The sequence below is a fragment of the Glycine soja genome, chromosome 6 (genome assembly GCF_004193775.1).
Source record: "Glycine soja cultivar W05 chromosome 6, ASM419377v2, whole genome shotgun sequence".
Taxonomy (NCBI): Eukaryota; Viridiplantae; Streptophyta; class Magnoliopsida; order Fabales; family Fabaceae; genus Glycine; species Glycine soja.
Window position 1 is genome coordinate 25,110,084 of NC_041007.1, and position 72,089 is coordinate 25,182,172.

Sequence of the window (72,089 nt, forward strand, 5' to 3'; positions counted from 1 at the left end):
ATTGCACTTGAGGGTCCACACTTAGGCAATCATGAAGCATAGCTCCAAACTCAAAGGTGGAGGACACATGAACAGCGCTAGGCAATGACATTCATGGGGCTCCGAAAAAAGTGGAGAATGGAGGATTGCACTTGAGGGTCCACACTTAGGCAATCATGAAGCATAGCTCCAAACTCGAAGGTGGAGGACACATGAACAGCGCTAGGCAATGACATTCATGGGGCTCCGAAAAAAGTGGTGAATGGAGGATTGCACTTGAGGGTCCACACTTAGGCAATCATGAAGCATAGCTCCAAACTCGAAGATGGAGGACACATGAACAACGGTAGGCAATGACATTCATGGGGCTCCGAAAAAAGTGGAGAATGGAGGATTGCACTTGAGGGTCCACACTTAGGCAATCATGAAGCATAGCTCCAAACTCGAAGGTGGAGGACACATGAACAGCGCTAGGCAATGACATTCATGGGGCTTCGAAAAAAGTGGAGAATGGAGAATTGGCGAACAGCGCTAGGCAATGACTTTCGCGGGGCTCCAGACTCGAAGGTGGAGGACACATGAACAGCGCTAGACAATGACATTCATGGGGCTCCGAAAAAAGTGGAGAATGGAGGATTGCACTTGAGGGTCCACACTTAGGCAATCATGAAGCATAGCTCCAAACTCGAACGTGGAGGACACATGAACAGCGCTAGGCAATGATATTCATGGGGCTCCGAATAAAAGTGGAGAATGGAGGATTGCACTTGAGGGTCCACACTTAGGCAATCATGAAGCATAGCACCAAACTCGAAGGTGGAGAACACATGAACAGCACTAGGCAATGACATTCATGGGGCTTCGAAAAAAGTGGAGAATGGAGGATTGCACTTGAGGGTCCACACTTAGGCAATCATGAAGCATAACTCCAAACTCGAAGGTGGAGAACACATGAACAGCGATAGGCAATGACATTCATGGGGCTACGAAAAAAGTGGAGAATGGAGGAGTGCACTTGAGGGTCCACACTTAGGCAATCCTGAAGCATAGCTCCAAACTCGAAGGTGGAGGACACATGAACAGCGCTAGGCAATGACATTCATGGGGCTTCGAATAAAAGTGGTTTGTTGGCAGGACCGAACGGTCCACCTGGTTTTTCCACCTAAAGGCAAACATGCTTTTTGCAAAGAAAAATAAATCATTCGCGAGAGCACCATATCTTAGAGAAACAATATACTTGTGTATAAAACTCACACAGGGGAAACATCGGGCTAAGCTGAAAATAAATCACTCATAGTGTATAAAACTCACACAGACAAGTGTTTTATCCTATTCCCAAACCATAACTGCACCATGACTTTATTTTGCACACGGCTTCCTATCGAATCAAAGATCAAGCGTACGATCACGGACCAATAGGATTTTCTCGAGGGTAGTGTTTTTGGAGAGGAAGCTGGGTGTTTCGGTCTTTTCCTCTTTGTTCAGGTGGGGTGGGATATCGCCAGTCGAGAATGACCTTGAATGGCAATCTGAAGGGAAGAGACACCAAAAATGGGTTTTCCTTTGCCGACAGTCCCTTACCTTGCTGAGAATTTGTCTGGTCTGAAGATCTTCCATTCTATTTCTTTCATTGATCGAGAATTGCCTCTTTTCCCTTTTTACTTCCTTTCGATCTTTGATCGGGAATCCTTCTTTCCTTTCTTTTGTTCTTTTCTTTATTTTCATCTTTTTCTTTTTCTTTCTTTCCATTTCTTCCTTTTCTTTCTTTTCACTTCTCCTTCCCCATCCCTTTGTTTGGGAAATCGGGTTTTAGCATTCTATTCGCTCTCCCTTGAGGAGATTCCGCTGTCCTTTGCTTCGGGGAAGGAATGAGGATTCTTTTTTACAGGCCAAGGTTCAAAAAGTCTAAGGTTGTGTTTCAATGGGGTCTTTTATCGTGGGAACCCAATCTTGATATCTGGGGCGAAACAAATTTGGGTGTCAAGGTGTCGATTTCAGGCCGAACTTCCATATTATTCCATAAGGCACGCGTGACAATGATGATTTGAAAACAACGTGCAAAATTAGTCATGGCTACAGCCAAGTGGGCACTCAAGCATCCCGTTTATGGAATTGTGATACTACGGTTGAGAATTTACACAAACAGACCCAACGTTTCCAAGTTATGTTCTTTCATCAGTTTAATGAATTCATCCATTCTTATCTCGGTTATTTCGGAAAATAAACTCTTAGCGTTAGTCCCTTGTTTCCAGAAGATACGTTTGCTCTTTACGAATGATTTATACTTCTTAACTATAACATGTTGACCTTCGCGGTCTTTCTTTCTTTTTTCTTTTTTGTTTCATTTTTATATATTCACAAAATTATACACCTATGGTCCTCTATGAAGAAATTTTCTTTGTATATCTACACTCTTGTACATACCAAACTCTTTCTGTATATGCATTGGAACTCTCTCTCTCTTTACGTCACACGGTCAAACCCTATTTACATTCAAAGATCTTTTTCGTTTTTCTCCAACGCACACTTATGGTTCATACAAAAGTTTCTTTATATATACTCGTTCACACACACAAGAATCCCTCTACACGTATTTTTTATAAAAACCCTTCTATGCACATTTTCCTTTTTCTTTATATACGCAGATATTTTATTCACTACACTTCCCTCCTTTTTTATCATGATTTTGGTTAATTTTATTTTTATTTTGGACGACATTCCTAAATGAAAAAATTCTACGCGATTCCGGAATTTCTACAAACACTATTGATAACAACGAAACAAGTACTGACGTAACAACTCAAATGATATGTATGTACAAAACAAAAGTCAGTCAAAACAAAACAAACGTTAGTCCCTCAGTTAAACAAAAGATAGCATACAAATGATAAATGATGGAACATACGAATTTGGGGATCCCACGGTCATGTGGCTCTGCATGCCCCCAGACTCTTGGGTCATGGTAACAAAAGGTGGGGTGGTCGACAAAAGCAGGGCTTTTGCTCCTACGTATCCTCAATTTGTGATGAGGAACTCAGACCTATATAGTTCTTGCTAACTGTGAGACTAAAAATAGTCTCAGTGTTTTCTTCACTAAAATGCGAACATGCTTTAGTAAAGAGACAAAAAACTTCCAACTGATCAGAGCATCAAATGTTTTTTGGATGAAAAATGATGTGTCTATCGGGGAAGGAGAGTATGCTGATGAAATTTTCTCATAACCGTAAATGAGATTTTGGATATTAGCATTTCGTTTCTAAATGACATTTAGAGGAAGCACTGGGTTCAACAAAAATAGAAGAAAATCACTCAAAGTGTATCAATCTCACACATGTAAGTGTTTTATCCTAATTCCGAACCATAGATATGTCATGACTTGATTTTCCAAATCATTTCCTCTCAAATCAAAGATTACATGTATGATCATAGATCAATAGGACTTTCCTTGGGAATGGGTTCTTTTGGTGGGAAATTTGGCTTTGAGTGTTTTTGGGCCTTTTCCTTTTCTGTTTTTGTTTAGTGCGGGGCGAGAAAGTTGCTAGCGCACAAGATTTTGGTTGGCAATCAAAGGGAGAGGACCACTTTAGGTCGTGGTTTCCTTTCTTTTTTTTTTGTTTATTTGGTGACAATTCTGTATTGTTCAGATATTGTCTGGTCTAAAGACCTTTCTGCATGTTTCTTCTGTTTTCTTCCGATCCTTGATCAAGAATTTTTTCTTTCATTTTTGCTTTCTCCCACTCTTTGATTGGGAATTTTTCTTTTCTTTTCTTTTTTTCTTTTTTTGTTTAAGGATTGACATTCTTACCCTGGGTCAAGGTTTATGATAAGTTGGGATTTTGGCTCAAGGCTTTTAGAACGGCTGGTCATGATATATGTCAGGGTTTGGCCAGCGGTTCGGGGATAAAGGGGATGCCCTACATTATTTCCAGGATACACATGCAACAATGATGATTAGGAAATTTTATGCAAAATTGGTCATGCTGGCATCTACGTGGACGCTCAAGTGTCAAATTTTTATGGTCATGTGATGCTAGGGCTCAAGATTCATTTTCTCTATTTTTAGTCAACCCAACTTTTCCAAAAATATGTTCTTTTATCAATTTGTGCATTCGTCCAGGAAAATTTTCACAGCATTCACCCTTAAGGTGTATACACATTTTTTTCAAAAACTAGTCATGATCAGTGAATTTTTTCAAAGAAAAGTTGGAAGTCATCTCTTTTTAAAAGCATGTTGGTTTTTCAGCTAGACAACTTATTTTTCTTTTTTTTTTATCATTTGTTTATTTCATTTTCTTGTTTGTTTTCCATGAGGTATTTGCTACCTAAACATATGTATATTTTTGTGAGACATTTTGCTATATACATGCGTGTCCAAGGTATCTTGCTACCTAAACATACATATATATGTTTCGTGAGATATTTTTGCTATATACATGCATATCCAAGGTATCTTGCTACCTAAACATACATATATATACTTTGTGAGATATCTTTTTGCTACATACATGCATATCTAAACATACATATATATATTTTGTGAGGTATGACTACCTTCCGAGCTTGTGCTTGTTTTATTTAAATTCCTAGGATCATGAGCAACTAGGTGTGTCCTGCTATGACTTGAGAAACAAAGGTGATCAAATAACAAGCAGAGATTTAAAAGGTACTAGGTTGCCTCCTAGTAGCGCTTCTTTAACGTCTTGAGCTGGACGCTTGATGGCTTGTCGGTCACGGACCTAGTACTTTTCTTACCTTTGGCTTTGGACTTGGTCGCCTATTGGTCGGCCATGGGTCGTAAGCAACGCTCTAACCTTTTTGTGGATGAGCTGAGGTGAACTCTAGAGGTGATGGCGGTGCATCTGTTGCCCGCTGCCGGCCATCCCCAGGCTGCTGTGGTGTTTCGCCCTGCGCCTGCCTGGAGACGCAGTACTTCTTGATCAAAGCTCGATTAGTAGGGGGCCTGATGCCCTTGCTGGAGGTGGCAGGCACTCCGTAGAACTGACAGAGACCTGTAATTAGAGCTTGACAACTCCAAGACCCTGTTGGACTTCTTCGGGTCCACTGGGTGTCTTGCAGGCGTGATCCCTGCAAATAATAGATGAAATCAGAAATCAGCTGAGCGATGTGCATACTTACCTATGATGACGTGACCTTGCCGGGGGGAATGGGCACCCTGTAGGACTACAGAGGCCCGTAACCAGAGCTGGACACCCCAGGGCCCTGTTGGACTTCTCCGGGTCCACTTGGTGTCTTTGTGGGTGCGATTCCTGCAAACAATAGATGGTATCAGAAATCAGTTGAACCATCTGTATACTTACCTATGTCACGATGGCATGACCTCGCTGGGGGAACGGGCACCCTATAGGACTAACAGAGGCCCGTAACCAGAGCTGGAAACCCCAGGGCCCTGTTGGACTTCTTCGGGCCCACTGGGCGCCTTGTGGGCGCGATCCCTGCAAACAATAGATGACATCAGAAATCAATTGACCCATGTGCATACTTACCTATGTCATGACGGCACAGACCGACCGATACATTTGCAGGGGGAGATTGGCATTGTGGTCGCTGGGCAGAATGTTGCTAAATAGCGACGTCATCCATATCCATGTAAGAGTGGTCATGTTGGTGCGCATGATCCGTACTCGTCTTTTTGCAGCGGCACGGGTGAAATTGCCCTGGGATGCATAGTAAATGCGTGATATCCTCCCTCTCTGGATGTGCTCGCACAGTTGGTCGCCCTCCAATATCAGGGGGTGGCCCAGGGACTGATAAAAGGAAACTACTGGCCCCTTAACCGGGAGTGCAAGTCTTGGTTAAGCATCTAAGGGCAAAGGACCTTATATTCTCTTAAGGTGTGGATATGAAGCACACTGAAAACGAGGACGCATAGCCTTCTAAAGGCGAGGGCGTGCAGCCCTCTGCAAGCAAGGATGTGCAGTCCTCTGATGGCGAGGACATGCAGTCCTCTAAAGGTGATAGGTACTAGTACCCAAGGGTCCACCTTTATGAGAAAGCAAGAGATCGACTCATCGAGATGGCCGGTCATCCAAAAAGATTGGACACGAGATGTAGGAAATCTATGCAGTTAACATGATTTTTAGGGATGCAGACGCATGCAACCTTTGTCGTGAAATTTGGTAATGATGACCTCATATGAAACAATGCAATGCAATGGAAAGTTGTACAATGTTCATGACATTCTTTCCCTATTTTGTGATTTTGATTTTGATTTAATTTTTTTGGAAAACACAAATTGACTGTCCTTTTGAAAAAGGTGATAATTCATGCAACCTTATCCTATCTTTTGCAAATCTCTCCGGGAACTCCCTCAGAGTGTATGTTCTGTTTGATTTAGTCACTTGACCATTTTGGAGTGACGGCAATGGAGCCGTTTGACGTTTAAACAATCTATTGAAATTCCAGGGTTTGTCTCCCCCCCTTTTTTTTCTTGTTTAAAAACATCGACGGGTGAGGACTTTTGATCTGCCCCTATGTTCACTTGAGGCTCATGCACGATGCCCCTTATTGCCCTAGTGTAAGGCTTTGAGGTACCAATTGTTATCTTTCATCATGACCTTGTAGCTGGGAACCTATTGGGTGAGAACTTCTAATCTTCCCCTAGGTTCGCTTGAGGTTTTTTGCATGGTGCCTTTCATTGCCCCAGTGTAAGGATTTGAGGTACAATCGTTGTCTTTCGTCATGACCTTGTAGCAAGGAACCTATTGGGTGAGAACTTCTAATCTGCCCCTAGGTTCGTTTGAGGTTTATGCATGGTGCCTTTCATTGCCCCAGTGTAGGGCTTAGAGGTACCAATTGTTGTCTTGTTTTCACAACCTCGTAGTGAGGAAGAATGAAAGAAGCAGTGGATTCTTGCAAAAGGAATTTTCCAAGGACGAGAAATAGTTGAAGGATTTTTCAGTTGATGGATTTAAGTCAAATGATTCCTATGGAGAAGCAAGATGTTTTGATGTCTTGATGATGCTAAAGGATCAAGTGCTTCTAAGTTTTATTCAAGACAAGAATCCAAGAAAATCAAGATATATGATCAAGTTGATTTCTAGAATCTTTAGGAAGAAGTTTCCAAATTAAAAAAACAAAAGGTTTGACCAAAGAATTCTATCATTTCAAATTGAGATTTGCTCTCTGGTAATCGATTACTAGCAGCTGAAAAATGTTTATAACAGTCACTAGAAATTTGAATTAAAAATTTATAACGTGTAATTGATTACACATGGACGGTAATTGATTACCAGCAGTTTATTGAATGTTTTAATTCAAATTTTTAAAACCTGTAATCGATTACACAAGTCTTGTAATTGATTACCAGAGGGGATTTTCAGAATATAATTCCCAAGAGTCACATCTATTCAAATGGTTTATGAATGGCCATCAAAGGTGACTTGGAAACACGAACTTAAAGGGAGTTTTCATAGCCCAAAAAAGATTAAGAGTTTTTCTCAATTGAAATATTTTATCCTCTCAAAAAGATTCCTTGGTCAACCACTTGCATATTTAATAAGGAATTTTGATTGATCTTCATTGAACAATCTATCTCTTTTAAGAGAGATCTCTTCTTCTCTTCTTCTTATTTCTGAAAAGGGATTAAGAGACCGTGGGTCTCTCGTTGTAGAGGATTCTTGAACACAAGGGAAGAGTTGTCCCTGTGTGGTTCAGACTTTGTAAAAGGAGTTTTACAAAGAGAGTGAAAAATCTCAAGCGGGTTGTTTGAGGACTGGACGTAGACACGGGAAGTGGCCGAACCAATATAAATCAGGTTTGCATTCCCCTCTTCTCTTAAAATTATTTTATTGATTGTTATTTATCTTTTGCTTTAAAGAAGTTTATTTTGAATTGTCTTTTGAGTAATTCATGTTAAGGGTGCATTGTTAATCCGAAGAGAGTGAAAGTTTAATTGGGGAATAGTCTTTGTATCTTAATTTAACCCCCCCCCCCTTCTTAAGATAACTGAGGCCATTTGTCCAACATCCTATTCTTGATAACTCAGTTCTTTCTAAAAAGACAAACTTTCCAGGATGATAAAATGAGGTCACATGAATGTCTTGAAAACACAGTCAATCAAATGCTTTTTTTTTCTTTTTGAACTCCCTTTTTTATTTTTATTTTGAAACTTATTTGTTTTGAACTTTACTCGTTGTTTTACGGCACCCCCACCAACGTGCAAGACGAGTAATCTCTGATTGAACGGTCTTGGAAGTCCAAACTCAGGAGCACAGGTCGCTTGAGCAAACAGACCAATGGCTTGCACCCACTTCCGGTGAAAGTTGAAAATCCTAATGAGTCATTAGAGACATCTAACAACAGCTTTCAAAATTGTCCCATGTGTGGCATCTCTTGTCAATGTCAGGATTTACACGCGATTCTCCTCAAATTTCAGCCAACCCATATCAATTAGACCTTGCACCTTACGCTTCATAGCCCTACAATGCTCAATGGAATGCCCCGGGGCTTCTCCGTGACAAGCACACGTTGCGTTCGAGTCGTATTCTTGGAGAAATCGAGGTTGATGAACCTCGGCTAGGGTTATGGCTACCATTGCATTATCGAGTGGATATGGGAGCAAGTCAGCATAGGACACCGGAATTTGGGTGAATCCTACAGGTTTTTTTTCGCTACAAAACTCATTTCTTGGCGGGTGTTTTGGTTTGTGCTAAAGGTGGCGTTTAGCATTGGTAGGTGGGTTTTGTGGTTTGATTTAGGGATGGCCTTTATGGATAACTGGGTGGTGGGTAAGGAGATGGGTTATTATTGGTTGAGTAATGACATTGTTGGGTTGGTGGGAAACTTGGCCATATAGGAATGGCAGTCACAGCATGGGCTTCTCCCTCATTCTCACCCTCTTCATTTGCCCCAGTTTTTATCAAAGCAGGATGACCAAATTTGCCTCTTTTCAGACCAACTTTGATCCTTCCGCTGGCGAAGTCCAAATCCGCAAAGCTTGAAGGTGTGTAACCCACCATTTTCCATAGTAGAACACTGGTAACGTGTCTACTATCATTGTCATCATTTTTTCGTCATTGAGGTGCCACTTGAGCTGCCGGGTTCTCCACCTTTGGGCGTATTCTTTGAAAGATCCGTGCCCCCTTTTTTGCACATGTTTTGTAGTTGCGTCCTATCTGAAGCCATTATACCGACACTGCCTAACGAAGGCAACCATTAGGTCCTCCCAGGAATGGACTCGGGAAGGTTCCAAGTTAGTGTACCAAGTAACAACTACCCCAGTAAGACTTTCTTGGAAGGAATGTATCAACAATTCCTCATCTTTTACGTATGCCCCCATCTTCTGACAATACATCTTTAGATGGTTCTTGGGGCAAGTAGTCCCCTTGTACTTGTCAAAGTCCAACACCTTGAACTTGGGAGGGGTGATGATATTGGGTACTAGGAACAACTCTTCTAGGTTAGCAAAGGCATAATTTTCACCTCCTTCAATGGCCTTGAGCCTTTCCTCTAGATGATCCAACTTTCCCATTTCTGCCATAGCATGAGGGTTTTTACTTGTTTGTGGAATGAAAGAGGTGTAGCTGGGGGTGATACTGAGGGCCTTCCGAAGTGTTTTCAAGGGGTATACCACCAACTGCTTGCCCTTCAGTGGCATATTCGAGCCAAGGCTCGATGTTGGCTAGATTGTGATGGGGAATTTCATGTGTCTCCCCCACGGTTTAAGAGACATGTGCATGATCAGTTCGGGGTTGTTGGCTCTCAATGGGTATAGGAGTGGAGTTATTGACATTCTTATTGGGAGTGTACGCCACATTGGGTGGCGTATAGTTGAGAGGCAAGCCATATGGCAGGAAGGCGTGCTCGTTTTGAATTTGCACATCATGGGGGCCGCCCGTACTTCCCAAATCTTTGCCTACCATATCTGAGGTTGGATGATTCATTTGGTTGATGCCGGATGGGGACATCAGGTTCACCTTAGCAACAACGCTGGTAGCGGCAATTGCAACCGCATTGGCTTCCATTATCTTCTTCACGCTCATCATGGCCTCCATCATTGCGGCCATTTGCTCTTCCATGGCCTCCATGTCAGCCTCCATCTACTCTTGTACCTCCTCCGCTTTACCCATTACTCTAGCTCTAGCACGGGTTCGGTAAGGGCACCGTAAAGCATGTTTTTTTTATAACAATGATTAAGTTCTTTTTTTTATTTTATTTTTCAAGGAAAGAATGTAATGAGCAATGCAACCAATGAAAAGTATGGATGTACGCGAATGATGCATAGTTGAAGTATTGCGAATTTTTACGCAGAACATGGGGTTGAATCAATTTAGATTTTCAACATGGTCCATGACATCTTTGTCAAGGTGAAGCTAGAAGTAACAAGGATATCAACAATCCTAAACGTGTTTGGCAGTAGACGAAGCAATGATGTAACACGATCCATCTTTTGCCCCAATTTTTGCAAGATGGTTACTTCCATGCTTCAAGTTGACTCGATGAACCTTTTCGTAAAAGCGCGAGCTTGGTTCAACCCCATAACCCAGGGAATGGCAATTTTGATCGCCAATACTTCAACAACATTTCATAGGGATGAAAGACTCTAGAATACGCATGCTATGCATGGAAAATGTAATTATGAGATTGAGATGCCCGAAGAGACATCATTTCTTAATTAACCACGCATTAGGTACCATGCTCAATCATTTTGTTTTGTTGTTTGTGTTTTTTTATGTATTTTAGAAATGGGTTTATGATCCCAACATGGTCGGCTCATGGTACCTAATATATGCAACTAAGAATGCAGCGTGAATTTTCGCGCTTTCTTTTTTGTTTTTGTCTTGCAGAGGAAAACGCAAGGGTCACACATGAGCAAACATGAAAACAATTGGTATGCAATTTGTAGATCAAAAAGTTTGTTGAACGCATATGCATAATGATGCAATGACCCATGCAAAATGTGAGGTTGGAATGTGATAACGGACAAATGCAGGAACAATATGTTCATTATGATGCTGAAGAGATGTTTATGCAATGCATGATATGAATGCATTTACGGACACGAGAGCCCCGAAAAATTATCTCTTCTTACTTGCACACTTGGGGGTGCAGTGCCCCATGTGTGTAGTTAAGAAGGTGATATGTATCTTCCGGCTTTCTATGACAAAAGACGAGACCAACATACAACGCGTGCGTGACGACATGATGTAGACGCGCAAAAGCATAACACGGGGATGCATAGAGTACGACAATATCCACAAATAATTACAAACAACAAAGGCGTACATGACATTTTAGATTATATGCATGACAGTGTTTAAAATGGCACACAGCGTGTTTGCTCCGTACCCCTATTTGGGGACCTATGGGATAATATCTAGGGGTCTCTAATAACTACTCCCAAAGATTCATAACTCACACGGCTGTTTTCTAGAGGTATCATCACTCAAGATAATAATATTGTGGCGGTATGGAATACCAGCGACAACATATTATAAAGAGAGAAAGCTCTAGACGAGGTTTCACTATCATCAAGCAAGTCAGAGACCTAGCATGATCATAGATTCACCTCCATTCCTTAAATTCTCATGAACCCGGGTATAGGGCCCCTTTTTTACTCAAACCCGTGGGTGCTTAGAATGCAGTGTAAAGAATGTGAAATAGACAACAGTTATTTACATTTTACACATTTCAATAAATGCACACACAAAGTTTCAGAAATCCACAATTCCTTAAAATAGGCCTAACTCACAAAAATAGTCCCCAGTGGAGTCGCCAACTGTCGCAATGTGCCCTTTTGCGGGCGAGCGAAGGCGTGGCTCACGGGTGTCTTTCCAAAGGAGGAAAGATGCGCGGAGTCGCCACCAACGTTTATTTGTGGAAAACGTCGGGAAAACCGAAGGAAACCGGTCAAAATGAAAATTCTAAGTTCGGGAGTTGTATTTACGTTTGAGGAAGGTATTAGCACCTCTCACGTTTGTCCCAAAGGACAACAGCCTATTTTTTAGAATTGTGGAAATTGTGTTACCTTAACTTTTATTTCTTTTTATTTTTTGAGGTCGACAAAAGCGGGGCTCTTGCTCCTATGTACCCTCCATCAAAGAGGAAATCAGACCTACGTAGTTCTTTTTGTGCGTGAATCAAGTGATTCTTTTTACTTGAAAGGTGATCATTTTAAGGCATTGGACCTTAAAAATGATCCATTTTACTTGGTAAGAAACTGAAATGATAAACTTCCAAATCCCTTTTTAGTGATTTTTTTGTGGACGAGCTTGACTTGGCGAATTGATTTTAGCCTTAGTTTCACTTTAGTTATTAGTCAATTCAATTAAGAATGAGAAATCCCAAAGAGAAAACGTTCGATTGATTTTTTTTGGTTTATTTTACTAAAAGATATTTTTTTTATTATTATATTATTATTTTACCACTTTTTGGTTTAACCGTGGTTACAACGTGAACGATCGGTTAGATTTTGTTTTAACAGTGATTAAATGAGATTACAACACAAATGATCGGTTGAAATTCATTTTATCATTTATTAGGCGAGAAAACGGCTTAAATAAACAGTTAAAGCACGTTAAAAACAGAAGAAAAGAAAACTGAAAGTAAACGAAATTAAAGTGAAAGTACACAAAACAAGAAATGAATTGAAAGTCTCGGATTCGAAAACTTACCCGTTGAAGAATGAAGAACGAACGAAGAACGGATGAAGAACGGTGAAGAACGACGATGAATGATGAAGAATTTCCACAGAATCGCTTACGAAAGCATTAGGGAAGCACTTCGACTCGATTTTTCTTCACGAAAACGTGTTTTTTTGCCCAAAATAGCCGAAATGCATAGCCAAAGGGGTCTTGAACCTTTTGAAACAGCTCCCCCTCCCCTATTTATAGAAAAAAGGGAGGTGCTTGCCGCCCCGAGACTTAATGAAGAAGATTTCTAAGCGCACCCGAATTACTAAGTTCACCCCCCTTTTCGTATTTTACGAAAAAGTTACGAAAGCCTTACGGAAGTGTTTTCGAATTTGATTTTCATCTTTTTTCTCTTCCCTTTCACCAATGTTAAGTGGAATATGCTTACCCAAGGTTTTCGGAAATTTTACGGAAGTATTACGGAAGCCGCAGAAGCCCCGGAAACCATTTTTCAAAAACGTGGAGGAGCTTGCCGCCCAGTTGCTTCCTCCTTAAGCAACCCAGCTTCCAAAATGTTCCGGAAGGGCCTAGATTTGAATTGCTATTTACACCCCTATCTTGATAAGTTCACCCCCCTTTATCTTTTTTTGGTGATTCTTTTTCCGTAACGTTACGAAACTTTACAAATTTCGTAACAATACTTATTTTCCTTCCGCAAGGTTACGAATCCTTATGGATTATGTATTTACTCTTTTTTAGCTTTCGAAGAAGTTACGAAAACTCACGGATTGCGAAAAAAACACCTCCTTTCGATTTACGTCACATTACGGAATTTTCACGGATCGCGTAAGCCTGCTTCCTTTTGATTTTCGGCACGTCCCGGGACTTCACATATTATGCAACAAAGGGTGCCAAGTATTTCAAAGCGGCCAATCAAAGGTTGTATATCATCAAATAATAATCCCCGGACGAAATTAGGGTATGACAATGACCATAATTTGTCTCTGCGTGCCATCGGACACGGTCGTCTGCGGATGGCGAAAAGGTGCGGAATGACCATAATTTGTCTCCGCATGTCATCGGGCTCGCCGCCTCTGGATGATAAAAGGCGCAGAATGACCATAATTTGTCTCTGCATGCCATCAGACACGATCGTCTCCGGATGGCGAAAAGGGTGCGGAATGACCATAATTTGTCTCTGCATGTCATCGGGCTCACCGCCTCTGGATGAAAAAAGGCGCAGAATGACCATAAGTTGTCTCTGCGTGCCATCAGACACGATCGTCTCCGGATGGCGAAAAGGTGCGAAATGACCATAATTTATCTCCGCATCCTCTGGATGACAAAAGGCGTAGAATGACCATAATTTGTCTCTGCGTGCCATCAGACACGATCGTCTCCGGATGGCGAAATGGTGCGGAATGACCATAATTTGTCTCCGCATGTCACACGACCTCGGGGTCAGTGTAACAAAGATTGTGGGGCGGCCGACAAAAGCGAGTCTCTTGCTCCTACGGATTACGCAATCATTTCAGAACACAACCTAGGCCTAAGGCCATTCCCTACAACCCCTCAATTCAAAGAAACAAAGCATAAATTTGCCCCAAATTGTCTCACGGAATTGGTCAAATTATGTACCATTCAGAGCATAAAAGGCATCAATGGAAAGCTAGAAACCAAAGGGTAGTGCACTTACTTGTATGGAGTGACCCAAAACACTACGAATGGAAGCAAAAGCGCAAAAATGGTGGCCTAGGGGCAAAAATCTGCAAATCTCGTGGGTGTTTGCGTTTTTTGAATGAGGGAGGGGAGTTTTGGGTGGAGAGAAACTCCCCCTCCCTCGTTTTTATGTTTCCAGGTGCAAGGGTGCTCGCCCAGGCGAGCTAACCCTATATTTTGTTTTTGGGAAGACACATGTATGCGCTCTCTATGGGTCGGCGTTCACTTACTCAAACCCCCTTAGGGTAGATTAGGCATTCGACATTTACTTTAAAGACACAACAGTAATAATTACTAGGAATTTAAAGGATACTAGGCTGCCTCCCAGTTGCACTTTCCGCTTGTCCAGAGCTGGGCATGGGACGACGATCTATCGATCGTGATCCTAGCCTCTACTCACGTCCGTCCCTAAGTACCTAAAAACAGGAAATGACATTGCGCAGCAAACTGTGGCCGCGTTACCGTTTACCTTGATTGGTCTCTGCCTTTGGATCCAGCCCGGTATTTGACCATTTCCTAAGACGATTATGCTCCTTTCATAAGATAACAAAATATGCATGTGTATGCGTATGCATGAGCGTTTTCAAATGCAATAATCTTTTTAGTGAAAGCTGGTCAAGTTCAGTTTTAATTAAGCGCTTGGGGCATCCCATGGATTGAGCAAAAAGGCTCAGGTTATCAAATTATGGACATAGTTTAAAGCAAAAAGTGAGGATCGGAACCTCAATCCCATGTTCTTTTCTTTTAAAAGACTGCGATGAGAAGATTACATAGGACAGGAATCCCTGGGGGAAACCAAGAAGGATGCACAAAAATAAAAGAACATGTAGCGACTTCCTCTGTTGCCCTAGATCCTAAGCGTAGTATTGCTTGACAACATCGGAGTTCACCGGTGAAGGTAGCTCCTTGCCATCCATGTTGGTGAGCACCAGGACCCCTTTGGAGAAAGCCCTTTTTACAACGGAAGGCACTTCGTAGTTTGGGGCCCACTTCCCTCTGTTGTCTTTCTGAGCTTGGGAGACTTTCTTCAACACCAAATTCCCTTCACTGAACCGGCGCATACGTACCTTCTTGTCAAAAGCATTGTTCACTCGTTTATGATATAAACGCCCATGACTCATGGCGGCCAAACGCTTGCCTTCATTGAGATTAAGCTGATCGAAACGTGCTTGGGCCCATTCTGATTCCTTTAATCCGGATTCCGCCAAGATTCTTAATGACATGACTTCCACCTCAAATGGTAGCACAACCTCCATTCCATATACCAATGAGAACAGTGTTGCCCCGGTTGACGTGCGCACTGAGGTTCGGTAACCTTGTAACGCAAATGGGAGCATCTCGTGCCAATCCTTGTATGACACGATCATCTTCTGGATAATCTTCTTGATATTCTTATTGGCTGCCTCCACGGCTCCGTTCATCTTTGGTCGGTAGGGCGTGGAATTGTGATATTGGATCTTAAACTCCTCACACATTTCCCCCATCATCTTGTTATTCAAGTTGGTGCTGTTGTCCGTGATATTCTTCCTCAGAAAACCATATCGGCAGATGATTTCTCGCTTAATGAACCTGACCACCACACTCCTGGTGACGCTAGCATACGACACGGCTTCAACCCACTTAGTGAAGTAATCGATCGCCACTAGGATGAAACGATGTCCATTTGCAGCTTTGGGCTCTATGGCCCCAATCACATCTATTCCCCACATGGAAAATGGCCACGGCGCGGCCAAGACATTCAGTGGAAGGGGAGGAGCGTTGACATTGTTGGCGAATGTCTGGCATTTGTGACATTTCCTCACACGGAGACAACAATCACTTTCCATGGTGAGCCAATAGTAACCTGCCCTTAAGATCTTTCTAGCCATGGCGTGCCCATTAGCATGCGTACCAAAAGAGCCCTCATGGACCTCCCCCTGCATGTTTTCTACTTCTTTAGCGTTCACGCAGCATAGCAGAACCATGTCATGGTTTCTCTTGTATAGTATGCTTCCGCTCATGAAGAAGCCGACTGCCAATCTCCTCAATGTCCTTTTGTCGTTGTCAGAAGCCTCTGGTGGGTACTCTTTGCTTTCAACGTATCGCTTGATATCGAAATACCAAGGCTTACCGTCCTGCTCCTCTTCCACCCGACAACTGATGCAATCCTACCCCGCAAGGGCATTGGATAGAAAACTGCAAGTAGATTGGGCCAGATATGCAAGAGAAGGCCCTAGGGTTCTTATGAGCCTTAGGGTAGATTTCGGGCCCATGGGCTAAGTACGAGCCCACTTATCTTTGTAAATATTAGATTAAGGTTTCATTATTTTTGGGCCTTGTATTTAGGGCTCCATAATGTAGGTAGGGTACCCTAGAAATATAGGATTTTTCAGCCCTTGTATTTTAGGGCACCTAGACTAGTTTTTGTATTAGGGGTAGTTTTGTAATTTCACATGCACTAAGTGGATATTTGATGTGTGTGGTTGGAAATAAATTTAATTGAATTGGTAGAAGCCCAATCCAATTAAATTTTAGAGGGGGAGGTGAGCATTTGCTTACTACACCCCATTGCCACATCATATAGTCACACTTTGTGCATGTCCTTCATGCTTTTCATGCCTCATGACACCTAAGCACACTTAGTGGAGAATCTTGGAATTGATCTTGGATTAGTGGGCTGAACCATAACTAAAATTCACTAATCATAATTAGTGAAATTTTGGCTCCAAAGTTTGGCTCCACAAATTCAATTTCAAATTCAAGTGAAATTTGAATTTCCCTCCAATTTTGTGTGACACTTAGGCTATAAATAGAGGTCATGTGTGTGCATTTTTTTCAACTTTGATCATTTGAATATTAAACTTCAGATTTCAAAGCTCATTTAGAGCACAAAATTTCGTGCTCTTCTCTCCCTCTCCCTTCATTCATCTCCTTCTTCCTCCAAGCTCTTATCCATGGCCTCCTATGGTGGTGAGCTTCTTCTAGACTCATCTTCTCCTTGAAGTGGCGTCTCCTCTCTCTCTCCCTTTCTCCATTCCGCTGCCATTCATCTTTCAAGAAGCAAAGGAATCCATTGATGAAGAAGATCCTAGGCCTACAAGCTCCAATGGAGCTTGCATCATGTGGTATCAAGAGCATCTTCATCTAGGTGATGTTCTTTTGCTTCCTCTATCTTTTTGTTCGGTGAATTCTCTTTAATTCCTTGTTCTTCATCTTATTCTCCATGTATATCCTCCATTGTCAATGTGCGGGTCTGCCACGACACCATAACTCAATGTTCGGTAGGTCCCCGTGCGGTGTTAGTTGGAACATGGACGCTAAAATGGCAAGCGCATTTGCCATTTGATTTTCCTCTCGGGGAACGTGATGGAAGGAGATCTCATCAAAGAAACCAGCCAATTCTTTGATATAGGCTTGGTAGGGTATCAGCTTGGGGTCTCTAGTTTCCCATTCCCCTCTCAGCTAGTGAATCACCAGTGCTGAGTCCCCGTACACCTTGAGTAGCTTGACATTGGAGTCAATTGCTGCTTGGACGGCCAGGGCGCATGCTTCATACTCAGCCATATTGTTGGTGCAATTGAACCCCAGCTTAGCTATGAAAGGTATACATTGATTGTCCGGAGAGACCAATACTGCCCCAACGCCATGGCCTAGAACGTTTGACGCTGCATCAAACCACACGATCCATTTGTCCCGGTCTTCATCTAGCTTTTCCTCAAACAAGGCCATGATGTCCTCATCCGGGAACTCGGGATGCATGGGTTGATAGTCATTGAGAGGCTGCTGAGCCATATAATCTGCCAAGGGCGGGAGGGCGACGCGGGGCTCACGGGTGCATCTTCCAAGGAAGGAAAACAAGCGGAATCTCCACCAACGTTTATTCGGGGAAAACGTCGGAAAAATCGAAAAAGGCGTGGTCTACGAACTTTAAGTGTGAAAGGTTCGGGAGTTATATTTATGCACGGGGAAGGTACTAGCACCCCACGCATCCGTCACAAAGGACGACAGTCTTTAATCTAGTGTGCAAAGATATCTTCAAATTGTTTTATTTTCCCTTTTTTATGTTTTTATGCCTTTTTGTATTTTTTATCTTTTTGTGGTCGACAAGGGTGTTTCCCTTGCTCCTACGTATTCCTCAATTGTGATAAGGAAATCAGACCTACGTAGTTCTTTGAGAACTAAACGTTGGTTAAATTGTTTTTATCCTTTTTTGCAAGATATATATTGATTGAATGAAAGGTCATTTTAAGGCGTTGGACCATTAAACGATCTTTCGATTCTTTTGAAAGAAGAGAAAATATTAAGGCATTGGACCATTAATGATCTCTTTCTTTTTTGAAAGAGGTGACAAAGCGTATGTGTTGGTTTTAGGTCTTTAAAATCCACATTTAACCAATAAAACTGAAAAGGGCCATTTCAAGGCGTTGGACCTCAAAAATGGTTTTTAGGTGATGACAAAAGCTTGATTTATGAATTGATTTTAGCCTTAATTTCACTTTGGTTATTAGTCAATTCGATTAAGAAAGAAAATCTCAAAGAAAAACGTCCAATTGATTTTTTTATTATTATATTATTATTTTGCCTCTTTTTGGTTTTAAACGTGGTTACAGCATGAAAGATCAGCCGGATTTAATTCTAACAGAAATTAAAAGATGTTACAACTCAAATGATCGGTGGAAATTTATTTTATTTTTTGATTAGGCGAGAAAATGACTTAAATAAATTACTAAAGCACGTCAAAAGGGGGTACGAAAAACAAATGAAACAAAAATAAAAGCACGCGAAACAAGTGGGGACCACTAAGGGTACATAGAATGAATTGAAAGGTTCGATTTCGGGAACTTACCGGTTGAAGACCGAAGAATGAGGAAGAACGGTGGAAAACCTTTGCGAAATCGCCCACGGAAACGTCTCAGAAGCGTTACGGAACTGCCTAAGCTTGGATTTTCTTCACCGAAACAATTTTTCTCACTAATTTTAAGTGATTCTCAGATACCAGGAGGGTTGAACGAATTTGTTCTGCCTTCCTTCCCCTATTTATAGGGGAAAAGAGGGAGGTGGTTGCCGCCCAGCTCGCCTAGGCAAGCTCAACTCGCCCAGGCGAGCTGGGTTGCTTCCACCAGAAGGCACCGCCTTCTGTTGGAACATCCTGGAAGGCCTAAGTGGGCCTGATTGCTATTTACACCCTTGTTTACTAAATACACCCCCTTTTCCTTTTTTTGCTGATTCTTTTTCCGTAATGTTACGGAACTTTATGAATTACGTAACGATACTTATTTTCTTTCCGCAATGTCACGAAACCTTACGGATTACGGAATCGTCCCCTCTTTGGCTTCCGGAATGTTACGGAACTTTACGGATTGCGCATTAACACTTCCTTTCAACTCCCGAATGTCGCGGAACTTCACGGATTGCCTAACGATGGGTGTCAAGTACCTCGAAGTGTCAAGCGAAGGTCGCATCCCACCAAACAGATGGTCCCCGGACGAAATTAGGGTATGACAACTACAACAAAGCACTGGGGGTACTTGCTGTCTACTTTTGTCCAAATCTCAAAATTGAAGGATGATTTACAAGCATTGGTGATGAATTCTCTTGGAATATTTAGTCTTGTACTAGCCTTTTGTCATTATTAGTTAATGAGATATATATGTATGTTTCCAGGTTATAGGAGTAGTTGTGGCTGATACTCATGAAAATGCAAAGATTGCAGCAAGAAGAGTTCATGTTGAGTATGAAGAGCTCCCAGCCATCCTTTCAATACGGGATGCCTAGGCCTATGGAAGGAAATTTGATAAGAACCTTGGGAGAATCAGACCACAAAAGCTAGCTGTTGTGGTTGGAGAGCCCATGGCCTTATAAACCCCACATTAGATTCCTATACTTCCAATGTGGACTCAAGTCCCATACCTTGTAATTGGATCCTAACAGAAGTTATGTGTGTGTGTGAGTGTTAGTTTTTTTTTTTGAAGAAGCTAAATTTAATATTATTAGAGAACAAGCTAAACATAAGGCATGCTTAGCTTGAAAGAAGTATTGAACAAGATGAAAAAGTAGTGGCTATAACAACCACTCCCCAAACCAGAATCTTAAAAAAAGTGAAACAAACAACCCATGTGTGTGAGTGTTAGGGTTTGGCTTGTATTGACCTAAATTTATGGCTTGAAGGAAATAACTGCATTATGAAAATAACATTGTGTTGTTGCAGGCTCCTCAAAAGCACCAAAAATATGTTTCTCATGTTCTTGGCCTTCCCATGTCAAAGGTAGTTTGCAAAACAAAACAAGTTGGTGGTGGATTTGGGGGGAAGGAGACAAGATCAGCCTTTATTGCTGCTGCTGCTTCAGTTCCATCTTATCTGTTCAATCGACCAGTGAAAATCACACTGGACCGAGATGTGGACATGATGATAACTGGGCAACGACATAGTTTTCAAGGGAAGTACAAGGTATGGACAGTGCTATGATAATTCATCTCTTGTTGGAAATTGCAATGTCAAGCATGAAAACCTGACATCACAGTTTAGGATTTCAGCAGTGCAGCAAACCAACTACTATTTTTCTGAATTTTCAGTAATAGCTAATATAGTGATATTTCTAATGTGTCAAAATGTGGGGATGCTTGCTTGTCAGATTATGATTGTGTGGCTTCTGTTTATGGGCTAAATGAGGAGAGGTCATTTTGTTGGGTGTCATACCCTAATTTTGTCCGGGGACCATCCGTTGTTAGGATGCGACCCTCGTTTGACCACTTCGAGGTACTTGGCACCCATCGTTAGGCAATTCGTGAAGTTTCGTGAGATGCCGGAAGTCAAGAGAAAGCATTGTAGTACAATCCGTGAAATTCCGTGATATGCCGGAAATTAAAAGGAAGTGTTAGTGCGTAATCCGTAAAGTTCCGTAACATTCTGGAAGGCAAAAAGGGGATGATTACGTAATCCGTAAGGTTTCATAACATTACGGAAAGAAAACAAGCATCGTTACGAAATTCGTAAAGTTTCGTAACGTTACGGAAAAAGAATCACCAAAAAAAGACAGGGGGTGTACTTAGTAAAAATGGGGGTGCAATTAGCAACCAGGCCCACTTGGGCCTTCCAGAAAATTCCTCCAGAAGGCGATTGCTTCCGGAGGAAGCAACCTAGCTCGCTTGGGCGAGCTGGGTGGCAAGCATCTCCCCCATTTTCCTATAAATAGGGGGAGAAGTGAATAGGGGGAGAAATCACTTGAAATTAGTGAAAAAAATTGGTTCCGTGAAGAAAATCCGAGTCGAGGTGCTTCTGTAACGTTTCCGTAACGTTTCCGTGGGGATTTTCACGAAGATTTTCAGCCGTTCTTCGACGTTCTTCATCGTTCTTCGGTCTTCAACCGGTAAGTTCTCGAAATCGAACTTTTCAATTCATTCTATGTACCCTTAGTGGTCCTCATTTGTTTTTACGTGCTTTTATTTTCATTTCCTTTACTTTTTGTACCCCCTTTTGACGTGCTTTAGTCATTTGCAAGTTATTTTCTCGCCTAATCAAAAAATAAAATAAATTTCCACCAATCGTTTCAGTTGTAATATCCGTTAATTTCGTTTAAAATGAAATCCGACCGTTCGGTCATGCCGTAACCACGTTGGAAAATAATAATATAATAATAAAAAATATGTTTTAGTAAAATAAACCAAAAAAATCAATCAGACATTTCTCTTTGGAGTTTTTCTTTCTTGATCGAATCAATTAATAACCAAAGCGCAACTAAGGCCAAAATCAATTCATAAAACAAACTTTTGTCATCGCCTAAAAAAGCCATTTTTCAAAGGTCCAACGCCTTGAAATGGTCTTTTCCGCTTTTATTAGTTAAGTGTGTAGATTTCTAAGAGCCTAAAATCAACATGTAATTTTATTACCTCTTTCAAAAAAAAATAAAGAGATCATTAAAATGTCCAATGCCTTAATGTCTTCTCTCTTCAAAAGAATCAAAAGTTTGTTTAAAGGTTCAACGCCTTAAATGACCTTTCATTCAAAAAGAAACATATCTTGCAAAAAAGGGATAAAAACAACTTAACCAAACACTTTGTTCACAAAGAACTACGTAGGTCTGATTTCCTTATCGCAATTAAGGAATACGTAGGAGCAAGGGAAACACCCTCGTCGACCGCAAAAAGATAAAAAATATATAAAAAGTACAAAAAGAAATAAAGACGTAAAAGGGAACATAAAAATTGAAGTCATGTTTGCACATTTGATTAAAGGCTGCCGTCTCTTGTGACGGACGCGTGGGGTGCTAATATCTTTCCCGTGCATAAATACAACTCCTGAACCTTTCACATAAAGTTCGTAGACCACGTCTTTTCCGGTTTTTCCGACGTTTTCCTCAAATAAATGTTGGTGGCGACTCCGTGCGTATTCCTTTCTTGGAACACGCACCTGCGAGTCTCGCGTCGCCCTCCCGCCGAAGGGTAGGTTGCAATAGTTGGCGACTCCACTGGGGACGATTTTTAGAGAGTTAGGCCATTTAATCTTATACAATGTTTTATCATGACTTTCTCCTTTGTTGGTTTCCCTTTTATTTGTCTTATGTTCTTGTGTATATAACTCTTTGTTGCTTTTAGTGCGTTTTAAAATGTATGCATGAGGTAAATATTTATTCATTTGATGCACACAAACACCAACACTATTTGCACACACGGTGAGTTGAAAAAGGGCCCTATACCCGGGTTCATGGGAACATAAGGAGTGGAGGTAAATCTGTGATCATGCTAGGTCTTCGACTTGCTTGATTACGGTGAACCCTCGTCTAGAGTTTTTCTCTTTGAAAACATATTGTTGCTTGTAGTCCCTACTGCTGCAATATGTTCTTCGAAGGGGATGATACCTCTAGAGACCATCAAGAGAGATATGACCACCTTGGGAATTATCACTAAAAGCCTAGTTAGCTCCCTCCCATATAGGTCCCCTGAATAGGGGCACGAAGCGGACACGCTGCATGCCATTTTTCACACTGCCATGCATATGTATCATGTACCCTTTTGTTTATGTATGTTTGTGAATATTGTTGTGCTATGTATATCCCCGTATTGTACCTTTCGCATATGCATCATGCGTGGGTTCCTTCTTAAATCCCCTCTCTTGGGGGAAACCAACGGATGGTCCGTGTCACCTTCTTAAATACATACGTTGGGCACTTTGCTACCCCAAGACGTTGTATCTAAAAAGGAGACAATTTCCCCGGGCTCCCGTATTCATAAATTGCATCTGTCTCACGTGCATTTCTGCATGCATTCATCCATTCCACCCATGATAGATGTCGGAGTTTTGATTCGCACCGGATTTTTGTTTCTCTTTAGTAAACATAGGGACAAATCAAACTGGCAAAAGGTTTTATCAAGTCAAGATTAAGGGCCTAGATATCACCAGCATTAAGGAATTGGGGCGGTTGATGGGACCTCTCCAAATGCAAGCTTTCCGTAAGGCATACGGAAAGATCTTAGATTTGACCATAGCAGAGATATTCACAGAAGCCATTGCATCACTCGCCCAATACTATGACCAGCCCTTGAGATGCTTCACGTTTGGAGACTTCCAATTAGTACCGACCGTTGAAGAATTTGAGGAGATTCTAGGATGTCCTCTTGGGGGAAGGAAACTATATCTTTTCTCCGGGTTCCTTCCCTCCTTGAGCAAAATTGCAATTGTGATCAGGGATTCGGCGAGAGGATTGGACCGTGTGAAGCAAACTCGAAACGGCATAGTGGGCCTAGCACGAAAGTACTTAGAAGGAAAGGCGAGGGATATGGCGAATCAAGATGAGTGGGTCCCGTTCATGGATGTATTAGCATTGTTAGTCTTTGGGGTTGTCCTCTTTCCAACCGTGGATGGTTTGGTGGACCTAGCCGCAATTGATGTTTTCCTTGCATATCACCATAGCAAAGAAAGCTCGGTGGTAGCTGTCTTGGCAGACTTATTTGACACATTTGACCGAAGGTGCGAAAAAAGTAGTGCACAGATCATCTGTTGTTTACCCGCTCTTTGTGTATGGTTGGTTTCACACTTATTCCAACAAGACATAAGGCATCCATGTTCGCTCCGAAGCCATCGCTCGTGTGTCGAGAAAAGAAGAGTAGATTGGGACCAACACTTGGCTGGGATAGGAGGCGGAACAGTCAATTGGTTTCCACGATGGAAAGAAGGAAATGAGGGTGTTCTCTTCTCATGTGGAAGCTACCCAAACATCCCGTTGATAGGAACGAGGGGTTGCATTAACTACAATCCCGCGCTTGCTATAAGACAGTTAGGGTACCCCATGAGGGGAGCACCGACGGAAGAAAGCATGTCTCCTTTCCTTGCGAGAGATTTTGGCGCGCAAAATTTCAAGGTTATACAAAGGGTCCATAAGGTGTGGGGAAGCCCGTTAAGGAAAGATAAAGAACTTAGGGGCATTCGTAATGGCATCATTGGAGGTTATCATGAATGGCTGAAAGTTCGTACACGAGGTTTAGATTGGCTTGCCAAGCTAAAGATTATCAACGAAGAGAACTTCGAAGCTCCGGAAGAGGATGAAGAAGTTCGAGCTTTGAAAACCGAACTAGGAAAAGCAAGACTTGCCAAAGAAAAATTCAAATTGGTCGCTACAGACATCCGAAAAGAGTGTGTCGGGTTACGAGAAGAAAATGCAGCTACCGCAAAAGCCCTTGAACAAGAAACCAAGAGGGCTCGCAAGGAAGAGCATGGCCGTGACAAATTCAATGGAGCATTGTGGGGCAGCAACAGTGAGCTCAAGCTTTGAAGGGAAGAGAGAGATCGATCACGAGCACATAGCATGGTCTTAAAAGAAGAGTTAGCAGCTTGCTTAAGGTCCAAAAGGAACTTGACTCAGCGTTTGTGCGAGACAGAGATCAACATGTTGGCTATCATCACCAAGTATCAATAAGAACTAAGTCTAGCCACAGCCCACGAGCATAGGGTGGCAAACGAGTATGCCCAAGTGTACGCGGAAAAGGAGGCTAGAGGAAGGGTGATCGACTCGTTACACCAAGAGGCAACCATGTGGATGGACCAATTTGCTCTTACCTTAAACGGGAGTCAAGAACTTCCCCGATTGCTAGCCAAGGCCAAAGCAATGGTGGACACCTACTCCGCCCCCGAGGAGATCCACAGACTTCTCGACTATTGTCAGCATATGATAGATTTAATGGCCCATATAATTAGGAACCGCTAGGGAACTTGTATTGTCACTCAGATCTTGACTAGTTATAACCTTTTTGAAAAAATGAGTTTATCCCATGTTTCTACTCCATAAAAGTCAGTGCGAATCAAATCACTCCTGCATTTTTATCTCTAAAAACATGCATTCATTATTTTACCTACTCCTCACGTTTGGTTTTTCTAGGAAGAACACCATAACTAAACGCGCCCCAAGGCATCCCTATCGCACCAGATCCAAATCTAGAACGATGAGTGATCAAGAGGAGACACAGGAACAGATGAAAGCCGACATGTTGGCTCTGAAAGAACAAATGGCTTCTATGATGGAGGCCATGCTAGGAATGAGGCAACTCATGGAGAAAAACATGGCCAACACTGCCGCTGTCAGTTCGGCTATCGAAGTAGACCCAACTCTCCTAGCATCACGCACCATCCTTCCCCAAATGTGGTAGGACGAGGAAGGAACACACTAGGGCACAACAGCAACCCCCATTTGGGATACAATCGAGCGGCTTACCCTTATGGATTGCCGCCTAACTACACGCCGCCAGTCATGCGTGATGATGCGGGTCATATCCCTTCTCCCATCCTTGAAGGGGAGCCTCCTCGACAGCCCGACGAGGTCCATGAGGATCATCAAGAGTATGCCCAAAGGGATGTCGAGTTCTATCCCCCAATTCCTATCGAGGGGCCGACACCCAACACTTTGCCTCAGCCCAACCTCATAGCACAACCAATAATCTTGTCCACAGAAGGACCACCCCCGGTGACCGAAGAAAGAAGGAAACTCGATCTCCTCGAGGAGAGATTGAGGGCTGTTGAAGGCTTTGGCGACTATCCATTCGCGGACATGACGGATCGTTGCTTGGTACCGGATGTTGTTATCCCCCCAAAATTCAAGGTTCCGGACTTCGACAAGTATAAAGGGACGACTTGTCCCAAGAACCATCTCAAGATGTATTGTCGCAAGATAGGCGCCCACTCTAGGGATGAGAAGCTATTAATACACTTTTTCCAAGATAGCTTGGTCGGAGCTGCGGTTATTTGGTACACTGATCTGGAAGCTTCCCGCATCCGTACTTGGAAGGACCTGATTACTGCTTTCCTAAGGCAATATCAGTATAAGTGGTTCAAGAAGGAAGGTTAGACCTTTAAAGAATATGCACAGCGGTGGAGAGACCTGGCAGCACAAGTGGCCCCTCCCATGGTCAAAAGGGAAATGATCACCATGATGGTAGACACCTTGCCAGTGTTCTACTATGAGAAGTTGGTAGGTTACATGCCGTCCAGGTTCGCGGACCTAGTGTTCGTCGGGGAAAGAATTGAAGTAAGGTTGAAGAGAGGGAAGTTCGATTATGTTTCCTCTACAAGTGCCAATGCTGAAAGGATCGGAACAACTGGGGCAAAAAGGAAGGAGGGAGATGCCCATGTTGTCACTTCGGCGCCTGTCGCAACCTACCCTTCGGCGGGAGGGCGACGCGTGACTCGCGGGATGCGTGTTCCACGAAAGGAATACGCGCGGAGTCGCTACCAACGTTTATTTGAGGAAAACGTCGGAAAAACCGGAAAAGACGCGATCTACGAACTTTTAAGTGAAAGGTTCGGGAGTTGTATTTATGCACGGGGAAGGTATTAGCACCCCATACGTCCGCCCCAAGGGACGGCAGCCTTTAATCGAATGTGCAAACATGACTTTGATTTTTTATGTTCCCTTTTTATGTCTCTATATCCTTTATACCCTTTTTATATTTTCTCTTTTTGTGGTCGACAAGGGTGTTTCCCTTTGCTCCTACGTATTCCTCAATTTGGGATGAGAAAATCAGACCTACGTAGTTCTTTTTTATCAAGTGATTCTTTTTTACTTTAAGAGGTGATCATTTTAAGGCGTTGGACCTTAAAAATGATCCATTTTACTTAGTGAGAAAATGAAATGACAAACTTCAAAAGCCTATTTTTATGGACGAGCTTGACTAGGCGAATTGATTTTAGCCTTTAGTTTCACTTTAGTTATTAATCAATTCGATTAAGAATGAGAAATGCCAAAGAGAAAACGTCCGATTGATTTTCCGCTTTATTTTACTAAAAGATGTCTTTTTGATTATTATATTATTTTTTACCTCTTTTTGATTTCCAACGTGGTTACGGCACGACTGAACGGTCGGAATTTATTTTAACCGAAGTTAACGGATAATACAATTCAAACGTTCGGTGGAAATTTATTTTATTTTTAAGTTAAGCGAGAAATGACTTAAGTAAAATGGCTTAAGCACGTCAACAGGGGGTATAAAAAGTAACCAAAACGAGAATAAAAATGCACGAAACACAATGTGGACCACTACGGGTACATAGAATGAATCGAAAAGCTTGGTTCGAGGTACTTACCCGTTGAAGATCGAAGAACGATGAAGAACGAATGAAGAACGTCGAAGAACGGTTGAAACCTTTGCGAGATTCCTCACGGAAAACGTTACGGAAACGTTTCGGAAGCGCCTCGGCTTAGATTTTCTTCACGGAAACAATTTTCCCAAGCAAATTCGAAAGAGAGAGAAGTGCCAAAGGGGCTGAACCCTTTTCTTCTTCACTTCCTCCCCTATTTATAGCAAAATAGGGGAGGTGGTAGCCGCCCAGCTCGCCCAGGCGAGCTCAGCTCGCCCAGGCGAGCCAGGTTGCTTCCTCCAGAAGCAACAGCCTTCTGGAGGAATATTCTGGAGGGCCCAAGTGGGCCTGGGTGCTATTTGCACCCCCATTTTTACTAAGTACACCCCCTGCTGTTTTTTTGGTGATTCTTTTTTCGTAAAGTTACGGAAACTTACGAATTTCGTAACGATACTTGTTTTCTTTCCGTAATGTTACGGAACCTTGCGGATTACATAATCATCCCCCTTTTGACTTACGGAATGTTACGGAACCTCACTTAATTATGCAACGATGCTTCCATTTGATTTCCGGGGTGTCACGGAAACTTACGGATTGTGCATCAATATTTTTTTGGTTTTTCGGTATGTCCTGGAATTTCACAAATTGCCTAATGATGGATGCCAAGCACCTCACAAGGACCAAAGAAAGGTCGCATGTCATCAAGCAAAGGTCCCCGGACGAAATTAGGGTATGACAGCGCCCATGTGGGTTAAACCCCCGCAGACATCTCATGGTACGCATCAGTACGCTCGACATCATCCAAGCTTTGCAGCTCACGCCGGGAACTCCTCTAATTCAGCACCCATGCAGCCTATGGCACCCGTTCAGAGGGAGGCCCCCCAGGTTCCAACTCCAGCCACGACTCGCCCGGCCGACAATCCCAACGCAACAAGGAACTTTCCCCTGAGGCCAATTCCAGAATTCACCCCACTCCCAATGACGTATGAAGACTTCTTGCTGTCTCTCATTGCCAACCAACTGGCCGTAGTAACTCCCGGGAAGATCTTCCAACCCCCTTTCCCAAAGTGGTATGTCCTAACGCATCTTGCACGTACCACGGGAATGCCCCGGGGCATTCCATCGAAAAGTGCCTGGCCCTTAAATACAAGGTCCAACATTTGATAGATGCGGGGTGGCTGATGTTTCAAGAGGATCGGCCCAACGTGAAAACCAACCCGCTTGCCAATCATGGAAGGGGAGCGGTTAATGCCATTGGGTCAGATAGGCCGCGCAAGTCTAAACCTTTAAGGGACGTGGCAACCCCTTGGAGGTTTATCTTTGAAGCCCTACAAAAGGGAGGTGTGATTCCCCACGGTGGGCATAAAGAGGATTCTTATTTGTTGCAACCCGGTGAGCTACATAGCATGGAAACATGTATGGCAGTAGGGGAATTGTTGCAGCAAATGATAGATCAAGGCCGACTGGAAGTCAGTGATGAGGGGAAGGAAGAGCAGCATATATGTATGCAGTCCGTAGATGAGAAGAGCTTTGGAAAGCCTAAACCTTTGGTGATATATTTCACTAAGGGCACAACTTTGCAAAAGCCTCAACACCCTTCGACAGCTAAACCTGTCCCTTTCCCATACCAAAACAGCCACGCAGTCCCATGGAGGTACACACCTCCGAACAAAAAGGAAGAAGAAGCCACCAACATCAGTTCGTTGTCGGCCAAGGTAAGCAATATCACGGGGTTTAGCGGTGTAACCCGCAGCGGTCGCGTGTTTGCGCCCCCCGACCTACCAATTCAACCCACGAACGTTAAGGGGAAGGCAAAGGTAGTGGAAGAATAAGGTGATAAGACGCCCCTCACTCCAAATGAGGATATTCTAGTGAAAGGTCTTCTGGAGAAAAGGGATGGTTATGGCAAGAAGGAGGTGTCGCTAGAGGAAGCCAGCGAGTTTCTCCGCATAATTCAGCAGAGCGACTTCAAGGTTATTGAGTAGCTCAACAAAACCCCGGCCAGGGTCTCGCTGTTGGAATTACTCATGAACTCGGAGCCTCATCGGGCTTTGTTAGTAAAGGTTTTGAACGATGCCCATGTGGCCCAAGATATCTCTGTAGAAGGATTTGGAGGGCTCGTCAATAATATCACTGCCAATAACTATCTCGCCTTCGCCAAAGAAGAAATCCCTGCCGAGGGAAGAGGGCATAACAAGGCTTTGCATGTGTCAGTCAAGTGCATGGACCACATTGTAGCCAAGGTATTCATCGATAATGGTTCCAGCTTAAACGTGATGCCCAAAAGCACTTTGGAGAAATTACCGTTTAATGTTTCCCATCTAAAGCCAAGTTCCATGGCAGTTTGTGCCTTCGACGGCACCCACTAAGAGGTTAGGGGAGAGATCGACCTTCCGGTACAAATAGGCCCTCACACCTGTCAAGTTACCTTTCAAATCATGGACATTAGCCCCCCTTACAGCTTCCTGTTGGGACGCCCATGGATCCATTAAGTGGGAGTCGTTTCCTCTACACTCCATCAGAAATTGAAGTTCCTAGTGGAAGGGCATTTGGTCATCGTATCGGGCGAGGAAGACATCTTGGTGAATTGCCCATCCTCTATGCCATATGTGGAGGCTGGAGAGGAGTCATTAGAAACCGCTTTCTAGTCTTTCGAGGTGGTAAGCATTTTCTCTGTGGACTCCTTCTCTGGGCACCCTTGCCTGTCAAATACGGTAGTAATAGTGGCCCGGGTAATGTTGGGGAATAGCTACGAGCCCGGAATGGGTTTAGGCAAGGACAACGGCGGCATAACTAGCCTGATAAGCACCAAAGGAAATCGTGTGAAGTTTGGGTTAGGCTACAAACCCACACAGGCAGATATAAGGAAAAGCATTGCGGGAAGGAAAAGCGGAGGTCAAGGCTCGCGATTAAGACAAGAAGACGAAGGAAGCCCACCCTGCCACATAAGTAGGAGCTTTATAAGCACGGGTCTAAGGGATGAAGGCCAAGTCGTTGCAATATGCAAAGATGATCCTCCGAGTGGTTCGGATTTGGTACGACCATGCCCTCCTGATTTCCAACTAGGAAATTGGCGAGTAGAGGAGCGCCCAGGCATTTACACGATAAGCATAATGTAAACCTTTTATGGCTTTAAAAAAAAACTCTACAGTTGGGCCTAGGCTTTAGAGTTTCCTTTTGTTAAGGCTTTGTGTCTTTTGTTCCTAAATCTATAATACAAAGATCTTTTTCATATGTTCCTGCATCTCTACCCATTCTCATTCATTTGCATGTTTACTTCTTTATGTTTAAAACACTAGATATGACGACAAGTCCCTCGAAGGTACTAATACCTGGGACCCGCCCATCGACTTCGAGCAAGAAACGAATCAAACAGAAGATGAAGAGAATGAGGATGTGGGACTTCCCCCAGAGTTGGAAAGGATAGTCGCCCATGAGGACCAAGAAATGGGGCCTCATCAAGAAGAGACAGAACTAGTAGACTTGGGAACTGGCAGTGGAAAAAGGGAAGTAAAGATAGACACGGGAATGACCACGCCCATTCGCGAAGAATTAATTGCCCTGCTAAGGGATTACCAAGACATCTTTGCTTGGTCGTACCAAGATATGCCCGGTTTGAGTTCTGACATTGTACAGCATAGATTACCCCTAAATCCCGAGTGTCCCCCGGTAAAGCAGAAACTGAGAAGAATGAAGCTCGAGACATCCTTAAAGATAAAAGAAGAAGTAAAGAAACAATTTGACGCTGGGTTTTTGCTGTCGCTCGATACTCAGAATGGGTTGCCAAAATTGTACCAGTCCCTAAGAAGGATGGGAAGGTGTGAATGTGTGTGGATTATCGGGACCTGAATCGGGCTAGTCCCAAAGTCAATTTTCCTTTGCCGCACATCGATATTCTTGTAGATAATATGGCCAATTTTGCTTTATTTTCCTTCATGGATGGGTTCTCCGGTTACAATCAGATAAAGATGGTGCCTGAGGATATGGAAAAGACTACCTTCGTCACCCTGTGGGGGATGTTCTATTACAAGATGATGTCCTTTGGACTCAAGAATGTCGGGGCAACTTATCAACGGGCCATGGTAGCATTGTTCCATGATATGATGCCCCAAGAGATCGAGGTCTATGTGGACGACATAATTGCCAAATCTAAATCCGAGGAGGAACACCTCATCAACCTGCGGAAGTTGTTTGAAAGGCTTAGGAAGTATCAATTGAGGTTGAACCCCGCTAAATGGACTTTTGGGGTCAAATTGGGGAAATTGCTAGGTTTCATCGTAAGCTAGAAGGGGATAGAGGTAGACCCCGAAAAGGTGAAGGCCATCCTTGAGATGTCGGAACCCCGTACTAAGAGGTAAGTCCAAGGTTTCCTGGGATGTTTGAATTATATTGCCAGATTCATATCACAACTCACTGCTATTTGTGAGCCATTGTTCAAACTCTTACGCAAAAACCAAACCGACCATTAGAATGAGGATTGTCAAGAGGCATTTGGGAGGATCAAAAAGTGTCTCATGAATCCTTCTGTGCTTATGCCACCAGTACCCGGAAGGCCTCTCATCTTGTATATGACGATTTTGGACGAGTCGATGGGATGTATGCTAGGGCAACATGACGAGTCCGGAAAGAAAGAGCGCGTCGTCTACTACTTGAGTAAGAAGTTCACGGCTTGTGAAATGAATTACTCCCTGCTCGAGAGAACGTGTTGTGCTTTAGTCTGGGCGTCCCATCGTCTAAGACAATACATGCTGAGCCATACCACCTGGCTGATATCCAAGATGGACCCAATTAAGTATATCTTTGAAAAGCCATCTCTTACAGGACGGATCGCCCGGTGGCAAGTCTTGCTATCCGAGTTTGATATAGTTTAGTCACCCAAAAGGCGATAAAAGGAAGCGCCTTAGCAGATTATTTGGCTCAGCAGCCTCTCAACGACTATCAGTCCATGCATCCCGAATGAGGACATCATGGCCTTGTTTGTGGAAAAACTAGACGAGGACCGGGACAAATGGACCGTGTAGTTTGGTGGAGCGTCAAATGTTCTAGGCCATGGCATTGGAGCAGTATTGGTCTCTCCAGACAATCAATGTATACCTTTCACAGCCAGGCTGGGGTTTGACTGCACTAACAATATGGCTGAGTATGAAGCATGTGCCCTGGCCGTCCAGGCAGCGATTGACTCCAATGTCAAGCTACTCAAGGTATATGGGGACTCAGCGTTGGTGATCCATCAGCTGAGAGGGGAATGGGAAACTAGAGACCCCAAGCTGATACCCTACAAAGCCTATATCAAGGAGCTGGCAAATTCCTTTGATGAAATCTCCTTCCATCATGTTCCCCGGGAGGAAAATCAAATGGCGGATGCGCTTGCTACTTTGGCGTCCATGTTCCAGCTAACGCCACACGGGGATCTACCATACATTGAGTTCTGGTGTCGTGGCAAACCCGCACATTGTTGCCAGGTGGAAGAGGAACGGGACGGTAAGCCTTGGTATTTCAATATCAAGCGATATGTCGAAAACAAAGAGTACCCACCGGAGACCTTCGACAATGAGGAGATTGGCGGCCAGTTTCTTCATGAGCAGGAGCATACTATATAAAAGAAACCACGATATGACTCTCCTACGATGCGTGGATGCCAAAGAGTTTGGAACGCACGCTAATGGGCATGATATGGCCAGGAAGATCCTGAGGGCAGGTTATTACTGGCTCACCATGGAAGGTGCTTGCTGCGTCCATGTAAGGAAATTCCACAAGTGTCAAGCGTTCGCGGATAATGTCAATGCTCCGCCACATCCTCTTAATGTCATGTCCGCCCCTTGGCCTTTTTCCATGTGGGGAATAGATGTCATCAGGGCCATCGAGCCCAAGGCTTCGAATAGTCATCGCTTCATTCTCGTGACAATAGATTATTTCACCAAGTGGATCGAGGCGGCTTCCTACACCAATGTCACGAGGAGTGTAGTGGTCAGATTCATCAAGAGGGAGCTGATTTGTCGGTACGGACTTCCTAGGAAGATCATTACCGACAATGGTACCAACCTGAATAACAAGATGATGCAGGAGATGTGTGCGGATTTCAAAATCCAGCATCACAACTCCACGCCCTACCAGCCAAAGATGAACAGAGCCATAGAAGCAGCCAACAAGAATATTAAGAAAATTATTCAGAAGATGACAGTGTCATACAAAGATTGGCACGAGATGTTGCCTTTTGCGTTGCATGGGTACCGAACTTTAGTACGAACTTCTACTAGGGCAACGCCGTATTCCTTGGTTTATGGAATGGAAGCGGTACTCCCATTTGAAGTGGAGATCCCTTCCCTGAGAATACTAGCAGAATCAGACTTGGAAGAATCAGTGTGGGCTCAAACGCGCTATGACCAACTCAACCTTATTGAAGGTAAGCGCTTGACGGCCATGAGTCATGGGCGCCTGTATCAACAAAGAATGAAGAATGCGTTCGACAAGAAGGTGCGCTTGCACAAGTTCCATGAGGGAGACCTTGTGCTGAAAAAGATGTCCCACGCTGTTAAAGATAACCGAGGGAAGTGGGCCCCGAATTACGAAGGGCCTTTCGTTGTGAAAAGGGCTTTTTCCGGAGGAGCCCTGGTGCTTACCAATATGGATGGCGAGGAGCTACCTTTACCTATGAACTCTGATGTTGTCAAGCGATACTATGCTTAGAATTTAGGGCAATTAAGGATGTCACTGCATGTTCTTTTATTTTTGTGTGTCTTCTTGGTTTCCCCCAGGAATTCTCGTCTATTGTATATTTCTCGTCACAGTCTTTTAAAAGAAGAGAACATGGGTTTGAGGCTTCAGTCCTCGCCCTGATTTTAAACCATGTGTTAGTTTATAATAACCTGAGCCCTTTCGCTCAGCTCATGGGATGCCCCAAGCGCTTAAGTAAAACTGAACCTAACCAGCTTTTACTAAGAAGATTATTGCATTGAAAACGTTCATGCATACGCATACGCATGCATATTTTGTGACAACAAGGGCAGAATCGTCTTAGGACATGGTCAGAGGTCGAGACAAAGTTAAAGGCAGAAGCCAATCCAGGTAAGTCGACAATGCGGTTATGGTTTGCCACGCATTGTTGCTTCCTACTTTCAGGTACTTAGGAACGGACACAAATAGAGGCTAAGGTCATGACCGACAAATTTTCGTCCCTTCCCAGCTCTAGGCAAGCGAAAAACGCCGCTGCAAGGCAGCCTAGTATCCTTTTAATTCATGGTAGTTATTATTGTTGTTTGTTTAAATTAAAAATGGATGCCTAATCTACCTTGAGTGGGTTCAAATAAGCGAGCGCCAACCCGCATAGGGCCATGCTTATGTTTCCCCCCCAAAAAAAATGGCAGGTTAGCTCGCCTGGGCGAGCAATCCCTGCACCGAAATATAAAAAGACGAGGGAGGGGAACATTTTCTGCACTCAAAAACTTCCCCCCCTCCTTCAAAAGAGCAAGGCTTACGGGACTCACGGTTTTTGCTCCCCCAAGCCGCCTTTGGTTGCATTTTGCTTTCATTTTTGGTACTCCTACTCACTCCAACAAGTAAGTATTTAATCCTTGAGTTTTCTAGCTTTCCATTGGTGCATCTTGTTCATCTTTTGGTGCTCTAAATTGTGAGAATGTGCTCAAATTTGTGGGGCAATTTTGGGTTGTTTTCATGCTTGATTTGTTTGAATTGCGTTGTTGTAGGGAATGGCCTTAGGCCTATGTTGCATCCTGAAGCAATAGGGCATGCCACATTGCCCCCACTCTCTTGCTATTCATGCCTAAACATGCGCCCAGCAAGTGCTCGGTGGAATGCCTCAATGACATATGAACATGGTTTTGTAAGATTGGGATTGTGGGGCTGTTTTATATATATAGGGACAGCATAAAGGATTTGAGATGAGTGCCCAAATGCAATTCTAAGCTTAGGAACCCAAGCTTTTAGTTTCAATGCAAGGAAGCATGACTTACCTAGGAATTTAAGTTTTGGTTTTGAATGTAAAAAAAAAAAAACAAAGGGGGGGGGCATGAATATTAGGACATGTTTGAGAGTTTTTTTATTATTAGAATTTAAATTTGGCTGCCCCATGAGGAATACCTTGCACTTAGGTAGCATGGAAAACACCTTTCAACGGTATGTATATATGTGAATGTATATGGCATAAAGATACCTTGCAAAGTGTGAATGAATAGTAAAAATGCCTTTCAAAATATGTATATTTGTGGATAGGTAGTATAAGGAGTCTTTCAAAAAATGTACCCATGTCAAAAATAGCTCAGGGAAGCTTCCCAAATGGATATATGATGTGGGATTGCCCCTCAAGTGTAAATAGATGACATGAAAGTTTCTTTTCAAATGCAAGTGTGTGCGTGACGTGAGATTGGCTCTCCGATGTGCATATGTGTATAAATAATGTGAATAAAACAACAAAGATTTGTATGTTAAATAAAATACTTCAAATGTGTAGTTTGTGGTAACGAAATGCTTAGGATATGAACATGTGTAATTTTGACACAATATTTTGAGCGTGTGCATATGTATTCTTTTCAAAAAAATATATATGTGTAGTAACTAGAATATTTTGAATATCCTTGTATGTTGAGGTAAATAGTAGGATAGTTTACACATACGCATGTTCATAAATGTTTTACGTTAAGGAAATGTGTGCACCAGTTTGTTCTAAATCGGAAAGATTAGCATGTCGTTTTTGCTTTAAAATAAGCGTTTTCTTGTAAACTAACTTTCCAAATGTTTGTCTTCGCAGGAAATGGCTCCGAGAAAGCTTTCCGCAAAGAGGTCTAGGAAGGATGCTGCGGCTGAAGGGACTAGTGCCATTCCCGAGTTTGGCAGTCATCGTTTCAGGAGCGCTGAGCACCAGCAGTGTTTCGAGCCCATCAAGGGATGGTCATTCCACTGAGAGAGACGCGTCCAACTCAGGGACGATGAGTACACAGATTTCCAGGAGGAGATAGCTCGCTGGCGTTGGACGTCGCTGGTCACTCCCATGGCCAAGTTTGATCCAGATATAGTTCTGGAGTTTTATGCCAATGCTTGGCCCACGGAGGAGGGCGTGCGGGACCTGCGGTCATGGGTAAGGGGCTAGTGGATTCCTTTTGATGCAAACGCCCTCAGCCAGTTCTTGGGATACCCGCTAGTGTTGGAGGAGGGCCAAGAGTGCGAGTATAGTCAGAGAAGGAACCGAGCCGATGGATTTGACGAGGAGGCCATTGCCCAGTTGCTATGCATACCAGGTCAGGATTTTGCCCGGACCGCTGCCGGGAGACGGGTGTGGATCATGTACACCAGCATGACTACCTTGACCCAGACGTGGATGACGTTGCTCCTCAGCAACATCCTTCCCAGCGATCATAACTCCGACCTCCCTCTGCCGGAGTGTCAGCTGGTGTATGCCATCCTGACACGGATGAGCGTCCATGTGGCTCAGTTGATCGCTGATGCCATTTATTTATTTGCAGGTATGCCACCTACCAGGCACCCTTTAGACCTAGATAAGTCTAATAGGGCCATAGGTTTTCCAACATTGATCACGGGTCTCTGCCAGTCGTTCGGGGTTCTCGTCACACCTAGTAAGGTGATTCGACCGCCGATCACTCGGGCCTTCATAGAGAAGTATTGCACGCCTAGACAGGCGCAGGGTGGCGCACCGTAGGCCCCAAACGCACCGCCGCCACCTCATCAGGCTGATCTCGTTGGGTCATTTGACATGGAGCGGTATTTACGACATTTGGTTCGCCAGCAGGCGGCCATCCACAGGACGCATGTGCAGACCCATGACTATCTCTACCAGCTCAGCCTTAGTCTGCAGAGCCAGGGTTTCACTCCTTTTCCGTGCCCTACTCCAGATTAGTTCAGGGCAGAAGTCGCATGGCTCGGAGATTGGCCTAAGGCTCAGGTAGGGGAGGCACCCGCAGAGGCTCCCGGCGATGGAGAGGAGGCCCGCATGGATGAGGAAATGACGGATTTGCTTGATTTCTTGGGAGGCAGCGGAGCCACGTGACCGAGGTCACCGCATTTTTTGACATATCTGTTTTTGTTTTGTTTAGTTTGCTATTAATGTTTTCTGTTATGCCCATATTGCTGTTGACATTATTGTTTTTTGTTTTGTTCATATGGTTACTAACGTTACTGTCATTATTGTTCGTTTCTGTTAGAAATTTTTGGCGTTATGGCTCTCAGTAATTTCGTCACCATTTTTGCGACTTACCATTTTCGTGCGTTTTTCGTTCGCCTTGTGCTTAGACGTAAGTACGTAGTGTGCGCCCTTGTCCGCACGACCTTTTCAGATAGAAAAAGAGAAAGAAGAGAGCGGAAATGAACAAATGATAAATAACTTAAAAAGAGGAAAAAGAGGAAAAAGAAAAGAGTGCAAGTAAGAAAAGAAAAAGAAGGAAAAAGAAAACAATAAAAATAAAAAGTTGTCTAGCTAAAAAACGTGCTTGTGAAAAGAGATAACTTCCAACCTTTCTTTGAAAGAATTCACTAATCATAACCAATTTTTGAAAAAAAATGTGTATACACTTGAAGGATGAATGCTGTGAAAATTTTCCCGAACACCCAAAATAGGCTCGGATAAATGCACAAATTGATAAAAGAACATATTTTGGAAACACTGGGTTGACTAAAATAGAAAAAATGAATTATGAGCCCTTGCATCACATGACCAAAAACTTTTCGACACTTGAGTGTCCACATAGGTGCATGCATGACTAGTTTTGCATAAGATTTCCAAATCATCATCGTTGCATTTGTATCATGGAAATAACGTGGGACATCCCCTTTTATCCTTGAATTGAACCAAACCCTGACATATATCGTGTCCGACCGTGCTACAACCCTTGAGCCAAAATCCCAATTTACCATAAACCTTGCCCTCAGAAGAAAACAAAAAAAGGGGGAAAGGAACTTCCCAATCAAAAGAATCAAAAGAAAGCACAAAAAGAAAGAAAATTCCCAATCAAAGAAAGGGAGGAAGCAAAAGCACAAAAAGAAAGAAAATTCCCGATCAAGGATCGGAAGAAAACAGAAGAAGTATGAAGAAAGGTCTTTTGGACCAGACAATATCTGAACAATGTAGATTTGTCACCAAAGTAAATATGGAAAGAAAGGAAACCACGACCTAAAGTGGCCCTCTCCCTTTGACTGCTAACCAAAATCCTGTGCGTCGGTGACTTGTTCGCCTCACACTAAACAAAAACATAAATGGAAAAGGCAAAAACACTCAAAGCCAAATTCCCCACCGAAAAAACCATTCCCAAGAAAAAGTCCTATTGATCCATGATCATGCATGTAATCTTTGATTTGATAGGAAATAATTTGCAAAATCAAGTCATGGCATATCTATGGTTCGGAATTAGGATGAAACACTTACCCGTGTGAGATTGATACACTTTGAGTGATTTTCTTCTATTTTTGTTGAACCCAGTATTTCCTCTAAATGCTCATTTAGAAGCGAAATGCTAACATCCAAAATCTCATTTATGGTTATGAGAAGATTTCATGAGTATACTTTCCTTCCCCGGTAGACACATTGTTTTTCATCCAAAAAATATGTTGCTCTGATCAGTTGAAAGTTTTGTCTCTTTACTAAAGCATGTTCGCATTTTAGTGAAGAAAACACCGAGACTATTTTTAGTCTCACAAGTTGGCCAGAACTACGTAGATCTGAGTTCCTCATTGAGGATACGTAGGAGCAAGAGCCTCGCTTTTGTCGGCCGCCCCCACAAATTCTGTAATATTGACACTAGAGTCACGTGACATGCGGAGACTCAAAGCATGATAGCACGCAGAGACTAACGACGTCTTCTGCACCCTTTGTCGATCGTGGCCAACAAGCCCATTGGCACGCAGAGATTTACGTCATCTTCCGCGCACACAAATTCTGTCATACTGACACTGGAGTCACGTGACAGGCGGAGATACCCGAGTGGTTATCCGTATAAACTTTCTTTTTCTATCTCTAAGACTCATAGCATGATAGCAAGTTGAGTGGGTAAACACGCAGAAACAGATTTTGCGCCCTTTATCATTCAAGCACAGCAACCTGAGAGGGTAAATGCGTAGATACAAATTCTGCGCCCTTTATCATTCAGGAACAACAAGTTGAGTGGGTAAACGCGTAGATACAGATTTTGTGCCCTTTATCATTCAGGAACAACAAGTTGAGTGGGTAAACGCGCAGATACAGATTTTGCGCCTTTATCATTCAGGAACAACAAGCTGAGTGGGTAAACGCGTAGATATAGATTTTGCGCCCTTTATCATTCAGGAACGACAAGCTGAGTGGGTAAACGCACAAATACAGATTCTGCACCCTTTATCATTCAGGAACGACAAGCTGAGTGGGTAAACGCGCAAATACAGATTCTGCACCCTTTATCATTCAGGAACAAACAAGCTGAGTGGGTAAACGCGTAGATACAGACTCTGCGCCCTTTATCATTCAGATTTCGCAAGATGGGTGATAAACGCACAGAGACAAATTCTACGCCCTTTGTCATTCCGCACACTTTTTTTCCACCCAGAGGCAATTGTGCCCGGTGGCACAAAAAGACAAATTAGGATCATTCTGTGTCTTGCCGCCCAGGCTCGATCGTGTCCAACAAAACGCGGAGACAAATCATGGTTGTTCTGCGTCTTGTATCAACCGAGAGGAACAAGTTTGACAGTATCGAGATGATGTGTCGGTACTGATCATTTTCAAATTTTTGCAGGTTCCGCTGGCAGGAACGTTCACTAGCTAAAAGGTGTTTCGTTCGAATGAAATTAGTGTCTTATCTTTACTTCCCTTTTATCTCCAATAAAAGACAAGTAAAGAAGGGCAACTGTCATACCCAAATTTCGTCCCGGGACCATTCGTTGTTGGGATGCGACCCTCGTTTGACCACTTCGAGGTACTTGGCACCCATCGTTAGGCAATTCGTGAAGTTCCGTGACATGTCGGAAGTCAAGAGAAAGCATTGTAGCACAATCCGTGAAATTCCGTGACATGCCGGAAATTAAAAGGAAGTGTTAGTGCGTAATCCGTAAAGTTCTGTAACATTCCGGAAGGAAAAAAGGGGATGATTACGTAATCCGTAAGGTTTCGTAACATTACGGAAAGAAAACAAGCATCGTTACGAAATTCATAAAGTTTCGTAACGTTACGGAAAAAAATCACCAAAAAAAAGCAGGGGGTGTACTTAGTAAAAATAGGGGTGCAAATAGCAGCCAGGCCCACTTGGGCCTTCCAGAAAATTCCTGCAGATGGCGGTTGCTTCTGGAGGAAGAAACCTAGCTCGCCTGGGCGAGCTGGGTGGCAAGCATCTCCCCCATTTTCCTATAAATAAGGGGAGAAGTGAAGAGGAAAATTGTTCAGCCCTCCTAGTAATTCGAGAATCACCTGAAATTAGTGAAAAAAATTGGTTCCGTGAAGAAAATCCGAGCCGAGGCGCTTCCATAACGCTTCCGTGGGGATTTTCGCGAAGATTTTCAGCCGTTCTTCGACGTTCTTCATTCGTTCTTCGGTCTTCAACCGGTAAGTTCTCGAAATCGAACTTTTCAATTCATTCTATGTGCCCTAAGTGGTCCTCATTTGTTTTTACGTGCTTTTATTTTCATTTCCTTTACTTTTCATACCCCCTTTTGACGTGCTTTAGTCATTTGCTTAAGTTATTTTCTCGCCTAATCAAAAAATAAAATAAATTTCCACCGATCGTTTGAGTTGTAATATCCGTTGATTTCGTTTAAAATGAAATCCGACCGTTCGGTCATGCCGTAACCACGATGGAAAATAATAATATAATAATAAAAAATATCTTTTAGTAAAATAAACCAAAAAAAATCAATCGGACGTTTCACTTTGGGATTTTTCTTTCTTAATCGAATCAACTAATAACCAAAGCGCAACTAAGGCCAAAATCAATTCATAAAACAAACTTTTGTCATCGCCTAAAAAAGCCATTTTTCAAAGGTCCAACGCCTTGAAATGGTCTTTTCCGCTTTTATTAGTTAAGTGTAGATTTCTAAGAGCCTAAAATCAACATGTAATTTTATTACCTCTTTCAAAAAAAATAAAAAATAAAGAGATCATTAAAATGTCCAATGCCTTAATGTCTTCTCTCTTCAAAAGAATCGAAAGTTTGTTTAAAGGTCCAACGCCTTAAATGACATTTCATTCAAATAAAAACATATCTTGCAAAAAAGGGATAAAAACAACTTAACCAAACGCTTTGTTCACAATGAACTACGTAGGTCTGATTTCCTTATCACAATTAAGGAATACGTAGGAGCAAGGGAAACACCCTCGTCGACCGCAAAAAGATAAAAAATATATAAAAAGTACAAAAAGAAATAAAGACGTAAAAGGGAACATAAAAATTGAAGTCATGTTTGCACATTTGGTTAAAGGTTGTCGTCTCTTGTGACAGACGCATGGGGTGCTAATACCTTCCCCGTGCGTAAATACAACTCCCGAACCTTTCACTTAAAGTTCGTAGATCACGTCTTTTCCGGTTTTTTCGACATTTTCTTCAAATAAACGTTGGTGGCGATTCCGCGCGTATTCCTTTCTTGGAGCACGCACCTGCGAGTCTCGCGTCGCCCTCCCGCCGAAGGGTAGGTTGCGACATTGGGTGTTGAGGAGCTTTAGTTTTGGTGGTTTTCAAGATACTAGCTCAACTTTGTTTGTAAAGGTCAGAGCAAATGGGTCATGGACTTCAGAAGGACAAGCAGGAGGGTCTAATAGCTCCTCTGATGGAATGGGAAGTGCAATGGAGAAGCCTGTGATTATTCCTATTGTTCTCAGCATGGTAGTTCTCATTGTTTTGCTGAGTTTATTACTGTATTTGCAGTGTTCACAAAAAAAGAACTTTTAAAAGGGAGATGGAAAGTTCTCATTGTTTTGCTGACTAGGAACTATCATTTAGTCATTAAGAAGGCTTGAATTTACTTTTAGCTCCCCATAAGACTGTGTCAGGATTAATAAGACATACACAATTTTTAATGGTTTTAATTGGCTTTGACAAATATTATTTTGCAGGCTTCTCGTTTATGAATTCATGAAAAATGGATACTTGGATAAAAGGATCTTCCCTTCATATCAAGGTCGAGATAGATTGTTAGATTGGACAACACGTTTAAATATAGCCATAACTACTGCACAAGGGATTGCATACTTTCATGAGCATTGTAGGGATTGGATAATACATTGTGACATCAAACTGGAAAATATATTGGTAGACGAAAACTTTTGTCCCAAAGTATTTGATTTTGGGCTGGCCAAATTGATGGGAAGGGAGCACTCTCAGGTGGTGACAATGGTCAGAGGCACTAGAGGTTATTTGGCACCAAAATGGGTTAGTAATCGCCCTATAACTATAAAAGATGACGTTTACAACTTTGGAATGCTTCTTTTAGAGATCATTGGTGGCAAGAGAAATCTTGACATGTCCTTTGGTGCTGAGGACTTTTTCTATCCTGGTCACACTTGAAGTTTTCCTTGTACCAATTAATTTATCAGTAGTTGTATCCTATAATTGTAGCACAAAATAAGGCCAATATAAACGAAAAGTTTCAAGTTAGGTAAGTTGAAATGGGAACTGAACCTGGCCAATACATACACAACTATTTGCAACAGAAAGCCAAATTATAGGCAGCTAGCTAGTACCCTAGTACCTCGCGGAGAAAGCTTTGAGCTTTGAGCACCCATGAGTGTTTCAACACCCTAGTACCTCGCGGAAAAGTGACTAACACCAACTGTTTAAGCACCCTAAGTCATAATTATCCTTTGGTAAGCCAATTCTCGCAAGCTATGCATGATAATAACCTGTCCTTGGAATAAGCTCTGTAGCATAGGGACTAAGGTTTGGGAGCTCTAGACATCCGGTCCTATTGTTGTTGATGGAGGAGCTGGAGTGGATGATGAAAGGATGTCATCTGCTCAGGCCCTTTTTCTCGATGCCATCTGTAACTAAAAAGAACTCAAATTTCCTTAGACCAAATTTATTCATGTTTAAAAGCAGAAATAAAGGCTGAAATTAACGATGGGCGCTTAGCGGGATACAACTCGCCCAGCGTGCCCTCAGAAATATAACACATCGGCTTACCGAAACAGCGTGCGCTTTAGCCTAATCAACGCCGCAAAAGATAAGTGCTAAGCTCATCATAGCGGCACTTAGCAGACCAATAGTTTTAAAAAATTCACCAAGTATGGGAGCTTAGCGAGCCAGGCTTGCTTAGCCTAGTGGTTGCCACAAAGAAATGAGCTTAGCCCAGATAGGCTTAGCTTAGCGTGCGGCGTTCAACAAAAAAATTTGACTAAGTTACCTAGGCTTAGCGAATCAGGCCCGCTTAGCCAGATGCAACTCATCAGGGAGATGAATGTTCTTTTCCAAAGGATGAACTCGCTTAGTGCGGTAGGCCCGCTTAGCGAGTTCGTCTGAAAATGCATATATTAAATGAATTTTTGATGAACTCGCTTAGTGTAGCATGCTCGCTTAGCGAGTTCCTCGCGGTTTCCAGAAAAAACATAGAAAACGCAGTTCATTTTCTTCCATTTTTGAGCCTCTAAAAGACATATCAAACATGCAAACCAGTCAAAACTATCTACACAACACAAACATTCACAAAATCCTAATTTTTCACTATTCTAAAAACATTAAAACCCTAAAAATTAAAAGCTAAGTCCTATGGTTTTCTAACCTAAGGTTCAACAAAATAAAAGAGAAAGAAAAGGAATGAGGAACTTACTTGGATCTCTAATCACTTACGATGGGTGAAGATGCATAAAGAAAGCAAGAATGCACGAAGTTGGGTGTGAGAGAGAATGCAAGCAATGTTCAGTAAATTTTAGGCAAATGTGAGTGTAATTGATGTTACACTCACTTAAGCAATTTTCGACCCTCTCGCTTAGCGAACCGTAGCGCTAAGCGAGCCATAGAGATGTTTGGTTTCTCAAAGCGGTTTACTTAATGGAACTGCATGCTTAGCCCAAGTTTGAAATTCAAAATCTGATTTTTTTTTTGAGCTGGGCTTAGCGCATAGAACGAGCGCTTAGCAAATTCTGCAAATCATAAAACCTGCAACTCTCGCTAAGCCTAGCTCTGGGTCAGCTTAGCTAAAATAATGCATCTTGAATACAGAGGGATAAGAACTTAGCGAATTACAGTCCGTTTAGCGCTTCTATGGCCGCAAGGAATTGTGCTTAGTTGGCATGAGTAACGCTTAGCTCAATGAACCCCAGTTCTGGCCGCAAGGAAATGAGCTTAGCGGTGACATGTCACACTTAGCCATTGAATACGATGTGCTTAGCAAGCAGGCCATCGCTTAGCCAAATTCAGAACAAATTGAAATGCGCTTAGCTTAGCCTTGGCTAGCTTAGCTGACCAAATCAGCCTGAGATGCAAGGGTTGAGCGCTAAGCGCTAGAGACTCTCCACTTAGTGCATTATAAAAGATGTGCTTAGCGAAAGGACTGTTTTTCAGAAAAAAAAATTCTGAGTTATTTTTCAGTCCCTTCCTCAAGAAATTGAAACCCTTATATCATCATTCAAAAACAAGCTGATATACCCCAATGTAATGATTATGAAGCAAGTTCCACGTTATACAACGCATAAAAGAAAAGAAAAGCAGAAATTGGAACTGGGTTGCCTCCTAGGAAGCGCTTCTTTAACGTTATTACCTTGACACTTTTACCTCAATGGGTGATCAAATTTTGGTTCTTACTTCCAGAACCTCCTTACCTACTTCCATTACCTGTAAGCAAACATTTTGTTTTGGAGCAGGCTTGTCTTCAACAAATAAATCAAAATCATTTTTCTGATCTTCAAAGCCCAGCTCCAGCTTCTTTCTCCCCATATCAACTATGCAGCTCGCAGTTAACATGAATGGCCTTCCCAATATTACAGGAATTTCATTATCTTCACAAATATCCATTACCACAAAGTCTGCCAGGAAGATAAAATGTTTTACTCTGAACAACACATCTTCAATTACTCCATATGATCTGGTAATGGAGCGGTTAGCAAGTTGTAAAGTCATCCTAGTGGGCATGATATCCAACTTTCCCAACCTTCTGCACATGGAGAGTGGCATTAAGTTAATACTAGCTCCCAGATCAATAAGTGCCTTTGCCACAGTGACTTCTCCAATTGAACAAGGAATGGTTACACTCCCAGGGTCTTTATGCTTGGGTGGAAGAATCTTTTGAATCATAGCACTACAATTTCCTTCCACAACAATGTTTTCCTGGTGAATATACTTGTGTTTCCTTGTTAACATATCCTTTAAAAACTTGGAGTAGAGTGGCATTTGCTGTAAAGCTTCTCCAAAGGGCATGGTTATTTCCAGTTTCCTGAAAATATCTAAGAATCTCGCCAAATGGCGGTCCTTCTCCTTCTTGGAAGGTACCACAGGATATGGTACTTCCGCACCTTCATTCACAGCTTTTTCTCTTTTCTTCTCTCTAGCTTGTTCACTTCTACTTCTCTCTTCATTCTTATTTTTCTCATCTTTTTCATTTTTTTCATTTTCTTTTTCTTTTTCTTTTTCTACATCTTTTTCTTTTTCTCGGTCATTTATTTCTTTTTTTCTTGACCATTATTTGTTTTTCTTTTTCTTGATTTCTTTCACCTTTCACATCATCTTTCTTTTCACCAATACCTTTCTTTCCAACAGCTTTCTTCTTGGATACAACACTATCCTCATCCTCCGCCTCCACAAACCTCTTACTCCTTGTCATCACAACTTTGCATTCCTCCTTGGGATTCTTTTCTGTATTCGCCACAAAACTGTTGGATGACTTGTCAGCTATCTGCTTGGCCAGTTGTCCCACCTGGACCTCAAGGTTCTTCAGTGCTGACTCAGTGCTTTCATGATTTGACATTGTTATCTGCATAAACTGAGTCAAAGTCTCCTCCAGCTTAGTAGTCCTCTGAAAGATATTAGGCCTTTGTTGAATTGGCCTGTTGGAAGGTCCACCCTAGTCCTTTTTGAATCATAGCACTACAATTTCCTTCCACTATAATGTTTTCCTGGTGAATGTACTTATGTTTCCTTGTTAACATATCCTTCAAGAATTTGGAGTAGAGTGGCATCTGCTGTAATTCTTCTCCGAAGGGCATGGTTATCTCCAGTTTCCTGAAAATATCTAAAAATCTCACCAAATGATGGTCCTTCTTCTTCTTGGAAGGTACCACTGGATATGGTACTTCCGCAACTTCATTCACAGCTTTTTCACTTCTACTCTTCTTTTCATTCTCATTTTTTTCATCTTTTTCAATTTTTTTATTTTCTTTTTCTTTTTCTACTTCTTTTTCTATTTCTTGGTCATTAAATTCTTTTTTCTTGACCATTATTTGTTTCTCTTTTTCGTGATTGCTTTCACCTTGCTCATCATTTTCCTTACCATCAGTACCTTTCTCTTCAAGAACTTTCTTCTTAAGTCCAACACTCTTCGTCATTCTCCACAAACCTTTTACTTCTTGTCATCACAGCTTTGCATTCCTCCTTGGGATTCTTCTCTGTATTTTTCCACAAAACTATTGGATGACTTGTCAGCTATCTGCTTGGCCAGTTGTCCCACCTGGACCTTAACATTCTTCAGTGCTGACTCAGTGCTTATATGATTTGACATTGTTATCTGCATAAACTGAGTCAAACTCTCCTCCGGCTCAGTAGTCCTCTGAAAGAAATTAGGCCTTTGTTGAATTGGCCTGTTGGAAGGTCAACCCTAGTCCTTTATGAGTCATAGCGCTACAATTTCCTTCCACTATAATGTTTTCCTGGTGAATGTACTTATGTTTCCTTGTTAACATATCCTTCAAGAATTTGGAGTAGAGTGGCATCTGCTGTAATTCTTCTCCGAAGAGCATGGTTATCTCCTTTTTGCTGAAAATATCTAAAAATCTCACCAAATGATGGTCCTTGTCCTTCTTGGAAGGTACCACTGGATATGGTACTTCTGCAACTTCATTCACAGCTTTTTCACTTCTACTCTTCTTTTCATTCTCATTTTTTTTCATTTTTTTCATCTTTTTCAATTTTTTATTTGCTTTTTCTTTTTCTACTTCTTTTTCTATTTCTTGGTCATTAAATTCTTTATTCTTGACCATTATTTGTTTCTCTTTTTCCTGATTGCTTTCAACTCGCTCATCAATTTCCTTGCCATCAGTACCTTTCTCTTCAACAACTTTCTTCTTAAGTCCAACACTCTTCCTCATTCTCCACAAACCTGTTACTTCTTGTCATCACAACTTTGCATTCCTCCTTGGGATTCTTCTCTGTATTTTTCCACAAAACTATTGGATGACTTGTCAGCTATCTACTTGGCCAGTTGTCCCACCTGGACCTAAAGGTTCTTCAGTGCTGACTCAGTGCTTTTATGATTTGACATTGTTATCTGCATAAACTTAGTCAAAGTCTCCTCCAGCTTAGTAGTCCTCTGAAAGATATTAGGCTTTTGTTGAATTGGCCTGTTGGAAGGTCCACCCTAGACCTTTTTGAATCGTAGCATTACAATTTCCTTCCACTATAATGTTTTCCTGGTGAATGTACTTATGTTTCCTTGTTAACATATCCTTCAAGAATTTGGTGTAGAATGGCATCTGTTGTAATTCTTCTCCGAAGAGCATGGTTATCTCCAGTTTCCCGAAAATATCTAAAAATCTAACCAAATTATGGTCCTTGTCCTTCTTGGAAGGTACCACTGGATATGGTACTTCCGTAACTTCATTCACAGCTTTTTCACCTCAACTCTTCTTTTCATTCTCATTTTTTTCATCTTTTTCAATTTTTTTATTTTCTTTTTCTTTTTCTACATCTTTTTCTATTTCTTGGTCATTAAATTCTTTTTTCTTGACCATTATTTGTTTCTCTTTTTCCTGATTGCTTTCACCTCGCTCATCATTTTCCTTGCCATCAGTACCTTTCTCTTCAATAGCTTTCTTCTTAAGTCCAACACTCTTCCTCATTCTCCACAAACCTTTTACTACTTGTCATCACAGCTTTGCATTCCTCCTTGGGATTCTTCTCTGTATTTTTCCACAAAACTATTGGATGACTTGTCAGCTATCTGCTTGGCCAGGTGTCCCACCTGGACCTCAAGGTTCTTCAGTGCTGACTCAGTGCTTTTATGATTCGACATTGTTATCTGCATAAACTAAGCCAAAGTCTCCTCCAGCTTATTAGTCCTCTGAAAGATATTAGGCCTTTGTTGAATTGGCCTATTGCAAGGTCCATCGTAGTTCTTTTTGAATCATAGCGCTACAATTTCCTTCCACTATAATGTTTTCCTGGTGAATGTACTTCTGTTTCCATGTTAACATATCCTTCAAGAATTTGGAGTAGAGTGGCATGTACTGTAATTCTTCTCCGAAGGGCATAGTTATCTCGAGTTTCCTGAAAATATCTAAAAATCTCACCAAATGATGGTCCTTCTCCTTCTTGGAAAGTACCACTGGATATGGTACTTCCGCAACTTCATTCACAACTTTTTCACTTCTACTCTTCTTTTCATTCTCATTTTTTTCATTTTTTTCATCTTTTTTAATTTTTTATTTTCTTTTTCTTTTTCTACTTCTTTTTCTATTTCTTGGTCATTAAATTCTTTTTTCTTGACCATTATTTTTTTCTCTTTTTCCTAATTGCTATCACCTCGCTCATCATTTTCCTTGCCATCACTACCTTTCACTTCAACAGCTTTCTTCTTAAGTCCAACACTCTTCCTCATTCTCCACAAACCTTTTACTTCTTGTCATCACAGCTTTGCATTCCTCCTTGGGATTCTTCTCTGTATTTTTCCACAAAACTATTGGATGACTTGTCAGCTATCTGCTTGGCCAGTTGTCCCACCTGTACCTCAAGGTTCTTCAGTGCTGACACAGTGCTTTTATGATTTGACATTGTTATCTGCATAAACTGAGCCAAAGTCTCCGCCAGCTTAGTAGTCCTCTGAGAGATATTAGGCCTTTGTTGAATAGGCCTATTGGAAGGTCCATCGTAGTTCTTTATGAATCATAGCGCTACAATTTCCTTCCACTATAATGTTTTCCTGGTGAATGTACTTCTGTTTCAATGTTAACATATCCCTCAAGAATTTGGAGTAGAGTGGCATCTGCTCTAGTTTCCTGAAAATATCTAAAATTCTCACCAAATGATGGTCCTTGTCCTTCTTGGAAGGTACCACTGGATATGGTACTTCCGCAACTTCATTCACAACTTTTTCACTTCTACTCTTCTTTTCATTCTCATTTTTTTTCATCCTTTTTCAATTTTTTTATTTTCTTTTTCATTTTCTACTTCTTTTTCTATTTCTTGGTCATTAAATTCTTTTTTCTTGACCATTATTTGTTTCTCTTTTTCCTGATTGCTTTCACCTCGCTCATCATTTTCCTTGTCATCAGTACCTTTCTCTTCAACAGCTTTCTTCTTAAGTCCAACACTCTTCCTCAATCTCCACCAACCGTTTACTTCTTGTCATCATAGCTTTGCATTCCTCCTTGCGATTCGTCTCTGTATTTTTCCAAAAAACTATTGGATGACTTGTCAGCTATCTGCTTGGCCAGGTGTCCCACCTGGACCTCAAGGTTCTTCAGTGCTGACTCAGTGCTTTTATGATTTGACGTTGTTATCTGCATAAACTGAGCCAAAGTCTCCTCTAGCTTAGTAGTCCTCGTAAAGATATTAGGCCTTTGTTGAATTGGCCTGTTGGAAGGTCCACCCTAGTCCTTTTTGAATCGTGCCGCAACAGTTTCCTTCCACTATAATGTTTTCCTGGTGAATGTACTTATGTTTCCTTGTTAACATATCCTTCAAGAATTTGGAGTAGAGTGACATCTGTTATAATTCTTCTCCGAAGAGCATGGTTATCTCCAGTTTCTCGAAAATATCTAAAAATCTCACCAAATGATGGTCCTTGTCCTTCTTGGAAGGTACCACTGGATATGGTACTTCTGCAACTTCATTCACAGTGTTTTCACTTCTACTCTTCTATTCATTCTCATTTTTTTTCATCTTTTTCAATTTTTTTATTTTCTTTTTCTTTTTCTACTTCTTTTTCTATTTCTTGGTCATTAAATTATTTTTTCTTCACCATTATTTGTTCTCTTTTTCCTGATTGCTTTCACCTCGCTCATCATTTTCCATGCCATCAATACCTTTCTCTTCAACAGCTTTCTTCTTAAGTCCAACACTCTTCATCATTCTCCATAAACCTTTTACTTCTTATCATCACAGCTTTGCATTCCTCCTTGGGATTCGTCTCTGTATTTTTTCACAAAACTATTAGATGACTTGTCAGCTATCTGCTTGGCCAGGTGTCCCACCTGTACCTCAAGGTTCTTCAGTGCTGACTCAGTGCTTTTATGATTTGACGTTGTTATCTGCATTAATTGAGCCAAAGTCTCCTCCAGCTTAGTAGTCCTCTAAAAGATATTAGGCCTTTGTTGAATTGGCCTGTTGGAAGGTCCACCCTAATCCTTTTTGAATCGTGGTGCTACAATTTCCTTCCACTATAATGTTTTCCTGGTTAATGTACTTATGTTTCCTTGTTAACATATCCTTCAAGAATTTGGAGTAGAGTGGCATCTGCTGTAATTCTTCTCCGAAGAGCATGGTTATCTCCAGTTTCCCGAAAATATCTAAAAATCTCACCAAATGATGGTCCTTGTCCTTCTTGGAAGGTACCATTGTATATGGTACTTCCGTTACTTCATTCACAGCGTTTTCACTTCTACTCTTCTTTTCATTCTCATTTTTTTCATCTTTTTCAATTTTTTTATTTTTTTTCTTTTTCTACTTCTTTTTCTATTTCTTGGTCATTAAATTCTTTTTTCTTGACCATTATTTGTTCTCTTTTTCCTGATTGCTTTCACGTCGCTCATCATTTTCCATGCCATCAGTACCTTTCTCTTCAACAACTTTCTTCTTAAGTCCAACACTCTTCCTCATTCTCCACAAACCTTTTACTTCTTGTCATCACAGCTTTGCATTCCTCCTTGGGATTCTTCTCTGTATTTTTCCACAAAACTATTGGATGACTTGTCAGCTATCTGCTTGGCCAGTTGTCCCACCTGGACCTCAAGGTTCTTCAATGCTGACTCAGTGCTTTTATGATTTGACATTGTTATCTGCAAAAACTGAGCCAAAGTGTCCTCTAGCTTAGTAGTCCTCTGAAAGATATTAGGCCTTTGCTGAATTGGCCTATTGGAAGGTCCATCATAGTTCTTTTTGTATCATAGCGCTACAATTTCTTTCCACTATAATGTTTTCCTGGTGAATGTACTTATGTTTCCTTGTTAACATATCCTTCAAGAATTTGGAGTAGAGTGGCATCTGCTGTAATTCCTCTCCGAAGGGCATGCTTATCTCCAGTTTCCGGAAAATATCTAAAAATCTCACCAAATGATGGTCCTTCTCCTTCTTGGAAGGTACCACTGGATATGGTACTTCCGCAACTTCATTCACAGCGTTTTCACTTCTACTCTTCTTTTCATTCTCATTTTTTTCATCTTTTTCAATTTTTTTATTTTCTTTTTCTTTTTCGACTTCCTTTTCTATTTCTTGGTCATTAAATTCTTTTTTGCTTGACCATTATTTGTTTCTCTTTTTCCTGATTGCTTTCACCTCGCTCATCATTTTCCTTGCCATCCCTACCTTTCTCTTCAACAGCTTTCTTCTTAAGTCCAACACTCTTCCTCATTCTCCACAAACCTTTTACTTCTTGTCATCACAGCTTTGCATTCCTCCTTGGGATTCTTCTCTGTATTTTTGACAAAACTATTGGATGACTTGCCAGCTATTTGCTTGGCCAGTTGTCCCACCTGGACCTCAAGGTTCTTCAGTGCTGACATAGTGTTTTTATGATTTGACATTGTTATCTGCATAAACTGAGTCAAAGTCTCCTCCAGCTTAGTAGTCCTCTAAAAGATATTAGGCCTTTCTTGAATTAGCCTGTTGGAAGGTCCACCCTAGTCCTTTTTGAATCATAGTGCTACAATTTCCTTCCACTATAATGTGTTCCTGGTGAATGTACTTATGTTTCCTTGTTAACATATCCTTCAAGAATTTGGAGTAGAGTGGCAACTGCTCTAGTTTCCTGAAAATATCTAAAATTCTCACCAAATGATGGTCCTTGTCCTTCTTGGAAGGTACCACTGGATATGGTACTTCCGCAACTTCATTCACAGCTTTTTCACTTCTACTCTTCTTTTCATTCTCATTTTTTTTTCATCCTTTTCAATTTTTTTAGTTTCTTTTTTTTTGTACTTCGTTTTCTATTTCTTGGTCATTAAATTCTTTTTTCTTGACCATTATTTGTTTCTCTTTTTCCTGATTGCTTTCACCTCGCTCATCATTTTCCTTGCCATCAGTACCTTTCTTTTCAACAGCTTTCTTCTTAAGTCCAACACTCTTCCTCATTCTCCACAAACCTTTTACTTCTTGTCATCACAGCTTTGCATTCCTCCTTGGGATTCTTCTCTGTATTTTTCCACAAAACTATTGGATGACTTGTCAGCTATCTGCTTGGCCAGTTGTCCCACCTGGACCTCAAGGTTCTTCAGTACTGACTCAGCTCTTTTATGATTTTACATTGTTACCTGCATAAACTGAGTCAAAGTCTCCTCCAGCTTAGTAGTCGTCTGAAAGATGTTAGGCCCTTGTTGGATTGGCCTGTTCGAAGGCCCACCCTGGTCGTTGTTAAACTGATTACTAGGGTGTGATCTCCACTGTCCTTGTTGGTTATAAGGACCCTGCTGGAAGCCTAAGAATCCTCCTTGAGTATATCGTTGTCTCTGTTGATTTCCCATATAGTGAACTTCTTGAATGTTTTCTTCAATGGGAATACATTGGCTTGTTTCATGAGCCTCACCACAGATGGAACAACCTGTAACCTGCAAAACAGATGAATGTGTAGGTTGACCAATAGACAGTTTAGTTTGCAACTTACCGAGTGTTTTTGTTAAAATCTCAAGTTGCTTAGAAAGCAATTTATTTTGTGCCAATAAAGTGTCATGTGATGATATTTCTAACAAGCTTTTCTTTGTGGGTTGATGAACTCTATCACATGGAATGGCATGATTGTTGGCTGACATATTCTCAATTAGCTCAGTTGCCTCTTCAGGGGTCTTCAGCTTTACTTTTCCCCCTGCTGAAGCATTTAGCAGTTGCTTGGTTTGTGGTCTCAACCCATCTATAAACATATTCAATTGAATTGGCTCAGAGAACCCATGGGTGGGAGTCTTTCTCAATAAACCTCTAAACCTCTCCAATGCTTCACTCAAGGACTCGTCAGGGAACTGATGAAATGAAGAGATTGCAGCTTTCCCTTCTGCAGTCTTTGACTCTGGGAAATATTTCTTCAGAAACTTTTCAGCAACTTCTTCCCGGGTTTTCAGACTGTTACCCTTAAATGAGTGGAGCCACCTTTTGGCTTCTCCTGCCAAGGAAAATGAAAATAGACTGAGTCTAATGGCTTTATCTAGCACGCCTAAAATCTTTGCAGTGTTACAGATTTCAATGAATGTCGCCAAATGTGCATAGGGGTCCTCATTTGGTAATCCTTGGAAAAAGTTCCCCTGTATTAAATGAATCAAAGAATGAGGGTAGTTTATGTTGTGAGCTTGCACTTTAGGATGTGCAATGCTGGTAAAGAATTGCAGCACTGAACTGATTGAATAGTCCTCAAGGGTAACTCTTTGTTGGTGTTCATCAGCCATGGAAACGACTTCTGGTAAATAGGTCACGGATTCCCTTGATGATAGTGAGTCAGATGATGTAGAATCACAAAAATGAGTTTCTTCCTCAAGAATGGATGCTACTGTCCTGTCTTGCAGTAATTTTCTTCCCCACTCGACTCTGTTCCTTCTTAACGTAGCTTCAATCTCCATGTCTAGAGGAACTAAATTGCCTATGGGAGATCTATGCATATAAAACACTAACAGAAACAACGGTTATCCAGTTCAAGAGGAAAACAAATATGAATCGAAAGTAAATATTCACAGTTTATCAAAGAATAAAGAATAGACACCTAGGATTGAATTAATTTTCCAAATAGAAAGAAATTCCCTGGCAATGGTGCCAAAAACTTGTTTGAACCCGGCAAGTGCACCGGATTGCGCAAGTAGTATAAAATGGTAAGAACCGAGTATCGAACTCTCGGGGAACTTGTGTTACTTGGTAAAGCTATATTAAGTGAATAGGTGTCTAGTATGAAAAGATATGTGTGGACTATGAATAGGTATGTAAAGTAACTATTAAAAGGAAAATCATGTGAGTAATGATGTGTAAAGACAAGTAGACAACATGTTGGTCTTCCTGTTAGGTGCCTGATGTTATAAGGATATTCTCTACTTAACAATGCTCATGTGTTCTATGGTGTCTCCTAAAATTCTAAACCCCGATTCCTCATGATAGTTTATCTTAACCTTGATCAAGCATCATCCTCAAATTCTTCTTGTTGGACTAAACTCGACAAGAACCGCATTAAGACAAACATACAAACAACTAGGTTACCGTACCCCGATCCCTCGTGATAATACGATAAATTAGCCCCTTCCTATCAAGTTCTAAGAATCAGACCAATTTCCACTGTTGAATGATCCTAATAAAGCGTGCATCTACGTGATCAAGGCAAAAGCACACTGAAATGACATACTGATAGCACAGAGAACACATAAAACATCATTAAATAAATATACATGTATTTACATCAAGTACCTACAAGGAAGAACCAACAGAGGATTTAGCTCTCTATATCTGGGAAGCTTCCTATACAACAAAGAGAAGAGAAAAATGAAGGATTAAAGAAATACAAGTAGTGGCGATGTCTCCTCCACCTCTAGAACCTCATAATCACTCATAGACTCATCTCATGCTCTCAGGATGGCTTCCTCTTCATACTCAATTCTCTGCCAGTCTTTGCACAACAAAAGCTCTCAAAACTCTCTGGAACTTGAACCTTTCTCTCTCTAGAAATCTCTAAACATGCAAAAGCTTCGAGAATTTCCCAAACTCCTTCTCCATTTCTGATTTCAGGCTTAAATAGGTGGCCTCGTTGGTGCTTGCACGCTTAGCGCAACTCTGGCTCGCTTAGCGCGCATTAGTGAATTTCAGCTTAGCGTGCATCTTCTCGCTTAGTGGATGGACTCAAGCGGGATGATCCCTCACTCAGTGAACATGCACAGCTTATCCTTCTTCCAGATTCTTCCTCGCGCTCAACCAAAGGAATGGTGTGCTCAGCGGATGGCTTGCTAAGCCAGCAGATTGGCTTAGCGAGCGAATGAAAATCAGCACTTCACAAACTTGCCTAATTAACCTGAAATTGAGAGGAAATGATTATTAAATACGCAAAATGGGAGTACTAAGTATTTATTACCTATCTTTAACAAAAATTAATTACAACACTACAAAATAACCATAAATTGGAGGAGTTTGATATGATTTACACAGGTTTTATACATAAAAATTAGTCGTATTCATCGACTAACAGTATATAGCTAACAAAATAAACTAGCATGGCTATACTACGTGTTTACTCCACCTATATTTCTTTATAGTTGGTCTTAAGTCCGGGTTAAGGAGGAGAGTTGTGTTAGGCTCTCGGCAGACAAAAGCCAACATAAAGACTAACAGTACAATTTGTTTTTGCCTATAGAAAAATAGACCAACAGTACAATTTGCAATTAAAATTTAACCCCTATAAGTTATTGTTGGATTTCCCCTACAGTTACTTTTTGGTCCACTTTTTCTTTATACAAATATGTTCAAGGGAAATCCAGTTTGCTAGATAGCGTACCGGATCATCAAGTATTTAAAATTAAAACGGATGAATCCGAGTATCGAACTTAGGGAACTAGTCTTAGACAGGGTAAAATTCATAAATAAGGCATTGTTGAAAGAAACATTAATAATCGATGATTTAGAACAGAATTAAACTAAGTCTAGGATAAAAACAATAAAAATGCAAGTAAAATTGACAACAATAGGTAAAGATGTTGGGTTTTTCTAACAGACCACCTGATGTATATAAAGATGTTTCTCTAATCAATCATGCTTTTGTGTTCTATGTTGTAGCCTAAATTACTAAACCTCGATCCCTAGTTAGACTGAATCAATCCAAGCTTTGTCCTCAGATCCCTCTTGTTGGACTAGGCTTAATTTAGACAGTCCTCCTAGGTTTAGACTAACTTAAACTAAGCTTCATCCTCAAATCCCTCTTGTTGGACTAGACTTAGCTTAAATAGCTTACGAAAGTTTAGACTAATTTAGCCTAAGCTTTGTCCTCAGATCCCTCTTGTTGGACTAGACTTAGACGAAACAACATTATTGTAACAACATGTTTAAAACCAAAACTTAATTCGTAGATCCCTCATTTAAGACTAAGTTTCAATTCTGCTTCATTCAAGTTCTAAGGAAATAATACATTTCCCAATGCTAAAGTCACCCAACGAGGCACACAAATGGTTGATCAGACCAAGATCATACAAATTTTAAGCACTGAAAGAAGCATTGAACACAAGAGACATAATCAATTAGATATTAAAGTAATCACATCAGTTGTTCTTTAGAAATCCCCAACAAGGGTATATAGCCAGCCATTATAGAAAAAACCCTAACAATAATGAGATTACAAAACCTAGGTATGTATGAAAAAGCTGCTCCACTTGCTCCTCTTACATCAACTATGCTATGGAATTCTGTGCAAATTTTCTCTGTAAAATCCATACCCTAATTCTGTACAAGACATGCCTTAAATAGGCTCTGAATCCGCGACGTTGCCCTTAGCACCACCCTCGTGCTTAGCGCGAGTAAGTGGATTTGAGCTTAGCACCAGTCGTGCGCTGAGCCTGGCTGAAGACAACTGCTGCGCTTAGCACACTGATCACATGCTTAGCGCGCGGCCTTGATATTGATGCTTTGCTAGATTCCTCTATTGCACTAAGCGTGCTGAAGCTGCGCTTAGCCGACTGATGAGCTAAGCTCAATTGTCACTTTTAGCACTTCATGACTTAGCCTCTTTTTCTCCTGAAATTGTAGAGATTTCATCATTAAATTCAATGGAAATATTCTAGAGACAGCTTTAACAATAAGACAAGATTTATTTACAAACTACTACGAAATAACCATAAATTGGGGGAACTATACAAGTTTTGGAAAATGTTTTCTATACAAAAGTTAGTTGTATAAGACGACTAACAAACTCCCCCAAATTTACAGTTTTGCTTGTCGTCAAGCAAAGAAAGAACACTTCACTTGTCCTCAAGTGACAAACTATAGTGATCACTCAAAATGGTGTTTTCTTCACAGAGAAATTCAGCCATATGAACTGAATATCATGGACTGCTTCAATCAATTGATTTTCACAAACATCCAGCTTTTCAAAGATAGGAACATACACATTAGAGTCACAACTGAAATAAGCTAGTAAGGACGGCATACATCAAGGAAGGATCATCAACCACAATCTCACAGTCATTGTTTCACTCAAGCTCAAGTTTTTAGGCTCATTCCATCATAAACAACTAACACAAGTCCCAACCTTTGCATTTCATCTCATATCATACACCAATGAACACACAAAATGAATCCGAAGGACTTCCTAGGCTTGTAATGGGGTTAGGCTGCCAACAAAATCATGGTTTTTCTAGGATTCAAAAGCTTAGGTTCTAGGAGAGCATTCATCCAAAGATAAACCATCACTTTTTCATTCATTCACACCCCATACTTGCCTTTTATTTAGGCACTCAGCTTCATTTCATTATTTTGTAACATAAACACTTATTAATTTCATTTGTATTTACAATTTTTTTAACACAATATATACAGAGAAATTATGTGTATATACAGAAATAGTGTGTGCATGTTATTTACTTTGACCCTTTCAATTCTTACGCAGTGCCTCCCCTAAATTTGGAACAAATTTACCTTGATAATTACTAAGAGATGGTGAATCCTAAGAGATAGGCTGCTATAACTCAGATGCTGGTGCAGATGGTATGGCATCATCAGGTATGGGTGCTGGGGATGGCTCTGGGATCTGGTCTGTGGAAGTCTCCTCCTCCTGAGCCATGTGTACACCTGCATCAAAATAAAAGGGCTCAAGAGGGGTGAGCTCATCCTCCCCCTCTGATGCTTTTGCTCTTGGATGCTCTGGTTCAGGCTCTTGGGCTACGAAGGCCCCACCCCCTCCAGAAGGAGAAGGATGGGCTCCTGGCCAGGCCACCTACGCATCAAACTCATCCATGCTCATTATGGATGGCAAGCCTAAGCCTTGAAGGCTCTGCATGATGATGGACTGCCCCCTGTGTAAGCTCTGGAGCATGGAATGTAGCATCTGTGGTGTAAATGAAAAATATGAAGGTCCTGTAGATAAAGGAGCTGGAAGTGGTATCTGAGTAGATGTAGGAGGAATAACCGGAGTCTGAATGGGAGGTACTGGAGCTGTGGAAGAAGAAAGAACTGGTGTCTCTGGTGCTACTGAAGTAGTGGGGACCTCTAATCTCTTACCACTGACCTTCCTTGGCCTTCTAAATGTCACTGTTGGATCATCAAGATTCCAAAAGTTCTTCTTAATATATGCCAAGTTAATGGCAGGGCTCAAGTTCTCCAGGGATCTAGAATCTGATTGGACTCCTTTGGCCTTGCATAGAGTTATGATCAAAGCAGGGAATCCAAGTCTGGATGTATCATGTTGTGCAATAAGAGAGATCTAGTGGGAGATGAAGTACCCTCCTTTGTGCTTGGGTGGAAGAATGCATTGAATCACAGCACTACAGTTACCTTCCACAAAAATTCTATCACTATGGATGTACCGGTTCTTCTTGGTTAACATATCTTTAAAAAATTTGGCATAGAGGGGAATTTGCTGAAGTGCTTCTCCAAATGACAGTAATTTCTCTTAAAGATATCAAGAAATCTAGCCAAATGTCGCTCTTTATATTTCTGGGAGAGTACCAATGGATAAGGTACCTCCTTGCATTCAATAGAAGTAGTCTCTTTCTTCTTTTCTATGTTAGTCTCACTCTTGTCTTTCTTCTTTTCAGTCTCAACATCCTTCTCTTTTTGTTTTTCATCTTTCAACTTTTTTTCTTTTTCTTCCTTTTCTTTTATTTCTTCTTCTTTTTCTTTTTCTTTTTCTTCCTTCTTCTTTATTTTCTCTTGACAGTTTCTTATTGGTGTCTCTCCTTCTTCATCACCTTCTGCTTCCTCAAAAATTTCTTCAAGTTCAACTAAATCATCAACCGGTTCCAGCGCCAGTTCATCAGCCAGCTGTTGTTTAAATCCCTCCACCTTCTAATCAGGTCTACTTTCCTCCGCTTGAATCACCATTTTGCTTTTAGTCATCACAGCTTTGCACTCTTCTTTAGGATTTTTCTCTGTCTTTGCTGTAAAGTTGTTTGATGGTCTTTCAACTAATTGCTTTGCAAGCTGGACCACTTGGACTTCCAGATTCTTAATTGCAGACTCAGTGCTCTTTTGGTTAGACATTGACACTTGCATGAATTGAGCTAGAGTCTCTTCTAGCTTTGTGGTTCGGTCATAGAGACTTGGCATCTGCTGTTATGGCCTTGTAGATGAACCACCCTGGTCTCTTTTGAATTGGTTACCAGGGTGATTTTGCCACTGTCTCTGTTGTTGATACTGCTGGTTGTTCTGAAATCCTGGAAATCCACTTGTAATGAAATTGCCTCTGGGCTGATTCCCCATATAATTGACTTCATGTGCAATTTGCTCTTCATTAGGGATACAACATCTAGATTCATGAGCTCTACCACAAATTGTACATCCTGCAAACCTGCAAAATAGAAGAATGTGAAGTTTGTGCAGAATGAAGCTGAGTTGGCAACTTACTGAGTGTTTCTGTTAGTATCTCTAGTTGCTTGGACATCAACTTGTTTTGTGCCAACAGAGCATCCTGTGAGGTTAGCTCCAATAAAATCTTCTTGGTAGGAATGTGGGCTCGGTCTCTCAAAATGGCAATGTCACTAGCAGCCATGCTTTCAATTAAGTCCATTGTTTCGTCAAGGGTCTTTATTTTAATCTTACCCCCAGCTAAAGCATCCAAGAGCTGCTTAGATTGTGGTCTCAACCCATCTATGAATATGTCGAGTTGTATTAGTTTTGAAAAACTGTGAGTGGGAGTCTTCCGCAATAAACCTTTGAATCTTTCAAGTGCCTCACTCAACGATTCATCTGGAAACTGGTGGAAGGAAGAGATGGCAGCTTTGCCTTCTGCAGTCTTCGATTCAAGGAAGTACTTCTTCAAGAACTTTTCTAATACATCATCCCATGACTTCAGACTGTTTCTTTTAAAAGAATGAACCCATCTCTTAGCTTCTCCGGATAAAGAAAATGAGAACAAACTCAACCTGATTGCATCCACAGGCACCTCGCCAACCTAATAGTATTTCATATCTCTATATAGGTGGCTAAGTGAGCAGAAGGGTCTTCATTGGGTAGACCATGAAACAAATTATTTTGAATCAGCTGTATCAAAGAAGGAGGATATGTAATTGTCTGAGCTTGAACTTCTGGCTGTGCAATACTAGTGAAAAATTATGGCACAGTAGAACTTGAATAGTCCTCCAGGGTTTCTCTTCTTGGCTCTTCAGCCATGATTGGGTCTTCAACAGGTTCTATACGAGAATGCCCTGCAATAGGAAAACTAGAAGATGCCTCGGAAGATCGAGGTTCTTCTTTTGGAGTTGTTGCTGCTTCTAAATCCTGCAAAAAATATTTGATTCTCTCTGAATTACGCCTTCTACAGGTGGCGTTAATCTCCAAATCAATGGGAATCAAATCACGTGCAGTAGATCTTTTTTGCATACAAGAAAATAGAACAACAATTATCCAGTTCAAAAGAACATTGAATATACGGTAACTAAAAGATAAACAAAAGAATCAATGAATCAAAGAGAAAAATATAAAGCAATGCCGTAAAACTGAACTAAACTCTTCTTGAATCCAATTCCTTGGCAACGACGCCATAAATACTTTGTTGGATTTCCCCTACAGTTACTTTTTGGTCCACTTTTTCTTTATACAAATATGTTCAAGTATTTAAAATTAAAATGGATGAATCCGAGTATCGAACTCAAGGAACTAGTCTTAGATAGGGTTAAATTGAGAAATAAGGCATTGTTGAAAGAAACATTGATAATTGATGATTTAGAATAGAATTAAACTAAGTCTAGGCTAAAAATAGTAAAAATGCAAGTAAGTAAAATTGACAGCAGTAGGTAAAGATGTTGGGTCTTTCTAACATACTAGCTGATGCATACAAAGATGTTTCTCTAATCAATCAAGTTTTGTGTTCTAAGGCAAAAATACATTTCCCAATGCTAAAGTCACCTAACCAGGCACAAAAATGGTTGATCAGACCAAGAGCACACGTTTAAGCACTGAAAGAAGCATTGAACACATGAAACACAATCAATTATATATTAAAGTAATTACATCAGTTGTTCTTTAGAAATCCCCAACAAGGGTGTTTAGCCAGCCATTACAGAAGAAACCCTAACACTAATGAGATAACAAAACCTAGGTATCTCTACAAAAACTACTCCTCTTGCTGCCTCCAGAGCTCTTTTCCCGAAATAGGCATTGTGCTATGCTCTGGAATTCTGTGCAAATCTTTTCTGTAAAATCCGTAACCTAATTCTGCACAAGAAAGGCTTTAAATAGGCTCTTGTCATACCCTAATTTCGTCCGGGATTATTATTTGATGATATACAACCTTTGATTGGCCGCTTCGAGATACTGGGCACCCTTTGTTGCACAATATGTGAAGTCCCGAGACGTGCCGAAAAATCAAAAGGAAGCAGGCTTACGCGATCCGTGAAAATTCCGTAATGTGACGGAAATCGAAAGGAGGTGTTTTTCGCAATCCATGAGTTTTCGTAACTTCTTCGAAAGCTAAAAAAGAGTAAATACATAATTCGTGAACATTCGTAACCTTGCGGAAGGAAAATAAGTATCGTTACGAAATTCGTAAAGTTTCATAACGTTACGGAAAAAGAATTACCAAAAAAAGGTAAAGGGGGGGTGCATTTAGTAAAAAAAGGGGGGTACAAATAGCAATCAGGCCCACTTGGGCCTTCCAGATTCTTCCTCCAGAAGGCTGTTGCTTCTGGAGGAAGCAACCTTGCTCGCTTGGGCGAGCTGCGTGGCAAGCTCCTCCCCTATTTTGCTATAAATAGGGGGAGGAGTGAAGGGAGAAGGGGTTCAGCCTTCTTGGCACTTCTTATTCTCTCGAAATTGCTGAGGAAAATTATTTCCGTGAAGAAAATCCAAGCCGAAGCGCTTCCATAACGTTTCCGTGACTAATTACGCGAAGATTCTCGACCGTTCTTCAACATTCATCGTTCGTTCTTCGTTTTCTTTAGTCTTCAACGGGTAAGTACCTCAAACCGAGCTTTTCAATTCATTCTATGTACCCGTGGTGGTCCACATTTTGTTTCATGTATTTTTATTCTCATTTTCATTTGCTTTCTATACCCCCTTTTGATGTGCTTCAGTCATTTATTTAAGTCATTTCTCGCCTAATCTAAAAATAAAATAAATTTCCACCGATCATTTGAATTGTATCATCCGTTAATTTCGGTTAAAATGAATTCCAACCATTCGGTCGTGCTGTAACTACGTTGGAAATCAAAAAAGAGGTAAAATAATAATATAATAATAAAAAAATACCTTTAATAAAATAAAGCGAAAAATCAATCGGACGTTTTCTCTTTGGGATTTCTCATTCTTAATTGAATTGATTAATAACTAAAGTGAAACTAAGGCTAAAATCAATTCGCCAAGTCAAGCTCGTCCACCAAAAAATCACTAAAAAAGGATTTGAAAGTTTTATCTTAGCTTTTTCTTACCAAGTTAAATGGATCATTTTTAAAGGCCCAACACCTTTAAGTGATCACCTTTCAAGTAAAAGAATCACTTGATTCACCTTTAAAGAAGAACTACGTAGGTCTGATTTCCTCTTTGATGGAGGGTATGTAGGAGCAAAAGCCCCACTTTTGTCGACCTCAAAAAATAAAAAGAAATAAAAGTTAAGATAACACAATTTCACAATTCTAAAAAATAGGCTGTTGTCCTTTGAGACAAACGTGAGAGGTGCTAATACCTTCCTCAAGCGTAAATACAACTCCCGAACTTAGAATTTTCATTTTGACCGGTTTCCTTCGATTTTTCCGACGTTTTCCACAAATAAACGTTGGTGGCGACTCCGCGCATCTTTCCTCCTTTGGAAAGCGCACCCGTGAGCCTCGCCTCGCTCGCCCGCAAAAGGGCACGTTGCGACAGTTGGCGACTCCACTGGGGACCTTTTTGTGAGTTAGGCCTATTTTAAAGAATTTTGGAATTGTGAAACTTTGTGTGTGCATTTTGTCGAACCGTGCAAAATGTAAATAACTATTGTCTATTTTGCATTCTTTACACTGAATTCTAGGCACCCGCGGGTTTGAGTAAAAAAAGGGGCCCTATACCCGGGTTCATGGGAATTTAAGGAGTGGAGGTGAATCTATTATCATGCTAGGTCTCCGACTTGCTTGATAATAGTGAAACCTCGTCTAGAGCTTTCTCTCTTTATAATGTGTTGTCGCTGGTATTCCATACCGCCACAATATTGTTATCTTGAGTGATGATACCTCTAGAAAACAGCCGTGTGAGTTATGAATTGTTGGGGAATAGTTATTAGAGACCCCTAGATATTGTCCTATAGGTTCCCAAATAGGGGCAAAGAGCAAACACGCTCCGTGCCATTCGTTCTCATGCATTTTTTTGGTAAATAGCACCAGTTTATAGTTTTGCTAGTGATGTTAGGTTTCTTTAGGGTAATATGTGACCTTTTTAATACTACATTGAGGCGCCATCATGCCCAAAACGTAGCATTAAAATTGGATCCCTGCAGTCTCCTATGTGTGAATTACCCCTTTGTGTTGTTTTCTTTCCTTTTCATGCATACGCATTGCATCATTCACGTCGGAGTCTTGATCCACCCCCTTTTTAGGTAAATGATGGGGACAAATCAAAACGGCAAAAGGTTTTATCAAGTCAAGGTTAAAAGTCTAGATGTCACCAGCCTCAAGGAATTGGGACGATTGATGGGACCTCTCCAAAGGCAAGCCTTTCGCAAAGTGTACAGAAAGATTCTAGATTTGACCGCGACGGAGGTATTTACGGAGGCTGTCATATCCCTCGCCCAATACTATGACCAGCCGTAGAGGTGCTTCACGTTTGGGGACTTCCAAATGGTACCGACTATTGAAGAGTTTGAGGAGATACTAGGATGCCCTCTTGGGGGGAGAAAACCGTATCTTTTCTCTGGGTTTCTTCCCTCCTTGAGCAAGGTTGCAGCTGTGGTCGGGGATTCGGCAAGAGAGTTGGATCACATGAAGCAAACTCGCAACGGCGTAGTGGGCCTGCCATAGAAATACTTGGAAGGCAAGGCAAGGGACATGGCGAGCCAAGAGAAGTGGGGCTCGTTTGCGGATATACTAGCTATGTTGATTTTTGGGGTTGTCCTCTTTCCGAACGTGGACGGTTTGGTGGACTTAGCTGCCATTGACGCTTTCCTCGCGTATCACCATAGCAAGGAGAGTCCAGTGGTGGCTATCTTGGCAGATTTGTTTGATACCTTTGACCGGAGATGTGAGAAAAACAGTGCACGGATTGCCTGTTGTTTACCCGCTCTCTGTGTGTGGCTGGTTTCACACCTATTCCAACAAGACACAAGACACCTGTGTCCGCTTCAAAGCTATCGCTCATGCGCCGAAAAAGGAAGAGTCAATTGGGACCAGCATTTGGCTGGAATAGGAGGCAACACAATCAATTGGTTTCCTCGTTGGAAGGAAGGCAAGGAAGGAGTTCTCTTCTCGTGTGGGGACTACCCTAATGTTCCATTGATAGGGACTAGGGGTTGTATTAATTATAATCCCGCACTCGCCATAAGACAGCTAGGGTACCCCATGAGGGGAGAGCCAACAGAAGAAAGTGTCTCGCCTTTCCTTGTGAGGGATCTAGGCGCGCAAAGTCTCAAGGTGATACAAAGAGTCCACAAGGCGTGGAGAAGCACGTTGAGGAAAGACAAGGAGCTTAGAGGCATCCGAAATGGCGTCATCGGTGGTTATCATGGATGGCTAAGAGTTCACACGCGAGGGTTAGATTGGCTCTCCAAATTGAAAGTTATCAATGTGGAGAACTTCGAAGCTCTGGAGGAAGATGAAGAAGTCCAAGCTCTAAAATTAGAGCTAGGGAAGGCAAGACTCGCCAACGAGAAGTTCAAATCAGCCGCTTTCCACATCCGGAAAGAGTGCACCGAGTTACAAGAGGAAAACGTGGCCACTGCAAGAGCCCTTGAACAAGAAACCAAAAGGGCCCGCAAGGAGGAACATGGCCGAAATAAATTCCGAGGAGCATTGTGGGGGTAGCAACAATGAGCTCAAGCTCCAAACAGAGGAAAGAGACCGGTCACGGGTGCATGGCATGATCTTAAAAGAAGAGTTAGTTGCGTGCGCAAGATCCAAGAGCAGTTTGGCTCAACACTTGGAAGCCACGAAGCAAAGCATGCTAGCTATCATAGGGCAATACAAGGAAGAGTTGAACCAGTCTGTGGCCCATGAACAAAATCTAGTGGAGGATTTTGCACAAGTGTACGCCGAAAAAGAAGCAAGAGGGAGGGTGATTGATGCATTGCATCAAGAAGCGACTATGTGGATGGATAGGTTCGCCTTGACCTTGAATGGAAGTCAAGACCTTGATGCATTGCATTTTGGTTTCATTTTTGGTGTTTCTACTCACTCCAACAAGTAAGTATTCAATCCTTGAGTTTTTAGCTTCCCATTGATGTGTTTTCTTCATCTTTTGGTGCTCTAAATTGTGAGAAGGTGCTTATATTTGTGAGGCAATTTTGGGTTGCTTTGATGCTTGATTTGTTGAGTTGAGGATTGGTGTGAGAAGGCCTTAGTGTTAGTGCTTAGCTCTACGGAGTTTTAAAAGATTGGCTAAGATTTTGTTAAAACATAAGCACTTAGACAATGAAGGAAAGCTAGAGTTGCTGCACATGATGTCCAACGTTATGTCAAAGAATAAGATCGGGCTGCACAATGCACAAGGCAAGATGAAAATGTCAAATGAAGAATTGAAGTTGCAGGATCCACGATGTCGGATACAATGTCCTGACATCTTGCCCGAAAATACTGGAGTTGCTGCACAATGCATAAGTCAAGATAAAATGTCAAATGAAGAATTGAAGCTGCAGAATCCACGATGTCGGACACGATGTCCTGACATCCGGCCCGAAAATACTGGACACATAAATCTGTTATATCTTTAACAGATTATTGTGCAGTTAGCAAGAGATAAGAAGATCTATCTTCTGGAACGAATTAAAAGATAATTAAAGTTCGAATTTCAAAGTAGAAGAGTTCGTTCAGGAATTAAAGATTAAAGATTAAAGATAAAAACTAAAAGATCAAACTGCATCTTTTAGTTCTTTAACTGCAGATTTTCAGGAAGTATGATAGATCTCCTCCAGCACAAGCCGTTGCAGCCCAGAAACGCACATTGCTATATAATCATGGAGGCTGCACGAGTTCTGCACCAAGTCCGGGATTGAAGAGTTACTTTGTGAGTTTTGGGACTTGAGTGTTTTGTGAGCCACCTTGATGGTACCCTAACATCAAGTGTTGGACCTAAGTGTGTAGAGTTGATCTCTTGTGTGTAGAGTTGATCTCTTGTGTGTAGAGTTGATCTCTTGTGTGTAGAGTTGATCTCTTTTGTTCAGAGTTGATCTCTGGTGTGTCTTTGATTTAGTTGTAAACACGGGAGTGTGATTGAGAGGGAGTGAGCAGAGGTTCTCATATCTAAGAGTGGCTCTTAGGTAGAGATCGCACGGGTAGTGGTTAGGTGAGAAGGTTGTAAACAGGGGCTGTTAGACCTTGAACTAACACTATTGAGAGTGGATTTCCTCCCTGGCTTGGTAGCCCCCAGATGTAGGTGAGGTTGCACCGAACTGGGTTAACAATTCTCTTGTGTTATTTACTTGTTTCATCTGTTCATACAGTCACACACAATCTGCATGTTCTGAAGCGTGATGTCGTGACATCCTGTACGACATCTGTCCCCGGTATCAGAATTACAATTGGTATCAGAGCGGGCACTCGAAATCACTGAGTGAGATCTGGGGAGATAAATTCTGATGAACATGGAGAAAGAAGGCGGACCAGTGAACAGACCACCAATTCTGGATGGGACCAACTATGAATACTGGAAAGCAAGGATGGTGGCCTTTCTCAAATCACTGGATAGCAGAACCTGGAAAGCTGTCATCAAAGGCTGGGAACATCCCAAGATGCTGGACACAGAAGGAAAGCCCACTGATGAATTGAAGCCAGAAGAAGACTGGACTAAAGAAGAAGACGAATTGGCACTTGGAAACTCCAAAGCTTTGAATGCTCTATTCAATGGAGTTGACAAGAATATCTTCAGACTGATCAACACATGTACAGTGGCCAAGGATGCATGGGGGATCCTGAAAACCTCTCATGAAGGAACCTCCAAAGTGAAGATGTCCAGATTGCAACTATTGGCCACAAAATTCGAAAATCTGAAGATGAAGGAGGAAGAGTGTATTCATGACTTCCACATGAACATACTTGAAATTGCCAATGCTTGCACTGCCTTGGGAGAAAAGATGACAGACGAAAAGCTGGTGAGAAAGATCCTCAGATCCTTGCCTAAGAGATTTGACATGAAAGTCACTGCAATAGAGGAGGCCCAAGACATTTGCAACATGAGAGTAGATGAACTCATTGGTTCCCTTCAAACCTTTGAGCTAGGACTCTCGGATAGGGCTGAGAAGAAGAGCAAGAATCTGGCTTTCGTGTCAAATGATGAAGGAGAAGAAGATGAGTATGACCTGGATACTGATGAAGGTCTGACTAAGGCAGTTGTGCTCCTTGGAAAGCAGTTCAACAAAGTGCAGAACAGAATGGACAGGAGGCAGAGACCACATGTCCAGAACATCCCTTTCGACATCAGGAAAGGCAGTAAATACCAGAAAAGGTCAGATGTAAAGCCCAATCACAGCAAAGGAATTCAATGCCATGGGTGTGAAGGCTATGGACACATCATAGCTGAATGTCCCACTCATCTCAAGAAGCAGAGGAAAGGACTTTCTGTATGTCGATCTGATACAGAGAGTGAACAAGAAAGTGACTCTGACAGAGATGTGAATGCACTCACTGGGAGATTTGAATCTGCTGAAGATTCAAGTGATACAGACAGTGAAATCACTTTTGATGAGCTTGCTACATCCTATAGAGAACTATGCATCAAAAGTGAGAAGATTCTTCAGCAGGAAGCACAACTGAAGAAGGTCATTGCAAATCTGGAGGCTGAGAAAGAGGCACATGAAGAGGAGATATCTGAGCTTAAAGGAGAAGTTGGTTGTCTGAACTCTAAACTGGACAACATGACAAAATCAATAAAGATGCTGAATAAAGGCTCAGATATGCTTGATGAAGTGATACAGCTTGGGAAGAATGCTGGAAACCAGAGAGGACTTGGATTTAATCATAAATCTGCTGGCAGAATAACCATGACAGAATTTGTCCCTGCCAAAAACAGCACTGGAGCCACGATGTCACAACATCAGTCTCGACATCATGGAACGCAGCAGAAAAGGAGCAAAAGGAAGAAGTGGAGGTGTCACTACTGTGGCAAGTATGGTCACATAAAGCCCTTTTGCTATCATCTACATGGCCATCCACATCATGGAACTCAAAGTAGCAACAGCAGAAAGAAGATGATGTGGGTTCCAAAACACAAGATTGTCAGTCTTGTTGTTCATACTTCACTTAGAGCATCAGCTAAGGAAGATTGGTACCTAGATAGCGGCTGTTCCAGACACATGACAGGAGTTAAAGAATTCCTGGTGAACATTGAGCCCTGCTCCACTAGCTATGTGACATTTGGAGATGGCTCTAAAGGAAAGATCATTGGAATGGGAAAGCTAGTTCATGATGAACTTCCTAGTCTGAACAAAGTACTGCTGGTGAAGGGACTGACTGCAAACTTGATCAGCATCAGTCAGCTGTGTGATGAAGGATTCAATGTAAACTTCACAAAGTCAGAATGCTTGGTGACAAATGAGAAGAGTGAAGTTCTAATGAAGGGCAGCAGATCAAAGGACAACTGCTACCTATGGACACCTCAAGAAACCAGTTACTCCTCCACATGTCTATCCTCCAAAGAAGATGAAGTCAGAATATGGCATCAAAGATTTGGACATCTGCACTTAAGAGGCATGAAGAAAATCATTGACAAAGGTGCTGTTAGAGGCATTCCCAATCTGATAATAGAAGAAGGGAGAATCTGTGGTGAATGTCAGATTGGAAAGCAAGTCAAGATGTCCCACCAGAAGCTTCAACATCAGACCACTTCCAGGGTGCTGGAACTACTTCACATGGACTTGATGGGGCCTATGCAAGTTGAAAGCCTTGGAGGAAAAAGGTATGCCTATGTTGTTGTGGATGATTTCTCCAGATTTACCTGGGTCAACTTTATCAGAGAAAAATCAGACACCTTTGAAGTATTCAAGGAGTTGAGTCTAAGACTTCAAAGAGAAAAAGACTGTGTCATCAAGAGAATCAGGAGTGACCATGGCAGAGAGTTTGAAAACAGCAGGTTCACTGAATTCTGCACATCTGAAGGCATCACTCATGAGTTCTCTGCAGCCATTACACCACAACAGAATGGCATAGTTGAGAGGAAAAACAGGACTTTGCAAGAGGCTGCTAGGGTCATGCTTCATGCCAAAGAACTTCCCTATAATCTCTGGGCTGAAGCCATGAACACAGCATGCTACATCCACAACAGAGTCACACTTAGAAGAGGGACTCCAACCACTCTGTATGAAATCTGGAAAGGGAGGAAGCCAACTGTCAAGCACTTCCACATCTTTGGAAGTCCATGCTACATTTTGGCAGATAGAGAGCAAAGGAGGAAGATGGATCCCAAGAGTGATGCAGGAATATTCCTGGGATACTCTACAAACAGCAGAGCATATAGAGTATTCAATTCCAGAACCAGAACTGTGATGGAATCCATCAATGTGGTTGTTGATGATCTAACTCCAGCTAGAAAGAAGGATGTCGAAGAAGATGTCCGAACATCGGGAGACAATGTAGCAGATACAGCTAACAGTGGAGAAAATGCAGAAAACTCTGATTCTGCTACAGATGAATCAAACATCAACCAACCTGACAAGAGACCCTCCATTAGAATCCAGAAGATGCACCCCAAGGAGCTGATTATAGGAGATCCAAACAGAGGAGTCACTACAAGATCAAGGGAGATTGAGATTGTCTCCAACTCATGTTTTGTCTCCAAAATTGAGCCCAAGAATGTGAAAGAGGCACTGACTGATGAGTTCTGGATCAATGCTATGCAAGAAGAACTGGAGCAATTCAAAAGGAATGAAGTCTGGGAGCTAGTTCCGAGACCCGAGGGAACTAATGTGATTGGCACCAAGTGGATCTTCAAGAACAAAACCAATGAAGAAGGTGTTATAACCAGGAACAAGGCCAGACTTGTTGCTCAAGGCTACACTCAGATTGAAGGTGTAGACTTTGATGAGACTTTTGCCCCAGTTGCTAGACTTGAGTCCATCAGATTATTACTTGGTGTAGCTTGCATCCTCAAATTCAAGCTGTACCAGATGGATGTGAAGAGCACATTTCTGAATGGATACCTGAATGAAGAAGTCTATGTGGAGCAGCCAAAGGGATTTGTAGATCCAACTCATCCAGATCATGTATACAGGCTCAAGAAGGCTCTCTATGGATTGAAGCAAGCTCCAAGAGCTTGGTATGAAAGGCTAACAGAGTTCCTTACTCAGCAAGGGTATAGGAAGGGAGGAATTGACAAGACTCTCTTTGTCAAGCAAGATGCTGAAAACTTGATGATTGCACAGATATATGTTGATGACATTGTGTTTGGAGGGATGTCGAATGAGATGCTTCGACATTTTGTCCAACAGATGCAATCTGAATTTGAGATGAGTCTTGTTGGAGAGCTGACTTATTTTCTGGGACTTCAAGTGAAGCAGATGGAAGACTCCATATTCCTCTCACAAAGCAAGTATGCAAAGAACATTGTCAAGAAGTTTGGGATGGAGAATGCCAGCCATAAAAGAACACCTGCACCTACTCACTTGAAGCTGTCAAAAGATGAAGCTGGGACCAGTGTTGATCAAAGCCTGTACAG

General features: G+C 41.7%; 1 pseudogene; it reads left to right on the top strand.

Annotated features, from left to right (window-relative positions):
• Nucleotides 1-15,995: 15,995 nt before the first annotated feature.
• LOC114416033 lies at nucleotides 15,996-43,316 on the top strand (annotated as a pseudogene).
• The last annotated feature ends 28,773 nt before the right edge of the window (nucleotides 43,317-72,089 follow it).